The sequence below is a fragment of the Liolophura sinensis genome, chromosome 10 (genome assembly GCF_032854445.1).
Source record: "Liolophura sinensis isolate JHLJ2023 chromosome 10, CUHK_Ljap_v2, whole genome shotgun sequence".
NCBI lineage: Eukaryota > Metazoa > Mollusca > Polyplacophora > Chitonida > Chitonidae > Liolophura > Liolophura sinensis.
Window position 1 is genome coordinate 26,914,819 of NC_088304.1, and position 72,089 is coordinate 26,986,907.

General features: G+C 38.8%; 3 protein-coding genes and 2 long non-coding RNA genes across 5 annotated transcripts; 4 read left to right on the forward strand and 1 right to left on the reverse strand.

The window, feature by feature from the left end:
* Positions 1-29,525: 29,525 nt before the first annotated feature.
* Positions 29,526-38,325, forward strand: LOC135477194 (protein PIF-like). The gene is made up of 11 exons (XM_064757350.1): positions 29,526-29,628; positions 29,897-30,002; positions 32,009-32,560; positions 33,273-33,353; positions 33,658-33,852; positions 34,307-34,498; positions 35,127-35,282; positions 35,840-36,225; positions 36,685-36,775; positions 37,077-37,159; positions 37,542-38,325. The coding sequence occupies exons 2-11, from the start codon at positions 29,939-29,941 to the stop codon at positions 37,566-37,568; spliced, it is 1,827 nt and encodes a 608-aa protein (XP_064613420.1). The 5' UTR covers positions 29,526-29,628; positions 29,897-29,938; the 3' UTR covers positions 37,569-38,325.
* Positions 30,708-32,339, reverse strand: LOC135477202 (uncharacterized). The gene is made up of 3 exons (XR_010445148.1): positions 32,311-32,339; positions 31,423-31,480; positions 30,708-30,920 (listed from the first exon to the last, which is right to left on the reverse strand). It is a non-coding gene; the product is annotated as an uncharacterized LOC135477202 (long non-coding RNA).
* A 3,430-nt stretch (positions 38,326-41,755) lies between the features above and the next one.
* On the forward strand, positions 41,756-45,163 carry LOC135477047 (collagen alpha-1(XXI) chain-like). The gene is given in 5 exon segments (XM_064757198.1): positions 41,756-41,917; positions 42,192-42,297; positions 43,721-43,986; positions 43,989-44,271; positions 44,985-45,163. Coding segments are annotated over 4 exon segments (792 nt in total). The 5' UTR covers positions 41,756-41,917; positions 42,192-42,233.
* A 186-nt stretch (positions 45,164-45,349) lies between these two features.
* On the forward strand, positions 45,350-46,975 carry LOC135477200 (uncharacterized). The gene is made up of 3 exons (XR_010445147.1): positions 45,350-45,605; positions 46,060-46,251; positions 46,876-46,975. It is a non-coding gene; the product is annotated as an uncharacterized LOC135477200 (long non-coding RNA).
* Positions 46,976-47,116: 141 nt separating this feature from the next.
* Positions 47,117-50,114, forward strand: LOC135477048 (uncharacterized). The gene is made up of 5 exons (XM_064757200.1): positions 47,117-47,163; positions 47,663-47,972; positions 48,470-48,560; positions 48,862-48,944; positions 49,333-50,114. The coding sequence occupies exons 1-5, from the start codon at positions 47,117-47,119 to the stop codon at positions 49,357-49,359; spliced, it is 558 nt and encodes a 185-aa protein (XP_064613270.1). The 3' UTR covers positions 49,360-50,114.
* Positions 50,115-72,089: the final 21,975 nt, after the last annotated feature.

A 72,089-nucleotide genomic window follows, 5' to 3' on the forward strand; every position in this document is an offset into this window, starting at 1 on the left:
GTTGTAACAACGGATACAAGGCAACCTGAAGTAACTACACCGTCAGCTCGACCTCCTCCCGGTGTTGTGACTCCATCACCAGCAGCACCTACCTCTAGACCAGGCGATACACCAGCCCCTGGTGTTGTAACACCGGATACAAGACAACCTGAAGTAAGTACACCGTCAGCTCGTTCTCCCGGTGTTGTGACTCCATCACCAGCAGTACCTACCCCTAGACCAGGCGATACACCACCACCTGGTGTTGTATCACCGGATATGAGGCAACCTGAAGTAACTACCCAGTCAGCTAGTCCTCCTCCCGGTGTTGTGACTCCATCACCAGCAGTACCTACCCCTAGACCAGGCGATACACCACCACCTGGTATTCTAACACAAGATACAAGACAACCTGAAGTAACTACCCCGTTAGTTAGTCTTCCTCCCGGTGTTGTGACTCCATCACCAGCAGTACCTACCCCTAGACCAGGCGATACACCACCACCTGGTGTTGTAATACCGGATACAAGACAACCTGAATTAACTACACCGTCTGCTCGTCCTTCTCCCGGTGTTGTGACTCCATCACCAGCAGTACCTACCACTAGACCAGGCGATACACCACCACCTTTTGGTGTAACAACTAATACAAGACAACCTGAAGTAACTACCCAGTCAGTTCGTCCTGTTTTTGGTGTTGTGACTCCATCACCAGCAATACCTACCCTTAGACCAGGCGATACACCAGCACCTGGTGTTGTAACACAAGATACAAGACAACCTGAAGTAACTACACCGTCAGCTCGTCCTCCTCCCGGTGTTGTGACTCCATCACCAGCAGTACCTACCCCTAGACCAGGCGATACACCAGTACCTGGTGTTGTAACACAAGATACAAGACAACCTGAAATAACTACCCAGTCAGCTCGTCCTCCTCCCGGTGTTGTGACTCCATCACCAGCAGTACCATCCCCTAGACCAGGCGATACACCAGCCCCTGGTGTTGTAACACCGGATACAAGACAACCTGAAGTAAGTACACCGTCAGCTCGTCCACCCGATGTTGTGACTCCATCACCAGCAGTACCTACCCCTAGACCAGGCGATACACCACCACCTGGTGTTGTAACACCGGATAGAAGACAACCTGAAGTAACTACCCAGTCAGCTCGTCCTCCTCCCGGTGTTGTGACTCCATCACCAGCAGTACCTACCCCTAGACCAGGCGATACACCAGCACCTGGTGTTGTAACACCGGATAGAAGACAACCTGAAGTAACTACACCGTCAGCTCGTCCTCCTCCCGGTGTTGTGACTCCATCACCAGCAGTACCTACCCCTAGATCAGGCGATACACCACCACCTGGTGTTGTAACACAAGATACAAGACAACCTGAAGTAACTACCCAGTCAGCTCGTCCTCCTCCCGGTGTTGTGACTCCATCACCAGCAGTACCTACCCCTAGACCAGGCGATTCACCACCACCTTTTGGTGTAACAACTGATACAAGACAACCTGAAGTAACTACACCGTCAGCGCGATCTCCTCCCGGTGTTGTGACTCCATCACCAGCAGCACCTACCCCTAGACCAGGCGATACACCACCACCTGGTGCTGTAACACCTGATACAAGACAACCTGAAGTAACTACACCGTCAGCTAGTCTTCCTCCCGGTGTTGTGACTCCATCACCAGCAGTACCTACCCCTAGACCTGGCGATACACCACCACCTTTTGGTGTAACAACTGATACAAGACAACCTGAAGTAACTACACCGTCAGGTCGACCTCCTCCCGGTGTTGTGACTCCATCACCAGCAGTAGGTACCCCTAGACCAGGCGATACATTAGCACCTGGTGTTGTAACACCGGATACAAGACAACCTGAAGTAACTACACCGTCAGCTCGTCCTGTTCCTGGTGTTGTGACTCCATCACCAGCAATACCTACCCTTAGACCAGGCGATACACGAGCCCCTGGTGTTGTAACACAAGATACAAGACAACCTGAAGTAACTACCCAGTCAGCTCGTCCTCCTCCCGGTATTGTGACTCCATCACCAGCAGTATCTACCCTTAGACCAGGCGATACACCATCACCTGGTGTTGTAACACCGGATACAAGACAACCTGAAGTAACTACCCAGTTAGCTCGTCCTCCTCCCGGTGTTGTGACTCCATTACCAGCAGTACCTACCCCTAGACCAGGCGATACACCATCACCTGGTATTGTAACACAAGATACAAGACAACCTGAAGTAACTACCCAGTCAGTTAGTCTTCCTCCCGGTGTTGTGACTCCATCACCAGTAGTACCTACCCCTAAACCAGGCGATACACCACCACCTTTTGGTGTAACAACTGATACAAGACAACCTGAAGTAACTACACCGTCAGCGCGATCTCCTCCCGGTGTTGTGACTCCATCACCAGCAATACCTACCCCTAGACCAGGCGATACACCAGCACCTGGTGTTGTAACACCGGATACAAGACAACCTGAAGTAACTACACCGTCAGCTCGTCCTGTTCCTGGTGTTGTGACTCCATCACCAGCAATACCTACCCTTAGACCAGGCGATACACCAGCCCCTGGTGTTGTAACACAAGATACAAGACAACCTGAAGTAAGTACCCAGTCAGCTCGTCCTCCTCCCGGTATTGTGACTCCATCACCAGCAGTACCTACCCCTAGACCAGGCGATACACCAGCACCTGGTGTTGTAACACAAGATACAAGACAACCTGAAGTAACTACCCAGTCAGCTCGTCCTCCTCCCGGTGTTGTGACTCCATCACCAGCAGTACCTACCCTTAGACCAGGCGATACACCAGCCCCTGGTGTTGTAACACCGGATACAAGACAACCTGAAGTAAGTACACCGTCAGCTCGTCCTCCCGGTGTTGTGACTCCATCACCAGCAGTACCTACCCTTAGACCAGGCGATACACCTGCCCCTGGTGTTGTAACACCGGATATAAGACAACCTGAAGTAACTACCCAGTCAGCTCGTCCTCCTCCCGGTGTTGTGACTCCATCACCAGCAGTACCTACCCCTAGACCAGGCGATACACCACCACCTGGTGTTGTAACACCGGATACAAGACAACCTGAAGTAAGTACACCGTCAGCTCGTCCTCCCGGTGTTGTGACTCCATCACCAGCAGTACCTACCCTTAGACCAGGCGATACACCTGCCCCTGGTGTTGTAACACCGGATATAAGACAACCTGAAGTAACTACCCAGTCAGCTCGTCCTCCTCCCGGTGTTGTGACTCCATCACCAGCAGTACCTACCCCTAGACCAGGCGATACACCACCACCTGGTGTTGTAACACCGGATATGAGACAACCTGAAGTAACTACCCAGTCAGGTCGTCCTCCTCCCGGTGTTGTGATTCCATCACCAGCAGCACCTACCCCTAGACCAGGCGATACACCACCACCTGGTGTTGTAACACAAGATACAAGACAACCTGAAGTAACTACACCGTCATCTAGTCTTCCTCCCGGTGTTGTGATTCCATCACCAGCACTACCTACCACTAGACCAGGCGATACACCACCACCTTTTGGTGTAACAATTGATACAAGACAACCTGAAGTAACTACACCGTCAGCGCGATCTCCTCCCGGTATTGTGACTCCATCATCAGCAGTACCTACCCACAGACCAGGCGATACACCACCACCTGGTGTTGTAACACCGGATAGAAGACAACCTGAAGTAACTACACCGTCAGCTCGTCCTGTTCCTGGTGTTGTGACTCCATCACCAGCAATACCTACCCCTAGACCAGGCGATACACTAGTACCTGGTGTTGCAACACCGGGTACAAGACAACCTGGAGTAACTACCCCGTCAGGTCGTCCACCTTTTGCTGTTATGACTCCATCACCAGCAGTACCTACCCGGCCTACTCGTGCTCTCTCCGGTGTTGTTACTCCATTAACACTTGATAGTAAGCTTAGTTTTTAGATTTCAAAATTCTTTTTTATTTTTTGGTTTATAATACTTTGGAAGATTGTGAGAAAAAGTTTGTATGTTTTAAGCGTGTATAGTGAAAGCCAGATGATTTGTTTTAAAAGAGTATAATTATGTGATCAGTTTGCCTGATAAACGAAAAAGACGGGTGTAATTTGGATTGATCGAAGAATGTAAATCGTTGAACAAAAGACTTTGGTAGTTCAGCTTTAAACTTTATTAATTTTATTTGTTTATTTTGATTTGTGTTTTACTCCGTGAATATTTCACACACAACCATCCGAAGGTTGCTGGCAAACCGCTTTAAGCGATAGATTTGAGCAAATATTTATTTTATTTCCGCCAGATGTGTGTGACGATTGCGTATTTGAGCATGGTGTAGGTTACATTTCACACCAGGCCCAGTGTGATTCATTCTACCAGTGCTTCTCTACCGGAAATCGATTGGAACCTGTTTTGAAATCGTGTCCATTTGGCTTGTTTTGGGATCAACATAGTCTTAGCTGTGCGTTCCCTGGTACCGTCAGCTGTCCACAAGGTTTGTTCTGTTCATTAATTAATTTACTTATGTCTTTAAACAGGAGTATTCTGTAACTTTAAAAATGGTCTTTTAATCTCCACTGTTCTTGTGATGTATTAGGCTATATATCGTAAGTTATTTTCTTATACCAATTGCCAACCATAGTGTACCTTTCGACTGAGTTATTAGAAGATGAATCAGCAAAACAGCTTAGCACAGAAACCACCAGATACCGTTCAGATACCGAGTCATGCGAATAGAAGTTTACATAAAAATATGACAAAAAATACTTACAGCATGTGCAGTAAAGTCAAAGCAGCAACGACGGTGTGATAGATGAGAAATAGTCACATGAAACCGATGAAATACTTTATCCCGCATCAAACAAAATACTCGGCCTTTCATTGGACAACAACTGTCTCGTCAAATGCTGCAGACGACGTCAAATGGGTTTTCTGTATAGGTAATCTCCCTTTGATGGGATCCAACGATAATCACATCGCTGAAGCGATTCGCCTATAAATCGGGTTTCTGCACTGAGCTGATTGGTCTTTGCCTCGCCCAATATGAGGATTGCTGACACCGTATATTTGTGTATCCTATCACTGAGTACCGATGTAACTGATATTATCAACTTACCACAGTTAGGGTTTTATTCTAGCCGTTCACGTAAACGCTTAAATAGTAACACATTACATGCCCCTTGCACCATGGCTTAAGCAAGATTGCACTGATTATAAATGCAACGTTTGTTCACGTATGTACTGACTCCGAAGACAGGTGGGTTGGCGGAAGGTGAGGGAAGGGTACTGAACTCTTATCACTTATAAAGCGAAGCATGTTAATTCACATATATTTCTCCGAAAGTCAGCTACTTATATTATATTTTTAAAAGAAATGATTTTTTGAAACTTTATGGCTCTTTTTTGTAGATAACTAAATTATCCAGTCAGAAAATTTTAACTGAAAGCTCGTCCATGTGTCACACTGTCGCTGTTGTTTTGGTCAGGGCCAAACACAGCTTTCCGATTTGAGCTCCTTCTCAATAAACTATTGATAGGAAAATTATTTTCAAATATGAAAAAAATCTGAAATTAATGACTCATATACCATATTATAGTGTAAGAATTACTTACACACTTTTCTGCAGGTTAGTACACTTAAGTTAAATTTATCTGGCAGTACTCTCTATAATATGAGCTTTTCTAGGGAATGCCGTAATTTGGGCAAGTCAAAAGGGTATCAAAATGCTCTGGTGTATAATTCAGTACTTAAATGTATATCGCCTAACCCCTTAACTTATAACCAAGTTTTCATATTTATGCTTTTTAATAACAGATCCATGTCTCCGCTCGGCGTTAGCTCACTCTGGTACGTGCCGCGGATTCTGGGAGTGTAGCCGTGATGGACTACGGTCCGTGGGAGTTCGCTGCTGCCCGAACGGACAGGCCTTCTCTCTGGGGGCCGGGTGCGTACCCAGCTCGTGTTCAGACTCCTGCCCGATGGAAGTAAAACTTAATAATACAGGTAAATATACCGTGATTTATATTCAACCTAGATTTTCATCTTTTTCGTTTGTGGCTTTGTTGCTTATTCATAAGATATGAGGACTATGTCTAATGGCAATTGAGGCAGCATGGAAGGTGAGCATTGCCAAAAAGACATCTCACATCTGTAAAAAGCTTCTCACAAACGAAGCAAACACTTCCCAAATCAAACGGACATCTTCCATACCAAACAAACATCTCCCAAACCAAACAAACATCTCTCCTACTGAACAAAGATCTCATACACCCGGAAAAAAAAACATCTCCCAAACTACAGAATTAATCCAGTGACAAAGCAGGAGTTCGCCCTCGTATCATACGCCAGACACGAGGGCAATGGACACAGGAGTAGCCGTCATTTAGGCTTAGCGTGTAGTTGCGTGTATCTGAGAATGTCAGAAATTGGTTTGACCCTTGATCTGTTCTAGACATCGTCTTATGGTTTGCTTTGGCTGGATAAAGATCAAATCTGAGGCAAAAACTCCTAATAGCCAGGCTACGGATCATAGTGGGTCTGAAATTAATAGGTTTACATTTCAGGCGTACGCTTACCAGTCCTTGTCTCGTGGAGTACCGGTTACTCATCAACATTATAACATGTCCCATCCCGGTGTCGATCTGGGTGTAAATGTACGTCATACGTGAAGATGCATCGGTACCGGTATCCATATCTTCGATGTACCAGAGCTTTCAGGAGGTACATGTAAACAGACTTGATGTCACTAACAGCTAAAAAGCAACAGCAACAATCAAACAACAACAAAGTAACCTAACAATGGAATTAATGACTTTGTTTATTAGCAAATATGAGTACTACGGTGCTTACCGGGTGTCCATTACACTGTATGCCCACACATGGAACTAGGTATGTAAGTAACTTACGACCCAGGAACAAGTCGTATAGAAGTTAAGGGATCTGCCATGTCATCCCAGGCCTGAATGAAACTGAATGCCTTTTAGCAACAGTAGGATTTCAAATGGAATGCCATAACTGCATCCATAAATACCATTTATATTTTGTATCACTTTTTAAAGAATAACTAACAAGTGTAGAATATTCATTTTTTGTCTATATTAAGGTTTTTGTGTTTCTTTCAGCATCAGATTATGCCTGGACTGGAATATGTCGGACATAATTGGTATCAGTTGATCAATAGGTCCAAGGGCTTACCTAATTAGCATTTTTATATACGTAGCGACAAAGTTTCACGAAAATATATTGTAAATGTTTTGGAAAAAATTACAGTGCAGCCTGTAGGCTTACTTCGACTGACCAACGATTGATTACTTTTAACTAACCTTTAACTTACCGGTTCCGGTAGTTGATTATTCTACCATTTATGTTGTCAGCATGGTATCTCAAAAGGACAGTTTCTCAAAACTATGGGGTCTGTTCTATCTTTTGCGATAAAACTTGTTGTTCTCGTTCAATCGATTGTCTTTAGACAAGGCTGACACGGTTCTCGCTGCCTGTAATTCGCTTGCGATTTTATGCCTAAATTGAGGTTTGTCAGGTACATGTTGAGATCGATGATTTTCCTCCAGTACTCAAATTTTCTCCACTTACAGGCCAGGACCTCTTTTCATCAGACACATGTAGCTCTACAATGTAGTAACTGTTAACGTTTAATATGTTCAAAATGTGTTTATCTTTCAAATACACGCGGTTGATTAAACATTGGGCAAGTTTATTATCTTTTGTAAAGAGATGTTTATTACGCGTTGAAACGTTAAACCTCTGTTTTCACAGTGTACGTGCACGTTACTACATATGCCTACAGAGTGCTGGTTGCCAAGGAAATTACGTGCGTTACGTGCGCTTTGTGAAACGTGCACTTGGCTGACTGCCAACGTATAGGCTAACTGAAAGTGTTTTAATATAATTATAACTCCGGTAATATACACCGGTATTTATCGAATAAATTCTTTCTCTCTTACAGTGTGTAATCGGCGGGCTTATATACCTGACGAGAGGATGTATTTCGAGGACGTGACCCCCCAAAAGGCCATTATGAGAGAATGCGCCCCCGGGACAGCATTTGAAGCGGAGCAGTGTCACTGTTCTAGAACGATCCCCTATGTCGAGCCAGAGGAATGTAAGTCATACCACATTATCAAACAAGAGCGGACCATGGTCAAGTGATTATAGGTGCCTGCCTTTCAATGGCTGGGACACGGGGTTCAGGTTCAAAGCCGGCCTTGGATAGAGAATTTTCAGATTTCCCACCTTTTTTTTTTACTTCTGTCGCATTATTGATAGTAAGCACTCCATGATACTCTTGGGGCCGTTTTTAGAGTTTTGGTCGCGTGTCTTCCACGAGATTGATGTGTATATGTTTACGTCATACGAGAGAAAGTTCGTTAGTAACTTGCCAAATATCGGTGGTTTTACCCCGCCACACCGGTTTCCTCCACCCATAGTGCTAATCTCCATGGTATTAGTAAAACATTCCTGAGTATGACGTATGGCCTATGAAGTCAAAAAGTTTGTTATACTCACTGAAGTCTGAAGACACAGCATCTTCCATTAATCTGAGTAGGTTCGCGGATATGGGTTTTTCCCGGGCCCTGTCCGGTTTCCTGCCACCATAATGTTGGTGAAATTTTCTTAATTACGGTGAAAAATATCAATAAAATAAATAAATAAGTTCGCCATGTCCAACAACGTCTAATACTACCGAGATGGAAAAACAGTAAACAGCCTAACAGTAGATATTACTTCAGACCTAGGTAGTAATAAGACATTGTAGGCATTGCCAATTATTTCTGATATAAGCTGAGTTAGGCTATGTCGCGCCTTCTGCGACGTAAACCTGACCTAGATGATGTAAGAGGAATATTCTTTGTAGCGTATGTCATTAAAGTGAATACCTTCAAATCGAGTCAGAACTCCATTTATTTCCAAACCTAGCATTCTTTATACTTTTTCTTTAGATTTTGTGACTGAACATATTGAAAGTCTGACAGAATACATTGAAAAAATGGACAAGTCACATGCCATAACAAACGTTTATGTTTCATAAAAATAGACAAAAAATGTAGGGTTAAATGCAGTTTTCAATTATCTTTCCAGTGGGGATGACTTATTTCACCCTGTCGCCTAGATCACATTTGTGTTTTTTTTCAATATTATGGGAAACAGCTGACTGCTTCTTCTTGGATGATTCCGTCCTATTTTCGTACTTTATATATATATATATATATATATATATATATATATATATATATATATTTAATTCTTTGGTGGTTTGTGTTGTAAGTCGTTTTGGAAATTAGCAAAAGATTAGTATAATCTTTTAGTTTAACACCAATTATATAAATACAGGGCATATCATTATATGAAGCCGTATATTTTTTCTTCTGTTCAGTTGGGTAAGCCTGAATTATTTTATTGGTATTTTGGTACAACGCCATTTAATCAATAACTCTCCCAAGCACATTTACGTTAAAACATCATTTCGTTTGCAGCATGTAAGCCGATGTTGTACTTACCTTTCGACAACGACTTCCGGGACCATTCGGATCAGACACTTCCGGTGAAGGTAGAGGGTGTGAGATTGGTGGGCAATGTGTCCTCGGAGGTGCGCGGAGGAGGAGCCGCCTTCTTCGACGGAAACAGTCGAATAGTGGTGTGGCGATTCTCAAACATAGACATTGGCAAGAAGTTCACCATACGCTTCAACTATCGCGAGACTGGAGCCATGGTGGCTACTCCCAAACCTGAGGCCTTGGTAACCAACGCTAATTGTAAAGGAGAATGCTCTCTGGCCGTGTCATTCAACAGAACGTCTATGAAGACCACAGCCAGGATCTCAACGGACATACAAGGAGACGTCTACCTAGATTCCATGCACGTGAGTCTTGAATTACATCGCTTTGGTTGACAAGTTGCAGTTGGGTGTTAAAAGCAGTCCGCGATGGTTCTGACGTTAGATTTTGCAGAATTTTGAGCGGCCAAGGATAGCCTGAAACCAACACCAGAGCACGCTTGATTTAAAAACCTGATGAAATTACGTGCACTTGTCAAACATATCGAGGCTGGCAGCCAATACTGGGTCATTGTGAGCATTACCAAAGTAAATAATCGATTGACGGTATAGACGAATTTATTCGAGTTAGGTAAGAAATACGCAGTGATGTTAACTAAATTGGCCAAACACGTTCGGCACAGTTTCCAAATCTGGAATTCATCAGGAGAGAACTAAGCAGATCCGGTTTTTGGAACTACATTGGATTATTTTCAGACTAGTCATTGTGACACCAGTATTGTGATAAAATCCCGTAAGGTAATAATTATGACACAATGGCTAGCACTTTTCTGAAAGATATAATGTAAATTATATGATGGAGATAACGAGAATAAAGCTTTTTCTCATTACCGAATAACGGCAGTTAATTGTTAAAAAAAACAAACAAAAACAGGGTTTTTAAGATACCCCAAAGGGTCTTCCCTGACAATATCGGGGAAAAGAACAGCAACAAAAAAAAAAAAAAAAAAAATAAGAAGACAATTTTTTGACGACATTCAAAAAGTCACCACCACAGTTCATAATGAGTAACACTTGCTACCGATAGTGTAAAACTTATTACATAACGGGAAGTTGATGAAGGTTACACCTTGTATAATTATTATTACACTATGGGTAGCAAGTGCTACTCATTATGTACTGTGGCGGCAACTGTTGCGCACGTTACTGTTTAATTAATGAGAACTACTGAGTTTACGTCGGCAGCCTAACGTCTGTATGTATGAAAACAAATGGGGCTATCACTATGACAAAACAAGAAAATACTTTCTTGTGAATTCTGCTTCAGGCTTAATTTGCTGGTCGAGGACGTAGACGACGCCGTCGTGTAATAAACGTTGAAAACAAGAAAAGAAAATCTTCCCAAAAAATAACGGTCTAACGCCTTAATATGATATTTTTCCCCCCCAAAAGAGAAATGTAGTCACAAGAATGTCTACAACAGCTCATTTAAACTCCCTCCAAGTGTATGGGTCGTATGAAGTTAATTGCTAACACGCCTTAGTTTTTCGGGTTAATTATTTAATTAAGTATATATAGTGCATTCCTTACTGCATCTCCGGAAGAAGAGATTTATTTCCTCTTTAATTACGTTGAAAAGATTTATATGATTTTTGTATGACACAGCCATGCATTTTCTCATTATACCATCAATCACATCATAATTACTTTAAGCAAATGACATTCCAAACAAAACATTCTATAGAGACACATAATGACACTTTTTCAAATTAAATATTTAATTCTTGAACATTAATTCGGTCAGTGAAGATCAACGCACTACCAATTTGGAAAGGTTAAGGTCAACGGCAGCCGCTATGTAAGATTAGAATTTTTTCTCCTGTACTTTTCCGCAAAATGAACATCGAACAAAATATGAAAAAGCTTTCATGTCTAGAGATTATATCATGTTGCTTTGCTCGCGCTATAACACACCGTTCAGATCAGTCATCGATTCATTAAAGATATTTATACCTTAATATCGCGCAAACCTCGGTCTTGTAACTAAGTGTATCACAAGTATTTATTAAATGGATGTTTTACACTACACACAAGAATTTGTAACTGTTTTGAATAAACCCCTACTGTCGTCTCCTCTCGTGGTAGCAGAGACTACTAACCCTTGACCACTAAGGTCACGTGCTCGGATAAAGCACCCATTCTCCCCGTTCAGTCTCAGTCTCGTTGGCTGATTCCGGGTATTGGCTAGTTTCTGACAACTACAGACCTGACTGCAGTGATATAAATTAAATATTACTAAGTATAACCCAGACAAAACCTCCAATGAACTTTTGTATTTTCTCCGACCTGAAGCCGCAAACGGCCGGGGGTTTACTGTCAATTTCATCTACCAATAAAATTAATCACCGTTGTATTAATGAAAACGTTTTAGATTTAACATTTCACAGTATCAGTGAAATGATTCTCAAATCTGTTCAGAAGTTGTATTTCATCGGATACGTGTGAGCATTTGCTATTTTTTCCATCTTCTGTGCTGTATGTGTTTAATAAAAAAAAAACCAAACACAGAAACAGATCGCCACAATATGGCTAAAATATTGGCCGCGTGGGCTTAAACCATAATCATTCATTCTAGAAATCCAGTACAACATAGGTGGTGCGTGTAAAATATTGTTTTAATTCCCTGCACCTTCGATAATGCCGGCTAGGAAATTGGCAACTCTCTTCATTTAAATGTGTAATAGATACATGACATTCTGTTGATTTTAATACCTCCAGGGAACGGATTGGAAATGTGTTGAAGTGCGCTACAACGGGACTCACCTGTCAGTCCGGGTGGACGGGCTAGTGGAGACAATTCCTGCTCGAGGTAGGTCGACTTTGGTTTGTTATCTCCCCTGTGCAACCTTAGCTTGTTAATGAATAATAAGTATCCTTCAAAGATCTTTGTGATTTTTTTCAATGTTGCATCTGGTATTTGAACGAACGTGTGTCTGCAAATCTTGGTGTTGGTGGTTCCAGCCTGTTACTGGCTGGTTCGTCTAAAGCGTCACTCTCGCAACAGACGGTCATCCCGAATGTGTTCCAATCGATGTCCCTTTGGATCAGTTGCAGCTTTAGGTCAGGTGACTTCTCATGTGCATAGCGAAATGCGGTAGTTTTCCGTGGGCAATATCTAATTTCGTTCGCTCATAAGCCTTACCACTGTCTTAATAGTGAACTATTTTTGATTACTTACGTTAATCCCCAATTAAATTCAAAAATATTGAAATAATGCTGACATAATACTGGCACAATATGGTGTTATATTGCCAGAATACATTCTGTCATCACTCAGACAACAGGCTTTCTGTAAAAAAATCTAAGAGATTAATTTTTTAAGTGTTTGAACTACATCTGAAACAATCAGACTGTAGGACATCAATATCCAGTATATATTTACACACTGCAAGCCCATAGTTATTTTATTTTTATCACCTGTTTTTAATGACATTAAACCTTTACGCGTGTACATCACTTCTAAAGCATTTTTATTGTTATTCTTTCAGGGAATATACTGAAAGTCCAGTCAGGTCTGCAAATAGGACACGGCTGCACGTTGTTTTCGCCTTTCACTGGGTACATAGATGAGGTATGATGTTATCATTGTTGTTCTTTGAAAACTGTCGAGTAAACCCAGCAGTGAGAAATTCACATTTATCTAACTAGTTTTATTTTTATTTTTTTCATATTTGTTTTATATTTCATGACTTGGTCGTTAAATTAAGTAGTTAGTTGTTGTCTTAACATCTGTTTTCTGTTTTTCATTTCAGTTTCAGTATTTCGATTGTCTCCCCTGATGACGCTCGTAAAACAACGTGGACTGTAGGGCGACACAAGGGTGCGCTTCTCAAGTGAACTTACATTTCGGACGTCGTAGTTTTCGCGACATGTTTCGTTAAGCAGCACATCTGGCATCATTTGCTGTTGTTTCTAGCTTTTGACTGCGACCTTTCTAGGAAACAGGCAATCAGAAATGTTAGGTAATTCTAAGGGTTTATGGTGAATGTGAACTCAATTTTTGAGTTTCCAGCGTTAAGTGTATCGCCTTTTTGTAAGTGTGACATTCTGCTGTATGACTTTGAGTTTTGTCTTTTATTTTTCCCTCAAGACTGGTTCGAATATCAATCAGGGAATTTCTGTGATTTCTGTGCAGCAGCCTTTAGAGACAATTATCAAAGTGGTATATAATGTTTTACTGCAATTCTGAAATGTTGATCGTTACTCAATTTAACAAGCCTGTTTGCTCGCATCTCATCATCTTTATAGGTATCATTTGGGTCTTTAAAATCGTGTTATTTTGAAAGACTTAAAAATATTTAGTAATATTTTTGTACTAATCTGTGGTTATCTGCATCAGTGAGAAAACCGTGTACATAAACCTATTCTCTATACACACTGAAGTTCAGAAAATGTGTACGATGTCTTGATCATTGGGGAGATGAATCTACATTTGACATAGCAGCCTCTTAAGCTTGACTACGCACAAAACAACATCGACTGTCATTTGCACAGCTGAGTTATGAACAGCTGTCCTTACTCTAAAGGCTTTCAAACAGATATACAAGTAAGGCTGTGACCTCTTGATCTCTATACAGGAAGTCCACTGACAATTTCGACTGAAATTTCACCCGGTGAGTGAATATATACCGATCAGGTATATACGTCATATGTGGTAATTTATGATAGGCCTAGAGAGGGGAATTCCGTCAAAACAATGTTTTGGCAGAATTATACCAAAAAGATACCGTATTAGGCGGACAGCACAATTTGGTATATGATCATACGATTATTCCTTGTAGGTATGTGGAGATATGTTGCTGGATAATAAACACGACATTGAGAAAAAGGTACATTCATGTGCTCATGTTCTTTTTTTTTAAGTTTTGCAGTGTTCTTATCCATAAGGTTTCCTTTTGTTCATTATAGATTCATCAGATTCATCAAACTCATTAGACTCATCAGACTCACTGGCATTCAGTCCTCTTACCCTTGAAAAACCTCAGATCGTCTCTGTTTCATTATATCGAGCCGCCATTTCCAAACATCTGAAGTCTGCTCGGCTGCAGGCAGCGCCACAGTTTCATATCTAGCTCAGGGAAAAGCCTTCAACTTTAACCATATTTTGTTCGTTTCATTGATTTCGGTCACTCAGTGACTTTATCTGCCTTATAGAATCCTACCCTGTCGTCATTTTTTTGTGATGTTCTTTTATAGTGATTTCCATTTAAATGATCTATTTTTACTACCGGTATACAGGCTTTTTTGGGCCTTTTTGAACAGCACTATGCGGTACCAGCCTCAGTAACGTTATGCTCGATAACTTTATTTACATGTATACCTAACGGATTATTGATTAACCCCATTCTCCTCAGCCTCCGTGGCCGAGTGGTTAGCGTGCAAGCACGGTCTAATAATTCAGAAGCCTCTCACCAATGAGTTCAAGTCCAGCTCACGCTGGCTTCCTCTCCAGTCGTCCTTTGGAAAGTCTGCCAGCAATCTCTGGGATTTGGCCTGTTTCCTCCCACCATTTGGATGGCTGCCATCGTATAAGTGAAATATTCTTGAGTGCGGTGCAAAACGCCAAATAACAAAAAAAACAAAAAAAAAAAAACGCCCTACGCAAGAAGTTATCAATCAGTCGATAGCGATAAGTTTACGGGTGATGGAAACCGGAGTGCCCGAAGCCAACCACTGAACTTAGGAAAGATAGTGATATGCCACATGGTCCTCAAAGAATGTTAGACTCTGAAAAAGGGTAGATGATCGTCGTCGAAGGCTTGGTGTCACCAAGACCTAGGAAGGACCGGGCTGGAACCCACACCTCCTGTGCTAGCTATTGAAACACCACTAACCACTACGTCACGGTTCATCCTCCACTGCTTTATATGTCTGCTAGACTGATAACGAAGACATGGGCTTATGCATACAATATCACCCATGTCTCTCGGTTCCTGGTCAATGAAGACCCAGGCTCAAATCCAGCTCTAACTGGTTCGACTGTCGCTTTAAATCAGCAGTTTTACGACTTATCTGGCGAAGAACGGTGGTTTACTCTGAGAGTTCCGGTTTCATCAAGTCATAAGCATAATTGCTGTCAGACGTATTCAAGAGAAAATGTCTTGACTATGTCGTTTAACTCGAAGGGAATAAATAACGATGACCCTCTGGTTAACAAAAGATTATAATAAGAGACTAACAGCATCCAGAGTAAAAACAAAAGCAACGACGGTAAGTGGCAAATGGTCACACGAAAACAAAAATATTTAAATAATAGTAAATTACACACCCTCTAGCACCACCATTTCTTAAGCACAATGCTGTATTGTCATCGCTTTTAACATAAAGTAACATTGAAACAATGCAAAGGGACCAGGCCGTGGAGATGCTTAATAAATGCACATTGTTCTTGAAAAGTTGGGTAGATATGTACCATACAATTAACACAGATGATTTGTGCATTTTTTTGTTGATACAAGGCAATATACATACCATATCACTGACCTAATGTATAGGGCAGTAGTCTGTTTTATTTTGCCTTGAGTTTCAAACTGTTTTAATTGTGAAATTTTTGTTTTCTTAGTGCTTCATATAGTTGTGTAAGCTTCTTCTCTAAAGATCCGGCCTATAAGGTGTAAAATTTCTGTATTATCTGTATGATTTTATAACCTTACCGGAAGAGTATTTAACAAGCTAATTCAGAAAATCTATATTCCCAGCTCAATATGTAAACCTTGGAGCATGGAGAAGCTAGTTTGACACATGTTCTGTTGGTCCACAAAATTATTCTACATACTCCACAAAATTATTTGACATACCAACAAAGATCGTACATTATTTACGACATTATTTAAAACGGTTACTGAACGGAAACCAATAAGGGATCATAATTGCTCTCCCCCGTCAATAATATGCGAAATTATTCATGTATCCGACTAACTTTTGAAATCAAACTGAGACTAAAAACAAGAAATATGCACACAAAATTTAAAAAAAATCAGACCATATTTAGAGCAGCTATTGAACTGACCAGAGCTCAGGTAGCGGGGTGTCTATCGGGCTACACCAGGTTTACAGCGTTGGTCAAATCGCGCTTCGGGATAGGCGGACGATAGTGCCTTTGTAAACTGCATGTCCTAGAGCGGTACTGAACCGACACCTCGTGTGACCTACATTTTTCCATTGAAAGTCAAACACCTTGCATATCTGTAATGACGATCATGTCTCAAAAAACAAAACTTTATCAACAGACATACAGAATGTTCAGTTAAGATTCAATCTAGCAGGATAACATTGGTTATGTAGCACGGAGATTACAGAAAGGCGCTGGTTCACTTGATTTATGCGAGTCACTATCTATACAGCCGTACATGAAGATGCGATTGAAACAGTCAGAAACAGGTTTGACTTTGTATCGACATTGTTCCCGGTGTTCGCTCCAGCTTTTTCGTCCTCTTAGTCCAGCTTTCACTGAACAAGTTTCATTTTCAGTTTCATACTGCTACTGCATAGCTTTTACGGAATAACTATGTTAAAAAAGACCACTCGAATGACTTGATTTAGTTGATTAGTTTCATTTTCAGTTTCATACTGCTACTGCATAGCTTTTACGGAATAACTATATTAAAAAAGACCACTCGAATGACTTTAGTTGATTAGTTTCACGGTGTCTGAACAGTTTCTCGCAGCATTTTTATAATCAACAAATGTTACAACAAACGCATGCCTTCATATATATACACATTAAAAACATGTTCAATAGATATTCTAAAAGTGGAATTAGATTTGTCTTAATGATCAGGCCTATGTTCAGGCCCTATTCAAGGCACATAAATATTCTAATTGTTAGTCTTCTCGTAGTTGTAACGGGGAGACAGAAAGAAGCAGTTTAGAGCGTATTTGGGTTAAAAGCGGTGTGAATAAATGAATAAATTTGAATGCATTAAGTTCGTTATTTTCGGTTTGGTTGTATTCTAGAAATAGCTCAAAGTGACGTATGTAAGTTTTTAGTGCAAGTTTACTGACACAGATATCGAACTGTAAGACTGAGCATCATCCATGTTTGTTGTATATGTAGCCTATTTTATCGCCGTTCTGGGCTGTTTAGCGGCCCATTTATATAGTGCACACGTGATGCATCAGGCAGGTGATTTGGAGTGATTTTAAAAATAATACACACGCGTGTCAGTTGTTCAGGATGTGGTTCAAAGTATACCAAATGATTCCTGTTATAAGCCCAATACGTTAAATAGGTAGTTTTAATTAGCAGAATTGTTATATATATCGCAAGAAACGGAAATCCTCTTTGCGTGTGTGTCAGCAGCTGTTTATAATATTAGTAATAATTATATCACGTGTAAAGAAATATAGTTCCTTGCAATGTTGTCATTGATCCTATGTTTCGCGTTTTTCTCGTACTGTTCTTTAATAGCGTTTAATTTGCGACGTCTAAACTTAAGGTGACAGAATATTTTAGAATACATGTATTAAAAACAGCCAAATTTGTCAAATGTACGAACTAGTCTGAATATATTGATATTTCAACCCATGAAAAAATGATTTATCTGTTTGGTGTTTTACCCCGTACTTGGTTATACCTCGAATAATTCGGTTATATGATAGTGGGCAGTATTATGGTGGGCGGAAACCGGACAGAGCCCGGGGGAAATCCACTAACATCCGCAGGTTGCTGGAATACCTTCCTACGTATGACGTTAGTGGGAGCCAACATGAGCTGAACTAGAACTCAAAAATTACATTGATGAGAGGCTACAGGGTCACTGATGCAGGGTGCTGCTCTAGCACGCGAACCACCAGGTTACGAAGGCCCCATATATCTACACACGCAATAGTTCTGATTTTTTGTCCACATAGATCAAAATATCGAACGTTGGAATAAAAAATTACAACAGTTTGTGTTTATATTCCAAAATTTAAGATTATATTACAAACCCGATACAAAAATCGAAAAGATCGAAGCCTAAGGCACCGATGTTTATATTCGCAGTTGTATGAATATAACTACAGGTAGACGTATTTGCGTTGATAGCATATTTCAATATCGACAATCTGCTTATGTAAGCGCGCGGGGGTCACAAACTGTTAGGGCCAAATTGTAACATGTTGTATACATTGCGTATTTTAACTTGAGCTTAGTGTGGCCTAGGTCGTGAAATTTAGTTCAGTTATCTATGTGGTGACAGAGTTATTTCCCTCTGACTTGTTTTTAATGCTGTAAAAGATTATGTGAGTACAACGAACTTCAGTCGACAACTGTGTTCAGAGTCACTTTGATTTTGTTGATTGGTCTTATTTTTGGATGATGTAAACCTGATTTATCTACGCAAAATTAGTTAGCGGAACCCATATTGCTGGGTGGGTGACGCAATTTTCCTTTTGTCGTTGGATACGTGTCAGGTAATTTTGAAATCATTTTCTATGGAAATGCTGTTGTTGTACCCTATCACGCATATATAACACGTTACGGAATGGCACTTGCCAACATCCTGACCGGCACATAGAAGTTGTAATGTTCATCTGTCAACATCAGACAGTTATTCAGAAACCTTTATGAGACATATGTATTGCTTTAATTCCTTATATTATTAATCTATATGTTACCATGTCGTTCTCTAGCTGAGAACGTAAAAAAATTCTAATATGTACCTCAAGCTGATAAATTATCAATAAAGTTAGCGCCAAAATCCGCTGAGGGCGACTCCATTTTGCCTAAGAACTAGTCCTGAAGTCTTCTGTGTTAGGAGGAGAATTGCCGTCGGAAACCGCCGAGGTGCAGTTCGTGCATTTCCGGTAGAATTCTTCTTCCTAGAAGGTAACGAACAGTACAGTTCGTTTACTGCTTGACTTTCGGGAAACCGGAATGTTGGACATAGGTACCGAGTTTACACGAACAAGCCGGCAGTTTTAATGACTCTCATGTGCTGAGAAGCAACACACTCTAGTATAAATTACAGGGTGTTAAATATGGAGCACGCCATGAACTCAGCAATTTATGCCAGCTTTGTCGTTTTCAAGCTTTACGTGTATGGCGAGGAAAAATCGCAAAATTATGCAGCAGGCACCATCAGATGGAAAAAATTGTGCTCTTTTCAGCCTATAATATCATGTGTTTAAGTTTTCTTCTCCTTTAATATGCGGCATTTGTTGGTTCACGGTTCACTTTTCTCAAACCATTACTTTTTCGGTTTATGAATATTAAACCCTTTCAGATGTAGCAGTAGGTTAACTCCAACAACTAGCTCGACACCACGTTATTTATTCCAGACCAGTAACAGCCCTGATGCAACCAGATTGATCTGTTCCCTAGCCCTTGTTGGTGCTAGTTCTTCTGCATCGGCAGGTGGGTTGTTAACTGAATCTATGCATTCTTATGGTCATGTGATACTTATGATCACGTGATACTTATGATCATGTGATACTTATGGTCATGCGATACTTATGGTCATGTGATATCTATGGCATGCATTAGGTCATTATTTACCATGTATGTTATTAATAAGTACCTGGCATGTATTGCAGTTAAACGGGGAAGGTTATCTAGGAATTGTGTCGAAGATGTAATACAAATAATTATGAGATTAATTTTAACCTTTGCATTGTTATTCAGCCATAATATCACCTTAAATAATGTGAAGTGTTTGTGAAGTCAGCCATTCACATATCTTTTATTGTTGTTTAACAGGTCTGTACCATTGCTTTCTTGTGGGCCTGAATAAATACATGGTTGTCGGCCTTTCCATTGCCAGTAAAGGAAATATGCTGTGTTGAGTTCCTTGATTTCGAACCAGCGGTCACATTAGGTCTGCGGTTATTCACGTCACTAAATACGTTTATATGTCAGACGTGTATTGAGAGGTTTTAGAGCAAGGAAACATGACTGGTTAGCCCGGTGTCAGTATAATGAGACTGGTTAGGGTGTCATGTCATGCCAGCGTGATAATTTATAGAAGGCAAACACTTTGGAGGCATGGACTCGTCCTGCCACAAAAATACACAACACTTGATGACTCCTCGTCGTCACATGAATTGTTTAATACGATGTATAATCCCAATCGTACATACGTGCATGTCAGATACGCATGCGTTATAATGAAACATTCAAGTCTGACTACTGCTTCTGTTCGGTAACGTGAGACATTTGACATCCAAAAACACGTGAAGCGTTTGTCATATCTTTGAGACTATTACTTCTAGATGGAAGTGATTTTGTTACAAGAGGTATTTCCGTCAGATGACGACGTCAACTCTTTGCAATATTGAACAAAATTTGGACAGTGCCACCGCTCACTAGTTTTGCTCTACGAATATTCCGAAATATGTTCGCAATCTGCACTTGGAAAAAGTGAAACGTAAGAAAGAAGAAAAAAGCAGAAAAGGTAAACATAAAACAGACAACCCGAGAGAAACAAACCAACAGAAGGCAAAGTGAAAAAGGAACAAAAGCTATTACCGTCCATAATTATTGACGGCATACTTGTAATATTACCTTATCAGGCCACAACGATACTTCCTGCCAAGTGGCCGAGATTAACACGTTTAAAAGTTAGACTTGAACCGACTGGGATTCGACCCTGGGTTCCCAGCTTATGAAGTGGGCACTTTGAAGCCGCTTGGAAGTCTGATTTCATTCAATGGTGCCTCCGATTTAAGGTTTCGCAATTTCTAAAGTACATTAGCAGGTGTATTTCGTCTGGTTTTCACATATGTTTTGAAAGACATATTATTTTTGAACAAATGTATGTTATTATGTGTTTTGTCTACAATAATGTCAGTTGGTAGAGCGTCCGCTTCGGGACCGGTAGATCCAGGATCAATCCTTGGTCGAGTCACACCTAAGACTTTAAAAGAGGAAGTTGTAACTTCCTCACTTGGCGTTCAGCATGAAGGGGATAGTGCAACGGCTGGTTGACCCGTATCAGTATAATGGCTCGGGCGGGGCAGCTTACCGTCCTGCAACAAGGAGGCACATTACACGTGCATGCACCCTAATGATTCCTTCGTCGTCATATGACTGAAAAATTGTTGAGTACGACGTTAAACCCCAAGCACTCACTCAGTCATTACAATAATGTCTGAAGCAGACAAAATATACCGAGCAACAAAAATAACAACCGAATTACTATAACTAAAAGAATGATTTACGTTATAAAAACATGTAAATGCGGTAGTGTGTCTGGGATCTTACGGATTTTCATATTCCACAGATATGTAACATCTGAAGGTAAGCACCAATCAAATAAAAACAACTGTGTAAAAAAAAATCAATCGTGCGTGTAACCCTTGAATAATGACAGGTATATAGCTTGTCCATATGGCCAGAGAAACTATTATAGCTAGTAATATAACTATTATATTGTACATCCAATATGCCAATATATATCCTAATATTGTATATAAAATATGTGTGTAAGTTATGACAGTAAATAATTAGTACTTTGTTTAGTATGAATTGTTTGTATGAATTTAAAATTATTAGTGTATTAAAGAGGGATATGTATGCAGTATACATATATAAACAGCTTGCCCAACATGGCGTAAAACGGATTACACTGGCAGTCTAATGATCACTACATTGCTATTAGAAGTCTTCACTTCCACTTGGGTACTCGATCAATGACTGACTGGCTCGTATTTCAATTACAGGTAAGTAACATAACTATGGTAACGTAACCGTATTAATTCTCTACCAAATGTTCATTGTATTATTTTATACATTTTGTAAAATTAAATATCCAATAAAGACTTTTACTTGTGTGCTCGATCAATGATTGACTGGCTTCGTATTTCAATGACAGGTAAGTAATATAACTGTGGTAACGTAACCCTACTAGTTCTCTACCAAATGTTCATAATATTATTTCATACATTTTGTAAAAATTATATATCCAATAAAGACTTCCACTTGTGTGCTCGATCATTGACTGACTGGCTTCGTATTTACATTACAGTTCCGGATATCACTCAGTTTTGTAAACAGCAAAGGCGAGTAGTAAACTGCCTGATACCCGACTAAATCAAAACCCTGTCATATTTTCCCTCGTGTAATTCTGTTACATGAGGGAAAATCCTGTTGTATCCTTCCAAATTTCGCTAAAAGACCTGTGCTGGCTGATTTGTAATTATGTCACTGACTTTCTGAGGCTTATCTAATCGAGGACTAGTAGAGCACGAACTTGGCTAGCTGGTTTCTGTCTTTGTATCAGGTCGTTGTTAGGAAATAGGCTTACAACACCTTGTAATTTTAATTTGTAGGCTGCAGCTTTTAATGCATTGTATCAGATCGTTGTTAGGAAATAGGCTTACAACACCTTGTAATTTTAATTTGCAGGCTGCAGCTTTTAATGCATTGAAAGAACTCCCTGCTGATTTAGGCCAAATCTGGATGCTTGCCGACTACTGAGACAAGTGGTGTTTGTTCGAACCAGTTGAACAAGTTCATCCGGTTAGACAAAAACGTTCAGCGATTGAGGTTAAAAAAATCCCCAAAGCTTCCAGCTTGTCTAAAAACAACAGAGATGTCAATGACATTTCAACGATATATCGAGAAAATTGTTTCCGCATTCTCGGATAAGGTGATGTCGTCTACAAAAGATTCTCTTTGCTCGTCTTTCTGTTTGCTTTTTTGTTTTACTATTGACGGACATCACATCGGCGTTGGCGTATGTCTCACAAGTAAATCGTACAGCCCGAATGAAGATGTTTTTTCGAGTAGTTAACATACCAGTTTGATTACTCAAGATTTTTGTCCTGTATGTAGCTTTAGCTTCACAAAACTTACTAACAGGAATATCTTATCCATGTCATACTCCTAAGTATACAGATATCTAAAACGTTCTTGTGTATCAATGAATGGGTCATATCAGGTGCGTTTTCAAATCTAGTCCGTTCAAGTTTATTTCATGCTGGCTACCTCTCTGGCCGTATGTAGGAAGGTCCTCCAATAACCTGTGGTTGGTCGTAGGTTTCCCCCGGGACCTGCTTGGTTCCCTCCCACCATAATGCTAGCCGCCGTCATATAAGTGAAATATTCTAGGCTTCGGCATAAAACACTAATCAAATAAGGAAATCAAATCTGGCTTTAAATATGGAATTTGTACACTGCCGCACCCTTACTGGTTCGTAAGCACCTGGTTACAAAAGGCCGTGGACGAAGCTCGTATTGCCGTTTGCGCATTTTAGCTTTCGTTGAAGGTCATTTGTCTTTCATCAGTATAGTATACATATATCGGTACGTCACACATGGGGAAGTTAATCAGTAATTCGACATGGGTTGGTGGTTTACACCGGTTTCATTCCTCCCTTTATAACTGACCGCCATAAAAAATAAAAAGGAACCACCACATGATATACATCTATGTGCATCATTGGTCAGAAGTGCTCTGTTACCCAGTGAATTGGCCATAAATTCAAATACAGCCTCCGCTTTCTTCTCTCTGGCTTAAATCTATGAAGGAACTGAGTCTCTTACAGCACGTAAACTCGTCATGTGCGTCTTCCGTCCTCGGCAGGATTGCCTCAAATGCCGCCGTAGTTAGGGTTTAAGTAGAATATCTTTTAAGTCCGGCACAAACACAAAAAAATTAAATGCATGCTGATCACGCGCAAGAGCTTCACAGCAAGACAGAAACTGCAAGCGTAATGAGACGGATCATTAAGAATTGGGTGTGTTTCCTAGAAATGAAATGCACGCCCATTTTAGAATGTGGCAAGTTGCCTACTGTACCCCTATGTAGGCAGGCTTAAAACAGAGTGTTACGACCTTACTTGCCTTTCAATCAGCAGGAAACGCGAGGTGTTTCAAACCAGGCCTTGGGAAGGGATTTTGTAGATTTTCCGGCTTTCACTGGTCGTTGGACCTTGGTAAAAAAACAGCTTTCAACGATACTTGTGTGGCCGTTTGCGCAGTCTGAAGCTCCTTGAAGGCGTGCGTCACACGTGGGAAATCTGACTGCCATCGTCTATGTGGAAAATACTTGAATATAAATAAATAAATAAATACTAGATTGCTGTCGCTTATTAAAAAGATACATTACTAACTAACTAAATAAATATTTCTCACAAGCCATAAGATGTGTAACAGTGTTAACAGGTTATTCTATTAAAAGCCTTCACTATAAGTTCTTAAGTTTTACAATGAGTATAATTCTCTTGTAAGTAAATATGAACAGAGCTTCCAGAAACAAAGGCGCTGCATGTGCTTCACAACTGTGTCCGGGTCCGCTTAACAGGAGTTAGAGGGGCTGAAAAGTGTTGACCGTTTCTCTTTGTATGATTTCTCTATGTAGACTTCATATACTTTCTTAGTTCTTTGGTGGTTTGTATTATACGTCGTTTAAGGGATAGTTAGTCAGTAATTTGACATGGGTTGGTGGTTTAAACCACCTTTGCGATTATTAACTTGGAACGCCCTTACTGATTCACGGCCCGTATACGAATGTGATTCGACGCACATATTCACGTGCTGACTCCATTCATACTTTGTGTTAAATGCAGAGTTTCACGACGGCTTCCGCCAGCATAGAGTTGATTATTACGATGTAAGAACTCTTTACTAGGAACACGATAATTGAGTCTTTATTAGTTTGACTGACTAGAGCAGGTCAGTCATTTTGTAACTTATATGCCCGATGCATAGGTAACGTCAAGTAGCAACAGAAGGGAAAAGAAAGCAAACAAGGTGTGCTAAGAAGTTATGTTGTATTACTATCTGAACAAAATAATTCAAGTAACTGGTCCAGACATGAAAATTAGGACGAAGACCCCATGTTTGCAAATTTTTGTTGGCTTCGACAATATGTGAGTTAAGCCTCGTTACCTACTATCTCCCATCCCACCCCATTTCCCCGAACAGAAATAGTACCATAGTAAGCACACAATACACACCATCCGGATTTCTGACAGCAGTGAAATGCTCTAAATACTGAATAAGTTTCATGGAAATGCGTGAATTACGTGGCAGTATATCTAAATAGCTTTATTCCCGTGTTCAGACCCGGACACGTCTTGTGCAACAGATCCTGTGTGAACAAATACCGCAAATGACTTGTTTTCTGTGAGGTGCTTTTAAACATTTTTTGAATTTAACCCAAGCCCGTTTACAGTCACAAATTTTATAACTGGGTTGTGCACTACGAATGTCGCCATGGTTATATAGGTATGAATGCGCCGTTTGGTAATATCCCAGTGTCGAATACCCCATCTGAGCTAAACAGAGCATCCGAGAGGCCGTTTCGGCATCAGCGACAAGTCAGAATGACATTTCACCGTTACAAACAATAAACAAACAATAACTGTTCCATTTAATCACTGAAGAAGCAAAATAAAAAACGGTTGTAAGAGAAAGGAAAATGCAGAAATACTGTGTGAATGCACCAGGAAATCGACTAGAAGCATAAAAATAAAAAAAAATGAGTCAAAACTTTAATTGGTGAGAATTTTTATAATGAATTAGGACTGGTGATTTTCTGTTTAACATTATATTTATTCTGAAGACAACCCTTCTTCTGAATATTTATTTTGCATCATAAGTCAGCTTCAGCTTGTGGATGTAATTCATCAGACTGTGTTCAGCCCCGGAGCTGAACACAGTGTATCTTACGTTCGGTAAGCTACACTATCCGTAACATGCATTTTTCATAATCAACAGTTAAATACACAAAACAAGAAGAACAAAACTAAGTAACCAGATAAAATACCACAAAAGACAAGTGAAAGAAATACACAAATGAATTCGAAAATATTGCTGTTACAAAATGTGAGCTATGTGAACAAACACAGAGGTAAAAATGAACATAATTTCTTGTTTTACTTTTATTGTTTGATTTTAACAGGATAATATCACAGTCAAACATTGGCAGTCATTTCCTATTTTAGAATTTGTACAGGATTTTATTATGTTTGAGTAATAATAAATATTAACACATTATGGATATCGCAACATTGTGTAAAACAATTCAGATTACGATATCGTCAGAGACTATCGTGTATTCATGAAAGTTAACGCTGGGCTATATGGGGTGAAGTATTAATGATATTAACGTTTCAGAGGAAGCCACTCAAAAACACCAATGATCAAATGATATCCATAAAAAATGAATTAACAATTGCTTTTCTAAGTATCATTGTCAAAAAAAAAATTATTAATGAGTTAATAGTAGTTTTTCCCCCGTTTAAGTTGTTTGTATATATCGTATGTGGTTAAATGGCGGAGATCGGCATCCCGCAACAACTCGTTGATCCAGTTTTTTCTTCTTTCAACCAGAACAAAGCTATAACAGTCAATTCTTAGAGGGATAACTCTGAGCATCCAGATTTGCTTTGCATTTCACACGTAGTTCCGGGAGCTAAATGATGTAAGTTTTTCTTGCATAAAGTTACAACAGCGAGAGCATTCTGAAATCAGTACGATGTTAACTTTCCACTCCCATACTCACGACACTGGGTAGGAAATAGTACCAAAGATATTATAAATTATTTCGGTGCAGTTTAGTCGTACAATAACAACATTCTCGCATGTTTTCTTAACCTTGTTATTTTAAACAGCGTCTCGAGAGTGCAGCTGATTAGCATTCTTCATTACGACGTCACTGTGGCCTCGAGTGATATCGGGTAAACTGGGATCGTCTAAAAGCATGACCTGCACGTAGATAATGTACCCAATGCCTTTCCGAACGTTTCACTAGCACGTAAAAAAAATTGTCAATGGATAAAAAGAGGAGTAACGAGTACAAAATAAAACTGAAACTAAATTCGATTTCATTAATCATCCTAGACACAGAAGTCTGAAAGAAACAATGGTGTTTGTCCTGCAGTCATAATTATATGAGCGAGAAACAATATTGGCATTAAGCCACTAAAACGTACATACATTTATTTTTGTTCAGTGAATGTGCGAATCACTATGTGAAGCCATTTATGCATTCACTAAATATAAATTATGAATTATTTCCTTGTGGAAAACGATTTATAATAACGACAAAATAACGTGTTATTTGCAACTATTTATGCATTTACATGGACATTTAGAGTAAAACCCTGACTTACGTAAACTGACTAGAGGCTGTATTTTACTGGTTACGAGTGACCATTTGCCACCTATCACACTGTCGCCTCGGCTCTGGTTTCAACTTCTTTTACAGACACTAACTTAATTTACATTTTACTATTCTCAAGTTTTAGACAGTCTTCACCATTTCACATTGAGAAAAAAGTTTTCCGCTGGTGTTTACTCTTGATATAAGATTCGATGATAGCCTACTGCTAATACATTTGCTTTGGCAAATAAACAAGCTTCCAAGTTAATAATTTGTTTAAAAGAAGCAATTCACGCTGAAATGATTAAACGAAGTTGACAGGGTTTGTCTGTATAAGCTTTCTTTCTTTGTTAAATTTATGGTTACAATAAAGTTTTGCTTCTAGGCCAACGAAATCCGCATGAATATCTTTTTTGGCAAAATAGATGTATATCCGAGAGTTTATGTCTTATTAACGTGCGATAAAACGATGTTCTACAATTCTGACCATTTCGATGGTAAGGTTGACCTCTGTCATGGAAAAGAATAGATATCAGTTTGCGTTTTCAACCAAAATAATCAGAGAGTAAAAAATTGCATAGTCCACTGAGGTTGAAGGTACCACTCGCTTAAGAAGCAGCTGATATCATTTTCGTTAGACCCTTTATTCACTGTTCTTCTTTGTCAGTTTTCTTAAAGGACAAGTTTTAAATGGAGACATCTGTACCATAATTTCATCCCTACGGTAAATATACATACATTTACAATAAAAGCCAAATTGTATTACCTACTTGGATTCAAGGCGCATTACTGTAATTTATAAAGTGAAAAAAATACACGTCTTTTATGTTGACCACTTGGACAAAATGGTGACCTCTACGTCACTGATTAGTGACACACAAATTAATCGCTTTCTGCCCTAAAAAAGGACTGGTCTTTGAAGCAAACGTTATCAAGACGAAGATTAAACAGCGTCGTACCGGTTGACTTCCTCAACTGACAAGGTGTACACGTGTATGTAAATAAAGACAGAATGTCGTGTACGCTCGCTTCGTCAACATTTGCATTAAGTCCTGGGTATTTGTTATTATACCAACAAAGTATTATAGACTTTTCGGGACATGTGTAAATTAAACAACACAATGCAAAACCCGCTACGTGAAACATGGATATATCAAAGCTTCTCTTAGATAAGTACAAAAGTAACTGTGCTCATTCATGATCCGCAACGAAATACAGCCAATACATCAATGTAGGATTCGTGATATTCTAATTTCCTCGTATTTTCATTATTTATCCGGTTCACTAAGATACACTCAGGTTACGCCTTCTTTTCAGTTTCATTTAATGATGAAAAAAGACGAAGTCAAATTATTTGTGGCTTTTTACCAACCGACTAAAATTTTACCTTATTTAAAATGTACGTGACCACAAACTATATTACTATCGCAAGTGTTAAATTCTGGTTTTAACGTAAATTCACAACAAACAATACAGTTCTCCTCCCTAGATGAGCTATGATTACAGAGAACACGTTTTTATAATTTACCTTAACGTCATGAAGATAGTTATGGATTTTCAAGAATCTGTGACGCCATGTTTTTGTACTTGGTGCGTGACATGTTGAGCAGCATTCCGATTGGTTGCCAACTACTGCACGAGTTTCTGCTTGACAACGCCTTCTGATGAAAAAAAAAATTTCGTCCTAATATGGACACACCACAGTCAATGACTAGTCCTAATTCTAAAGAGGAGGATTTTGTTTATATTTAAAGGATTGACTATCATATTGACAGTCAAAGGGTCATCGCCTTGGGCGGAAATGAGCTAAAAACGGAAAACCGACCGACAGACGTTCCTGATATAGAAAGAGGGAGGAAGTTTCCTATAAAACTGCGACACTTACAGTCGTTGAAGCAGATCATCCACAGACAGTGGACAGAGACACATCGGCAAATATTGTGTGATCAACAGAGAGAGACACAGAGAGCAAAGGAAAGATACAGAGAGAAATTTACCTGAGTATCTACCTTAAGGTGAGAATATCAGTACTTAAGGTAAAGGTTCGCTACCTTTAATATTTTGTCTACCAATTTATTTCATAGTGTCTGTTTTAAATGCTTTGATGAAAACCTGTTTAGAGTGGCATAAGAATGTGTGATTATTTTTTGTACGAGTTAACTTGTATTTTGTTATGGTAGGTTTATTTCTAAAATTATACTACTGAACTTTATGCATATTTTGCACTTAATTTAATTTATATGTAAAGAATGAAACTGACCTGATTATTATTCCTTTCAACAGAAAAATCACCCAATTCAGGATACAAACAAACAATTTACCAAGATGAAGCTGTTCTTTGCGATCGTCGTATTGGTGGTGCACACTGCCATGGCCACAGATTCTAGAGGTAAGCCGTTATACTGCTGTAGTATACACATGGGCAGGGGAATTTCTAGATTCTTAGTGGCAACACGTGGTGGGCGGCATACGTGTGACCGTTTGTAAAGTCTTTCCCCTCTAGTATGCCATGCAGCTTTGAACGTCAACGGAAAACTCGCCGGTAATTTGCCAAAGGTGCCTAAGTTAAAAATTCCGTATAACAACACATAATTCAACCCACATGGATATATAGGTACGTTACATATTAAACGGTGGCTCGCAGATGAAGTTTTACTACAAATTTGCCTTCGTTTCTGTTTGTGCAACTCTAAGTATTTTGTAATGAATTGTCTTGTTTCTAGAATTTACAACACGTGAGGAGATAGAAATTGGCATGTATAGATCTATTTAACAATAGCTCGTAAACGTTCGCCCTGATCTTGTTACTCGGTAATTTCCGTCATATTCGTTTATTTCCGGCTTACGCTTAAGAAATAAAAAACAACACGTAAACTAACTATGCTGCTTGTATATGTATGAAAGTGACTAGCTGTCATAGGCCTACTATATGAAACAAAGATGGTATAAATATAGACTTACCTCTTCAATTTGGCTAGTGTTGTCATACGGTGTTTACAAAATCGTGTCACTAATTTCTGACATGTTCGCGACTTTAAATGATAGATATGCTCAACGCATTTAAAAACCTGGGGAAATTTATATATGAATCAGCGTTTCCCGGAGCGAACCGGATTCAAATTTTAATATGAACAATACACATGTTCAATGAATTCACTTTACGTTAATATTACTGGTCGAGGTGGGGAGATCGAATCCATCTTCTGCTAGTTTGGATAAGTTTTGTCACACGCATTGTGAGGTGTTACGTCGACCTCCGGAAAATCTCTGGTTTCTTCCACGTATAAATCAGACCACCGTCATGTTTCTGAAATATTATTGAGAACGATGTAAAACATCAATAAAACAATTTTACACTTCAATAGAATAAGGAATTCATAACCAACCCTGATATTCTACAGCCCTATGCCAGTGTGACAGCAGATAAAATGAGCATATACTTTTGCAAGTAACTTTTTAATTAACCAAGCGTTTTAAGCTTTACATGCAACAATGTACATTGCAAGTATTTTCTTGTTAACGGTCTATTTACTTCCAACAATTGCCGAGGAAATTTTCCTGATTTGTCACGCATCGAGTAACAGCCTTTTACGTTGATTTTATCTTGAATATTTTGCGTCTATTTACAACACAACAGCCTTGACATCTCGTGTGAAGTTACACTTTGCCCAATAACTCGCCAACTTTAATTCATGAAAAATACCGATCTCAAGAAGTGTTTATGCTTAAATTGAAATACACTTAATACATACATGTTACATGTGGCGCAATCGTACGCCCACGGACATCGCATACTTTGAATTACATACCTTTTCTCTCGGCGAGGGCGTTTTCTGCAGCGCATGAATACGTGTGAGTCGGTTTAGCCTTTAACATGTAAACAGTTTTTTACATTAAAGCACAGAAAATGTTTTAAGTTACCCAGGATCCATTAAGTCGTGTTGTTTATATTAAAGAAATGTATTTTTGCAATGCTCTGCAATGTGTTTCTTAATTCAAAGGTTTAAAATAAATTATTCCACAAATATAGATCAATAAACTAAGGTTGTATGATGTCAATAATAATAATATCAGTCAATCATTAGCAAAAGTCGATTAAAGTTTATTTTGATCATTGGCAATTTGACCCCTTGCGGTAAAATTAGAACCTTTGTATGTAAATAAGTCACAATACATATAAAAAGATATAAGTGCGGACAGTAGTGTGCCGTTCAGATTTTAAACACTTTAAGCTCTGGCGAAATCCAACGACAACATGTTCCGGCATGTAACATGCTGTTTTCATGCTTTACACTGTTTCATTCCTCTTATTTACTTTCTGGATAGTCCTACGCTGTTTAAAATGCTCCATCAGTTCCTTAATAGATTTCGCAACTGTTTACTTTTGTGTTTCAGACGACTGTCGTACACTGGCCGATCTGTATTTCATCGTGGACGCCTCCGACAGTATGTCGACACAGAACTTTCAGCAAGAGCTGGATTTTGTCAACAACGTTGTTGGCGGTTTGATGCTGAACAGCACAGAGGGTTTCTCTGTTGGCGTCGTCGTCTTCAGCCAGAACCTCCAGGAGATAAACCTGGGCAGTTTCAACACAAAGACCACTCTCCGAAATGCCGTTAACAAGCTGAACCATGACAGAGACGGCACCTTAACTCACCTAGCCATCCAGCGAATGACAAACTCGTTTAAGACTTACGGACGCTCCAACGTGCAGCAAATCGCAATTCTCCTTACAGACGGCCGCTCCAAGTTTCCCGATCAGACGTCGTCCGCTGCAGCCATTGCTCGGGCTAATGGTATCCTCATGATTGCAGTTGGTATCGGATCTCAGATCAACAACGAAGAGATGAACAGCATTGCTTCCAGATCTGATCTTGTCTTCCTCGTACCCGACTTTGAAGCTCTCATACACCTGGCTCAGCGAATCGCCACCACTGTCTGTCCAGGTAAGAGCTAAAACTACTCTCCCATGCAAACCATTCCTTGAACACCCTGTGATTAAGAGGAGCCTGTGAAAATGAAAAATGACGTGTTTTGAAGTTAAAGCAACAAAAGTTCACGACCTAATTACATAGTGCGCAAGCACCATATAACTCGTTCGAATTATTTTCTTAACGATTTTCCCCATAAATGAAGCATTTTATGACAGACAATGTAATGTTGAGTAGAAGATACAATACTCATATTATTTTAGACAAAACGATTTAAAGAAAACAAAAAAAAGACAAAAGTAAGGCATATAAAATTTAACGGATTTATTCGGGCACTAAACATTTTTTTTTAAAGAAAAAAGTATGTTTACTGTAAAGAGATATATTTTAGGTCAAGAAGAAACCAGTAGAACTTTCAATGAATAAGTCGAGCTGTCTTCCTCTTCGGTTGTACAAGGGAAGGTCTGCCTGCAACCAGGTTGATTGTCATGAGCCTCCCTTGAGTCCTGCACGGTTTCCTCCCACTTTAAATGCTGGGCAATGTGGTATAAGTAAAATATTCTTGAGCACGGCGTAAAACACGAATCAAATGAACAAGCATACGAATATATTATCGGATTGTGCATACAGCTGTGTCCGTTATTAAATCAGGAATTTATGTATCGCGTGTCAAAATGATACTTACATACTATACGGAAAATAAGTTTCTGGTGATTTCTGTTTTCAGTAACTACAACATCAACGACGACGACAACCACTACTACAACGACGACGACAACAACAACAACAACAACAGCCCCAGTCTACAGTCAGTAATATTTTCTTTCCACAATTAATGAGGCCCTCATCTGTAATAATTGTGTACTTTACAACGTATAATGAAACGTAAGGGGAACATGTGTCATACGTATATGTATGTGTGTGTCCTTATTATTTAATGAAAAAAACCAAAAACAAAACAAAAACAATAGAATATGGAGATATATGTATGTGCAAACTAAACAATTCAGTCGTCAGCCGGAATCTGGGGTTGAGCTGCAAACTGGAAACCCTGACCCATAACACCGTCCCTCATTGAATTACTATTGACCTTAATTCTCTCCCCCTCACAGATCCTTGCGACGATTGTACCTTTTACAATGGAGTCGGCTACAACTCGCACGAAACTGACTGCAACTTGTTCTACCAGTGCCATCTTGTCTACGGCGAACTGAAACCTGTTGTGAAACAATGTGGATTCGGTCTCTTCTGGAATCAGGCTAAATTGACCTGCATGGAGCCAAAAGATGTCCCGTCATGTCCCCAGGGTAGGATTTGTGCTTGTGTCATCAGTTGTTCTTTGAAATAAATAATTTGTCTCTGACACCCAAGTGATGCTTGTGAAGTCCACATTGAGTACGACGTTGCAGGCCTTAACGGAGATGGTAATATTCAGATGTCTTCTTGGAGTTACCTCCCATGTTTGCAGTGGTGTGTTGTTATTCTGTTTTAAAAAAGTGGATTTGCCGAAGCATTTAATCATCTACATGGGAACAGTTTCGCTACATTTAATGAGCAATTTAATAACCTCAGTATTAAGTAAAAGGAGTCAGAATGACTTTTTTCATCCCTGGCATATACTTTTGACTATATCAGACTTTCAAATACAGAGAATTAATTCAATTTCAAAAAAGTTTACAAGCATAAAATAATTAAAACAAGAGCAACTTCTAACTTTGTTAAACGTAAAATCTAACCACTTTTTCCGTATCTTTTAAACAGTTCTATGCCAGGGTAGGGCCACCAGCTACGTGTACACTGGTAACTGTGCCGCCTATTGGACCTGTTACAACGACAGACCCACCTACGCACACTGCTGCCCCTGGGGTCATGCCTTTGTCCAGGACGTGGGCTGTGTACCAGACTCCTCATGCCAAGATGTCTGCCCACCCGACGGAGTCGTCGGAGATAAAGGTAAAATAATATTTGAATATAAAAGACCATATAACTGAGAGCTTCGAGGAACGGCGCATCAGTGAGTGACATTGTGTCACCAAGTGACTCTCAGGACATGACTACACTGGCCATATAGAGTGCAGAACCAGGACAGCGTTCAGCAAATGCATTGATAGTAGCATCTTAGACGCGCCCATGGCTCAAGCAGAATACAATAATGCAGTGATTTAAATAGCAATTACAAGTAAAAAAACAAGAGTACAAGGCAGCAATGCATCGGGATACACTTTATATAAGGCGAAATCCTCCTTCTCGCTGTACGCTTTCTTCGAAATGATACAAATAACACGTTAAAACGAGCCAATAGTTTTATAAATCAGTGACTAAATGAAAACAAGTATGTTATAACATGCAAATCTGTCTCTAGAGCTCTATGTTGGCTTACATGAATTACATAAATAAATGACCAAATCACAGACAAATTCAAATTATTCAAACTATGTACGTCAGTTGCGCCATTATTGCAACTGTCCATAAGCATTATGCCCATACCTCCCCTACTCACATGCTTGTCGCATGTCAATAAAGATAATAATTTTGTTATATTTGTATCAGAAAATTTACAAATCCTTTTGTATACATGTAGGTATTTGCAACAAACTTCCTGGACCGAATCCCGGTCAGTATTACGAACAGTTGGATGGTACCGAGCAAATGCTGAGAGACTGTGCTCCTGGAACTGGTTTTGATGAGCTGACATGTGACTGCACTATCTTCATTCATTACAATCCCCCCATCCATGGTAAGTTTTACTACAGTTTGGGAGGGCAATGTGCCTTCATACAATCATCAGTTTGCTACAGAGCGTTCCCAAACATTAATATGCAAATTGCCAGATCAATTGTTCCCTAGATGCATCATTACTTTAAATAAAAGGTTGGGCATATTTCGTTGTAAGCCATCGCGGATGTTTAAAATGTAACATTAGAGTAGATCATAGTGCCTTCTGCCAAATGTTTACTTATTTGTTTCTCTCTGAATCTATCATCTACAACAACAAAATTCATATCTATCTTTTGTATGTAAGAAGGTATGTCATGCCTAGATATGCAGTCCATTAGACGTACGAATACCATCAGCTCAGTACTAACATGTACATGTAACAAGAATCTGAGTGCACTGAAATTTTATTCATCTCTCTAAATGTACTTTATTTGCTGGCAATTCTGCAATGTTAAAGTAGTTAATATACAATCTTTAAGCTGTCTAGGGATATTTTTCCTATGGTCGTTTGGGAAAGTATTAAAAATGCAAATCTGTCTGACACTAACGGTATATGTCTTCCTGATTACCTTCCAGCTTGCCGCCCAGCTTTATATTTACCTTTTGACTACGACTTGAACGACAAGTCTCCATCACACGCCTACGTGGGTAACAGCGGTGTCCAGATTCTCAGGAACATTCCAGGAGCCATCGGGGACGGTGTTGCTTATTTCGACGGTTACTCTTCAGCAATCATCCCAGTGTTCGCCAACAACGATTTTGGGGACAAGTTCGTAATAACCTTCCGATACCAGGAGACGGCTGTCACTGGGGGAACGTACAAGTCAGAGGCTCTGATCAGCAACAGCGGCTGTAAGTCCCCCTGTTCTGTAGCGGTCACCTTCAACAGAGCAGCTTCAGAAACTGAGGGCAAAATCAGAACCAGTCTCAACGGGACTCAGACTGCGACCGTGAAGAATAACGTGAGTACCGCCTTGCCCAGCGTGTTTTTTGCAGTGTAACAGGTAATCGTGTATATTATTCTGTGCTTCTGATGTGTACAACGGAAAGTCATTGTCACAAATACTGTCACAATTATTCTCACAAGAAGTAAATCTTGAAAGGGTAACCTTTATTATACCACTTGCTCATTGTTGCTTCAGCATTCTTAGGAGTTCTTCCCAGAAACCTCACACCTGGGTCAAAAGTTCCGTTACCAATTTTATATGCATAGAAAAGCATGAAAATGGCATTTGTCGAAGACGTATCCACAGTCTGAAAAGTGTCTTTAAATCCCAGGTAGTTATTTAGAGTATTATTTTTGTGATGGTTATTTTACATTCTGTCCACGAGAATAGAAAACGTTCTGTAATGCACATAAGTATGGAAAAAAATTACTGGCACGAATTACAACTAGAGTGATGTGATATTTTGTCTTACAGAAAGCCTCATGGAAACAGGTCCAGTACACTTACAACGGAGAGCACCTCATCGTTGTTGTCGATGGGGAAGTAACCCATGTTCAAGCCGCAGGTAAGACAAGAATTGACGTAGAATTCCGAGACCTAGTAATTCAGAAACCCAGTAGTAGAAACTCAGATAATAGTAAACATTTTGATGGAACTTAACCCTGCATAGTTTAATTCCCTCCTCAGCCAAGCGGATTTAACAGTAACAGTCTGTGTTAAAATGTAGCATTCTGATAGAGCTGGTCTTCATCTCAAAGCACAGATAACATATCGTTATTAAGTTTAGCTGTGACCATTGTCCACATTTCTCTCAGTCCAGATAGGCCTGGAAGCTTATTCATGGTTAATCTGTTCTATCTCGTTAGGTGACATCGAAATCGTCCAGGCTGCTATCCAGCTAGGCGTGGGATGCAAAGAATACGATCGCTTCACTGGATACATGGACGAGGTATGTTTCTATGGCAACGCGTTTAAAAACTACAAAAACAAGAGATGAACTGCTTATAAATTTATGCAGATTTGATAAAAATATGTTCTGCTTTAATTTATCTGTAGATCGTATGACAAATTTTCAGCGAATTATGTATAATTTATTTTACGTGCACAAACGAACAAGCTCCATATCAAATAATCCGTAACAGCAAATAAAATTACATTCTTTTTAATACAACATGCACACTCGATTGACGTAGCCTAGAATTACAGCCTCTTGGCGCCTGAAATATACAGAAAATAATATTCAGTGCATGTCATCAGCTAACATGCAACTCACACAATCATGCAATCAAGTCGAATGTCTAACCAACATCTTCTTTTCTCCTTTTTTTCAGCTTTACATTTACAAATGCCTTGTGTAAACTTATCTCTATGGCTGACCTCCAGGGCTCCTGTCAACTTCAACCATTCTAGTCCCTTAAAGAACATTTTTCTTGTATATAATGCATTAAATTAATTATAGTTTTGTAACACTTTTAAGACAAGCGAATGATTTGATTCGGTCACAAACTTCCATGGTATAGATCAACATTTGACAGTATCACTGACCATATGTATGTATGAAGAGTCGATCACGGTGAAAACAACTTCTTATAATAGTTGTTTCTTGGATGCCTGAACTCTGGGGTCGCTTGCACTGAGCGATCGTAGGCTAAGTTGATTTTAAATACCTTGGCGATACATGTAAAACCATGAGTTGCCGTGGGACCTACAATAAACTAAGCTTACGATCGCTTACGATTACAAGAGGCTCTTAAACCTAATTAATAGTACTCAAATTGATTTTATCTGAAGTTTTCTAGGTTTATGTAATGTAGCTGCTAAGTCATGGTGAAACTCAGCAGTATAACATATTTATTACGGAGAAAGACTGAGCTTGTTAGGGTATAGAAAAGTAACTGGCTTTTCTTAGAACACAATATGTATGTATTTCACGTCTCTTTAAACCAAAAAGCTTTAGGTGAATCGTATGTTATTGTAAAACACATGTGGTTTCACTGTAATTTAGTCCACATCATTATTACTTGTATTGTATTATTAATTAGTACCGATTGCATCATCTGTAATTTCTTCACCTTGACACGTGTTTGTTTATCAAATAAAACACCTGATACTATACGACATGTGTTATTTACCTTACTGTAGGATTATTATATAAAATATAATTAAAGACCTACAGGGCAGCCACTAAAACCAGCGCAGCTACGTCGATGTGATAGTTGGGACATGGTCACACATAACATGTGAAATCCAGATTCCTTAAACCTTAGATTTGTTTTTTTTTCTAAGTGATTCTGTAAACGTTTCCATGGTGGCAACTTATACACTCTCTAAGACTATGGCTTAAATCAGGCAGAACTACGCTTATCAATATTCGTTCAGCTAAGGCTTTAAGTAATGAGGTTCATTACGTTTTTCTGAAGAAGGATGCCGATTTACTCCGGTCATGGTTGCACTTAGGAAACATACATGATTCTCAAGACTTGCAATTTCACCTAGTGTAATCATGTGTATTACACCAGCCGTCTCGAGCTAAATGTGCAGGTGGCCAAAAGTGCTGCACAGCGTTCATCGGTGTGCAGCGATCTTGCATGAAGTTCTAATGGATATTACTTACGTTCCACTTATACCGCATACTTAATGAGCTAGCTTGGCGGACGGTCTGTTCGTCAGTTACTTAGTTGTTAGTTACGTAGTCGTCAGTTACTACATGGATTAGTGGTAACACAGCTCTCGTCAATCACATTAACACCAAACTTGTGGAGAAATCAATGCAAAACCAAACCCATCCGAGAGCCCAAATATCAGGCAGAGATTTATATATGGGTGCGCTTAACCCCGGTGCTAATTAGTTTCCCGACATTCTGTGTATGTTCATGGACATCTAGTATGAGAACTGCATGTAGCTGCGCGGTTTCCAAACAGCCTTCACGGATGGTTTTCAACTTCTCCTTCAGTGCTGAATGGTTTGCGACATGTGTCAATATTTGTACATGTATAACACAGAGCCCGTTCGGTGAAATCATGGGCTGTTTATTAAGCAATTGACGATTAACCAGTTACTGTGTAAGTGTAGATAAAATAAATGGTCTTAATTTTCTGGCTTAAATTAGGCAGAACTACGCTTATCAATATTCGTTCAGCTAAGGCTTTAAGTAAGGTTCATTACGTTTTTCTGAAGAAGGATGCCGATTTACTCCGGTCATGTTGCACTTAGGAAACATACATGATTCTCAAGACTTGCAATTTCACCTAGTGTAATCATGTGTATTACACCAGCCGTTACGTGCTAAATGTGCAGGTGGCCAAAAGTGCTGCACAGCGTTCATCGGTGTGCAGCGATCTTGCATGAAGTTCTAATGGATATTACTTACGTTCCACTTATACCGCATACATAATGAGCTAGCTTGGCGGACGGTCTGTTCGTCAGTTACTTAGTTGTTAGTTACGTAGTCGTCAGTTACGTAGTCGTCAGTTACTACATGGGTTAGTTGTACCACAGCCCTCGTCAATCACATTAACTCCAAACTTGGGGAGAAATCAGTGCAAAACCAAACCCATCCGGGAGCCCAAATATCAGACAGAGATTTATATATGGGTGCGCTTAACCCCGGTGCTAAGTAGTTTCCCGACATTCTGTGTTTGCTCATGGACATCTAGTATGAGAACTGCATGTAGCTGCGCGGTTTCCAAACAGCCTTCACGGATGGTTTTCAGCTTCTCCTTCAGTGCTGAATGGTTTGCGACATGTGTCAATATTTGTACATGTATAACACAGAGCCCGTTCGGTGAAATCATGGGCTGTTTATTAAGCAATTAACGATTAACCAGTTACTGTGTAAGTGTAGATAAAATAAATGGTCTTAATTTTCTATTTCTGAAGTAGGTTGATGTCACTGAAACATGTGTGGAGAGGAAACTGTTAATGATAGCTTCAAGTAATTTTTCACCATAAGAAAAGAGCATATGTTGGGGCCGCAGTTTTACCTATTTCTATTTTCTTTACAGTTTTCGTTTTAGAGGCCATTGAAATTACGTAACTAAATAATTTGATTATAGCTCAAAATCTTACAATACAGATAAGAAACAGAAATAGGCTCGAAATCACCGGCCCGAAATAAACCAAAATACAACAAATTTTATGTCTTATTAGCGTGCGATAAAACGATATTCTACAATTCTGACCATTTCGATTGTAAGCTTGTCCTCTGTCATTGAAAAGAATAGATATCAGTTTGCGTTTTCAGCCAAAATAACAAGAGAGTAAAGAATTGCTTAGTCCACTGAGGTTGAAGGTACCACTCGCTTAAGAAGCAGCTGATATCATTTTCGTTAGACCCTTTATTCACTGTTCTTCTTTGTCAGTTTTCTTGAAGGACAAGTTTTAAATGGAGACATCTGTACCATAATTTCATCCCTGCGGTAAAAATACATACATTAACAATAAAAGCCAAATTGTATTACCTACTTGGATTAAAGACGCATTGCTGTAATTTATAAAGTGAAAAAAATACACGTCTTTTATGTTGACCACTTGGACAAAATGGTGACCTTCACGTCACTGATCAGTGACACACAAGTTAATAGCTTTCTGCCCTAAAAAAGGACTGGTCTTTGAAGCAAACGTTATCAAGACGAAGATTAAACAGCGTCGTACCGGTTAACTTCCTCAACTGACAAGGTGTACACGTGTATGTAAATAAAGACAGAATGTCGTGTACGCTCGCTTCGTCAACATTTGCATTAAGTCCTGGGTATTTGTTATGATGCCAACAAAGTATTATAGACTTTTCGGGACATGTGTAAATTAAACAACACAATGCAAAATCCGCTACGTGAAACATGGATATATCAAAGCTTCTCTTAGATAAGCACAAAAATAACTGTGCTCTTTCATAATCCGCAACGAAATACAGTCAATACATCAATGTAGGATTCGTGATGTTCTAATTTCCACGTATTTTCATTATTTACCCGGCTCACTAAGATTCACTCGGGTTACGCCTTCTTTTCAGTTTCATTTAATTATAAAAAAAGACGAAGTCAAATTATTTCCGGCTTTATACCAACCGATTAAAATTTTACCTTATTTAAAATGTACGTGACCACAAACTATATTACTATCGCAAGTGTTAAATTCTGGTTTTAACGTAAATTCACAACAAACAATACAGGTCTCCTCCCTAGATGAGCTATGATTACAGAGAACACGTTTTTATAATTTACCTTAACGTCATGAAGATAGTTATGGATTTTCAAGAATCTGTGACGCCATGTTTTTGTACTCGGTGCGGGACATGTTGAGCAGCATTCCGATTGGTTGCCAACTACTGCACGAGTTTCTGCTTGACAACGCCTTCTGATGAAAAAAAAAATTTCGTCCTAATATGGACACACCACAGTCAATGACTAGTCCTAATTCTGAAGAGGAGGATTTTGTTTATATTTAAAGGATTGACTATCATATTGACAGTCAAAGGGTCATCGCCTTGGGCGGAAATGAGCTAAAAACGGAAAACCGCCCGACAGACGTTCCTGATATGGAAAGAGGGAGGAAGTTTCCTATAAAACTGCGACACTTACAATCGTTGAAGCAGATCATCCACAGACAGTGGACAGAGACACATCGGCAAATATTGTGTGATCAACAGAGAGAGAGACAGAGAGCAACGGAAAACAGAGAGAAATTTACCTGAGTATCTACCTTAAGGTGAGAATATCAGTACTTAAGGTAAAGGTTCGCTGCCTTTAATATTTTGTCTACCAATTTATTTCTTATTTATAGTGTCTGTTTTAAATACTTTGATGAAAACCTGTTTAGAATGGCATAAGAATGTGTGATTATTTTTTGTACGAGTTAACTTGTATTTTGTTATGGTAGGTTTATTTGTAAAATTATACTACTGAACTTTATGCATATTTTGCACTTAACTTAATTTATATGTAAAGAATGAAACTGACCTGTTTATTATTCCTTTCAACAGAAAAAGTACCTAATTCAGGATACAAACAAATAATTTACCAAGATGAAGCTGTTCTTTGCGATCGTCGTATTGATGTTGCACACTGCCATGGCCACAGATTCCAGAGGTAAGCCGTTATACTGCTGTAGTATACACATGGGCAGGGGAATTTCTAGATTTTTAGTGGCAACACGTGGTGGGCGGCAAACGTGTGACCGTTTGTAAAGTCTTTCCCCTCTAGTATGCCATTCAGCTTTGAACGTCATACGTCGGAAAGCTCGCCGGTAATTTGCCAAAGGTTAGTTGTTTACACCGGGCACTCCAGTTTCCTCTATCCATAAAAATGACTGCTAAGTGAAAAATTCCGTATAACAACACATAATCCAACCCACATGGATATATAGGTACGTTACATATTAAACGGTGGCTCGCAGTTGAAGTTTTACTACAAATTTGCCTTCATTTCTGTTTGTGCAACTGTAAGTATTTGTAATGAATTGTCTTGTTTGTAGAATTCAGTAGAATAAGGAATTCATAACCAACCCTGATATTCTACAGCCCTATGCCAGTGTGACAGCAGATAAAATGAGCATATACTTTTGCAAGTAACTTTTTAATTAACCAAGCGTTTTAAGCTTTACATGCAACAATGTACATTACAAGTATTTTCTTATTAACGGTCTATTTACTTCCAACAACTGCCGAGAAAATGTTCCTGATTTGTCACGCATCGAGTAACAGACTTTTACGTTGATTTTATCTCGAATATTTTGCGTCTATTTACAACATAACAGCCGTGACAGCTCGTGTGAAATTACACTTTGCCCAATAACTCGCAAACTATAAGTTATGAAAAATACCGATCTCAAGTAGTGTTCATGCTTAAATTGAAATACACTTAATACATACATGTTACATGTGGCGCAATCGTACGCCCACGGACATCGCATACTTTGAATTACATACCTTTTCTCTCGGCGAGGGCGTTTTCTGCAGCGCATAAATACGTGTGAGTCGGTTTAGCCTTTAACATGTAAACAGTTTTTTACAATAAAGCACAGAAAATGTTTTAAGTTACCCAGGATCCATTAAGTCGTGTTGTTTATATGAAAGAAATGTATTTTCTTATCTTTGCAATGCTCTGCAAAGTGTTTCTTAATTCAAAGGTTCAAAATAAATTATTTCACAAATATAGATCGATAAATTAAGGTTGTATGATGTCAATAATAATAATATCCGTCAATCATTAGCAAAAGTCGATTAAAGTTTATTTTGATCATTGGAAATTTGACCCCTTGCGGTAAAATTAGAACCTTTGTATGTAAGTAAGTCAAAATACATATAAAAAGATATAAGTGCGGACAGTAGTGTGCCGTTCAGATTCTAAACACTTCAAGCTCTTGCGAAATCCAACGACAACATGTTCCGGCATGTAACATGCTGTTTTCATGCTTTACACTGTTTCATTCCTCTTATTTACTTTCTGGATAGTCCTACGCTGTTCATCAGTTCCTAAACAGATTTTGCAACTATTTACTTTTGTGTTTCAGTCGAATGTCGTAAGCCGGCCGATCTGTATTTCATCGTGGACGCCTCCGACAGTATGTCGACACAGAACTTTCAGCAAGAGCTGGATTTTGTGAACAACGTTACTGGCGGTTTGATGCTGAACAGCACAAACGGTTTCTCTGTCGGCGTCGTCGTCTTTAGCCAAAACCTCCAGGAGATAAACCTGGGCAGTTTCAACACAAAGACCACTCTCCGAAATGCCGTTAACAAGCTGAACCATGACAGAGACGGCACCTTAACTCACCTGGCATCCAGCGAATGACAAACTCGTTTCAGACTTACGGACGCTCCAACGTGCAGCGAATCGCAATTCTCCTTACAGACGGCCGCTCCAAGTTTCCCGATCAGACGACGTCCGCTGCAGCCATTGCTCGGGCCAATGATATCCTCATGATTGCAGTTGGTATCGGATCCCAGATCAACAACGAAGAGATGTACAGCATTGCTTCCAGACCTGATCTTGTCTTCCTCGTACCCGACTTTGAAGCTCTCATAAACCTGACTAAGCAAATCACCATCAAAGTCTGTCCAGGTAAGAGCTAAAACTATTCTCCCACGCAAAGCATTCCTTGAACACCCTGTGATTAGGAGGAGCCTCTGAAAATGAAAAATGGCGTGTTTTGAAGTAAAGCAACAATAAGTCCACGACCTAATTACACAGTGCGCAAGCACCATATAATTCGTTCGAATTATTTTCTTAACGATTTTCCCCATATCTGAAACATTTTCTGACAGAAAATGTAATGTTGTGTAGAAGATACAATACTCATATTATTTTAGACAAAACGATTTAAAGAAAACAAAAAAAAGGACAAAAGTAAGGTATATAAAATTTAACGGATTTATTCGGGCACTAAACATTTTTTTTTAAAGAAAAAGTATGTTAACTGTAAAGAGATATATTTTAGGTCAAGAAGAAACCAGTAATACTTTCAATGAATAAGTCGAGCTGTCTTTCTCTTCGGTTGTACAAGGGAAGGTCTGCCTGCAACCTGGTTGATTGTCATGAGCCTCCCTTGAGTTCTGCACGGTTTCCTCCCACTTTAAATGCTGGGCAATGTGGTATAAGAGAAATATTCTTGAGCACGGGCGTAAAACACGAATCAAATAAACAAGCATACGAATATATTATCGGATTGTGCATACAGCTGTGTCCGTTATTAAATCAGGAATTTATGTATCGCGTGTCAAAATGATACGTACACACTATACGGAAAATAAGTTTCTGGTGATTTCTGTTTTCAGTACCTACAACATCAACGACGACGACAACCACTACTACAACGACGACGACAACAACAACAACAACAACAGCCCCAGCAACAACAACAACACCCCCAGCAACAACAACAACAGCCCAGTCTACAGTCAGTAATATTTTCTTTCCACAATTTATGAGGCCCTCATCTGTAATAATTGTGTAGTTTACAACGTATAATGAAACGTAAGGGGAACATGTGTCATACGTATATGTATGTGTGTGTCCTTATTATTTAATGAAAAAAAACAAAAACAAAACAAAAACAATAGAATATGGAGATATATGTATGTGCAAACTAAACAATTCAGTCGTCAGCCGGAATCTGGGGTTGAGCTGCAAACTGGAAACTCTGACCCATAACACCGTCCCTCATTCGATTACTATTGACCTTAATTCTCTACCCCTCACAGATCCTTGCGACGATTGTACCTTTTACAATGGAGTCGGCTACAACTCGCACGAAACTGACTGCAACTTGTTCTACCAGTGCCATCTTGTCCACGGCGTGCTGAAACCTGTTGTGAAACAATGTGGATTCGGTCTCTTCTGGAATCAGGCTAAATTGACCTGCATGGAGCCAAAAGATGTCCCTTCATGTCCCCAGGGTAGGATTTGTGCTTGTGTCATCAGTTGCTCTTTGAAATAAATAATTCGTCTCTGACACCCAAGTGATGCTTGTGAAGTCCACATTAAGTACGACGTTGCAGGCCTTAGCGTAGATGGTAATATTCAGTTGTCTTCTTGGAGTTACCTCCCATGTTTGCAGTGGTGTGTTGATATCCTGTTTTAAAAAAGTGGATTTGCCGCAGGATTTAATCATCTACATGGGAACAGTTTCGCTACATTTAATGAGCAAATTTATGACTTCAGTATTAAGTAAAAGGAGTCAGAATGACTTTTTTCATCCCTGACATATAGTTTTGAATATATCAGACTTTCAAATACAGAGAATTAATTCAATTTCAGAAATGTTTACAAGTATAAAATAATTAAAACAAGACCAACTTTTAACTTTATTTAACATAAAATCTAACCACCTTTTTCGTATCTTTTAAACAGTTCTATGCCAGGGTAGGGCCACGAGCTACGTGTACACTGGTAACTGTGCCGCCTATTGGACCTGTTACAACGACAGACCCACCTACGCACACCTGCTGCGCCCGGGGTCATGCCTTTGTCCAGGACGTGGGCTGTGTACCAGACTCCTCATGCCAAGATGTCTGCCCATCAAAGTCGTGGTTGGAGATAAAGGTAATATAAAATTTGAATATAAAAGACCATATCATAGAGGAACGGCGCATTAGAGAGTGACATGTGTCATCAAGTGACTCTCAGGACATGACTACACTGGCCATATAGAGAGCAAAACCAGGACAGCGTTCAGCAAATGCATTGATAGTAGCATCTCAGACGCGCCCATGGCTCAAGCAGAATTATTCTCAATACTGCAATTGATTTAAATAGCAATTACAAGTAAATAGACAAGAGTACAAGGCAGCAATGCATCGGGATACACTTTATATAAGGCGAAATCCTCCTTCTCGCTGTACGCTTTCTTCGAAATGATACAAATAACACGTTAAAACGAGCCAATAGTTTTATAAATCAGTGACTAAATGAAAACAAGTATGTTATAACATGCAAATCTGTCTCTAGAGCTCTATGTTGGCTTACATGAATTACATGAACAAATGAACAAATCACAGGACAAATTCAAATTATCCAAACTATGTACGTCAGTTGCGCCATTATTGCAACTGTCCATAAGCATTATGCTCATACCTCCCCTACGCACATGTTTTTCGCATGTCAATAAAGATAATAATTCGTTATATTTGTATCAGAAAATTTACAAATCCTTTTGTACACATGTAGGTATTTGCAACAAACTTCCTGGACCGAATCCCGGTCAGTATTACGAACAGTTGGATGGTACCGAGCAAATGCTGAGAGACTGTGCTCCTGGAACTGGTTTGATGAGCTGACATGTAACTGCACTATCTCATTCATTACAATCCTCCCATCCATGGTAAGTTATACTACAGTTTGGGAGGGCAATGTGCCTTCATACAATCATCAGTTTGCTACAGAGCGTTCCCAAACATTAATATGCAAAATGCCAGATCAATTGTTCCCTAGATGCATCATTACTTTAAATAAAAGGTTGGCATATTTCGTTGTAAGCCATCGCGGATGTTTAAAATGTAACATTAGAGTAGATCATAGTGCCTTCTGCCAAATGTTTACTTATTTGTTTCTCTCTGAATCTATCATCTACAACAACAAAATTCATATCTATCTTTTGTAAGTAGGAAGGTATGTCATGTCTAGATATTGCAAGTCCATCTAGACGTACGAATACCATCAGCTCAGTACTAACATGTACATGTAACAAGAATCTGAGTGCACTGAAATTTTATTCATCTCTCTAAATGTACTTCATTTGCTGGCAATTCTGCAATTTTAAAGTAGTTAATATACAATCTTCAAGCTGTCTAGGGATATTTTTCCTGTGGTCGTTTGGGAGTATTAAAATACGAAGCTGTCTGACACTAACGGTATATGCCTTCATGATCACCTTCAGCTTGCCCCCCAGCTTTATATTTACCTTTTGACTACGACTTGACGACAAGTCTCCATCACGCGCCTATGTGGGTAACAGCGGTGTCCAGATTCTCAGGAACATTCCAGGAGCCATCGGGGACGGTGTTGCTTATTTTAACGGTTACTACTCTTCAGCAATCATCCCATTGTTCGCCAACAACGATTTTGGGAACAAGTTCGTAATAACCTTCCGATACCAGGAGACGGCTGTCACTGGGAGAACGTACAAGTCAGAGGCTCTGATCAGCAACGTCGGCTGTACGTCCCCCTCTTCTGTAGCGGTCACCTTCAACAGAACAGCTTCAGAAACCGTGGGCAAAATCAGAACCAGTCTCAACGGGACTCAGACTGCGGCCGTGAAGAATAACGTGAGTACCGCCTTGCCCAGCGTGTTTTTTGCAGTGTAACAGGTAACCATGTATATTATTCTGTGCTTTTGATGTGTACAACGGAAAGTCATTGTCACAAATACTGTCACAATTATTCTCACAAGAAATAAATCTTGAAAGGGTAACCTTTATTATACCACTTGCTCACTGTTGCTTCAACATTCTTAGGGGTTCTTCCCAGAAACCTCACACCTGGGTCAAAAGTTCTGTTACCAATTTGATATACATAGACAGCATGAAAATCGCATTTTTCGAGGACATAGCTAAAGTTCGAAAAGTGTCTTTAAAATCCCAGGTAGTTATTTAGAGTATTATTTTTGTGATGGTTATTTTACATTCTGTCCACGAGAATTGAAAACGATTAATAGTTTTACATTGATTTGATATGATATTGTTCTTTAATGCACATAAGTATGGAAAACGTTACTGGCACGAATTACAAGGCAACTAGAGTGATGTGATATTTTGTCTTACAGAAAGTCTCATGGAAACAGGTCCAGTACACTTACAACGGAGAGCACCTCATCGTTGTTGTCGATGGGGAAGTAACCCATGTTCAAGCCGCAGGTAAGACAAGAATTGACATAGAATTCTGAGACCTAGTAATTCAGAAACCCAGTAGTAGAAACTCAGATAATAGTAAACATTTTGATGGAACTTAACCCTGCATAGTTTAATTCCCTCCTCAGCCAAGCGGATTTAACAGTAACAGTCTGTGTTAAAATGTAGCATTCTGATAGAGCTGGTCTTCATCTCAAAGCACAGATAACATATCGTTATTAAGTTTAGTTGTGACCATTTTCCACATTTCTCTCAGTCCAGATAGGCCTGGAAGCTTATTCATGGTTAATCTGTTCTATCTCGTTAGGTGACATCGAAATTGCCCAGGGTGCCATCCAGCTAGGCGTGGGATGCAAAGGATACGATCGCTTCACTGGATACATGGACGAGGTATGTTTCTATGGCAACGCGTTTAAAAAGTACAAAAATAACAGATGGACTGCTTATAAATTTATGCAGATTTGATAAAAATATGTTCTGCTTTAATTTACCTCCATATCGTATGACAAATGTTTGACTTCGTCGAATTAAGCGTAATTTATTTTACGCGCACAAACGAACAAGCTCCATATCAAATAATCCGTAACAGCAAATAAAATTACATTGTTTTCAAGAAAAACATGCACACTCGATTGATGTAGCCTAGAATTACAGCCTCTTGGCGCCTGAAATATACAGAAAATAATATTCAGTGCATGTCATGAGCTAACATGCCACTCACACAATCATGCAATCAAGTTGAATGCCTAACCAACATCTTCTTTTCTCCTGTTTTCAGCTTTACATTTACAAGTGCCTGGTGTAAACTTATCTCTATGGCTGACCTCCAGGGCTCCTGTCAACTTCAACCATTCTAGTCCCTTAAAGAACATTTTTCCTTGTGTATAATGCATTAAATTAATTATAGTTTTGTAACACTTTTAAGACAAGCGAATGATTTGATTCGGTTACAAACTTCCATGGTATAGATCAACATCTGACAGCATCACTGACTATATGTGTGTATGAAGAGTCGATCAGGGTGAAAACAACTTGTTACAATAGTTATTTCTTGGATGCCTGATCTCTGGGGTCGCTTGCACTGAGCGATCGTAGACTAAGTTGATTTTAAATACCTTGGCGATGCATGTTAAAACATGAGTTGCCCTTGTACTTACAATGAACTAACCTTACGATTGCTTTGTGCATGAGGCTCTTGAACCTAATTAATAGTACTCAAATTCATATTGTCTGAAGTTTTCTGGGTTTATGTAATGTAGCTGCGAAGTTATGGTAAAACTCAGCAGTATAACATATTTATTACGAAGAAAGACTGAGCCTGTTAGGGAATGGAAAAGTAACTGGCTTTTCTTAGAACACAATATGTATGTAATTTACGTCTCTTAAAACCAAAAAGCTTTAGGTAAATCGCAAGTTATTTTAAAACACATGTGGTTTCACTGTGATTTAGTCCACATCATGATTACTTGTATTGTATTATTAATTAGTACCGATTGCATCATCTGTAATTTCTTCACCTTGACACGTGTTTGTTTATCAAATAAAACACCTGATACTATACGACATGTGTTATTTACCTTTCTGTAGGATTATTATATAAAATATAATTAAAGACCTACAGCAAAGCGAGTAAAACCAGCGCAGCTACGACGATGTGATAGATGGGAAATGTGAAATCCGGATTCTTGTCAATTTATCTTAGATTTGTTTTTTGTTTCTAACTGATTCTGTAAACGTTTCCATGGTGGCAACTTATACACTCTCTAAGACTATGGCTTAAATTAGGCAGAACTACGCTATTAATACTCGTTCAGCTAAGGCTTTAAGTCATCAGGTTCATTACGTTTTTCTGGAGAAGGATGCCGATCTACCCCGTGTCATGTTGCACTTAGGAAACATACATGATTCTCAAACTTGCAATTTCACCTAGTGTAATCATGTGTATTACACCAGCCGTTTCGCGCTAAATGTGCCGGTGGCCAAAAATGCTGCACAGCGCTCATCGGTTCCCTTATGTGACCTTGTATGTAGTTCTAATGGATATCATTACGTTCCACTTATACCGCATACATAATGAGCTAGCTTGGCGGGTGGTCTGTTCGTCAGTTACTTAGTCGTCAGTTACGTAGTCGTCAGTTACGTAGTCGTCAGTTACTACATGGGTTAGTGGTACCATGGGCCTCGTTAACACCAAACTTGTGGAGAAATCAGTGCAAAACCAAACCCATCCGAGAGCCCAAATATCAGGCAGAGATTTATATATGGGTGCGCTTAACCCCGGTGCTAATTAGTTTCCCGACATTCTGTGTATGCTCATGGACATCTAATATGAGAACCTGCAATGCAGCTGCGCGGTTTCCAAACAGCCTTCACGGATGGTTTTTAGCTTCTCCTCAGTACTGAATGGTTTGTGTGAATGCTTGTACATGTATAAAACAGAGACCGTTTGGTGAAATCATGGACTGTTTATTAAGCAATTAACGAGCATACAACTGTCCAGTTACTGTGTAAGTGTAGATAAAATAAATAGTTTTTATTTTCTTTTTCTGAAGTAGGTTGATGTCACTGAAACATGTGTAGAGAGGAAGCTGTTAATGATGGCTTGAAGTAATTTTTCACCATATGAAAAGAGCATATCTTTGGGCTGGGAGTTTTACATATTTTCTATTTCCCTTACAGTTTTCGTTTTAGAGGCCATTGAAATTACGTAACTAAATAATTTGATTATAGCTCAAAATCTTACAATACAGATAAAAAACAGAAATAGGTTCGAAATCACCGGCCCGAAATAAACCAAAATACATGACAGTTTTATCAATATCCAAAAACTGTTAACACGTCCATAATCGACTAATAGCGACATTTTATTGTAATTTTTAAACTTTGTGTAGTTAATATTTCTCTGCATGCATATCAAATATCAGGGGATCCGTGAACTGGTTCTTGAAAAGCAAATGTTTAAAGGTTTTGCTTGAAATCCAGTGTAGGCTCAAAACTAATTAACTAAGAAGACAAACTTCAAATCACTGAAAGATAATATCTACCAGACTTTTGTCGTCAATGTCAAACAGCAGCAATTTTCAGTTTTTTAGAATAACCCCAAAATGTACTGCCCGAAAAGAATACTTTTAATACTTCGAGCAAAAAACAATAAGTCTTTAGCTTGGAAGCCTAATAGACCATTTATAAGGTATAAATAAACAATAGACCGTTTTCAGTTGGCAGAGGGGATTAGCACGACAACGCAGCGCAATGGTACAGGTGCCTCTCACCACTGCGGTCGCTGTGAGTTCAAGTCAAGCTCATGCTAGCTTCCTCTCCGGCAGTAAGTGGGAAGCTCTTCAAACAACCTGCGGGTGATCGTTGGTTTCCCCCAAGTTCTGCCGAGTTTCCTCTCACCATAATGCTGGGAAATAACACCGGGGGCAGACTTCTTTGAGTGCTTCCCTTTGCAGAATTCTGTCCTATTTTCGTACTTTATACACTTTCTTCGTTCTTTGATAGTTTGTGGTAAAGGTCGTTTTGGGAATTGGCCTTGCGATTATTGACCCGGAAGGTCCATCTTGATTTACGGCTGGTATGCGAATGTCTTTCTATGCACAGATTTAAATTTGCAGTAAAATGGCTAGGGTAGTGCCCGTTGAAAATAATTCCTATCTGTCAAACTGTGTAAATGTCATGCCTGTATTTCGTACAGTACTTGTTCCATATCTAACGAAACGTGTGCTTAACATCATCTTTTGCCAAAACTGTATACGCATTTTGCTGAAAACTCGATACTTGAGGCCTCAGCAACGCACCCGAGAAATTCAGGGAAACGTAAAAGCTTATATTTATACAGATCATTTCCTGTATAGTTAGATGATATCAAAAGTGTAAGGACTAGTAGTTTGTCGTAAATACAGCGGGGAGCTAATGGTGGCATTGTAATCTCTGACCTTACTCTGGAGTGGTATAACATCTACGAGACAAGGGCTAGGCTGGCAGAAGAATTTAGAATATTTCGTACATGTTTCATGGAATAAGGTATTATTACAAGCAGGGCCCAGTTTCACAAAGCAGCGTGCGATATTTTACACGTCAGTATAACCGTACCATTGTCCTGTATGTGCGATTATCTTACATGCTCATCTTTGTGGAAGTGGGCACTGTTGTTTAATACCTGTTGATTATGTCCAACACGAAGCCCTGTGTTTAAGTACACGGTCACGCTTAAAATTCGTCTGATTTTGCAGATATCTGACGAGTCTGCCTGTCCTTTTCACCACAGGGATTGGATGTACAACATTGTATTGACAACAACACTTGTGCTAGTATCTTTAATCCCCCGCCCCCCCCCCCCCCGACCACCAAAAAAAAGGTGTGAAAAGGTGACGTGTGTGGGGATTTCATATTCCTGTGAAGGTGCAGGGCTGAATGACGGATAAATGACTACCTGAGAGCGTCACATTGGGATTTTATGATATATCAGATAAAACATGGGAACTAAGAAAATTAATACAACAGGTGTTACATTGAGATGATGAGACGTCATGTTTCTTGTAATACTGAATAATCAACGTTAATCCGCAATGCAGATTGATAGAATTGGCACGGCAGTGAGAAATCGGAGATTACGCGTTTCCCATGCAGAGCACGTGGGCTTGCGCAAAGCCATTGATTACAACGAGTATCCGAATGACACGGCCACATAAAACAAATTTATCCTCGAGTATTCAATTGTAAATCACCGGCGAATATATGCGTCGAAATAGACATCCGTATACCAGCTGTCAACCAGAATGGACCTTGCGGCTTAATAATGACAAGAGGCAAGGCAAATTCGCAAAACGAAGTAAAACACTAACCACAAAAGAACTAAGAAAGTATATATTAAGTACAAAAATAGGACGGAATCATGCAAACAAAGGCAGTCAAGAGTTTTACTGAAGTTAACTCCATAGCTTTGTTACCACTAGTAAATTCATCTGTCGTGTTTAGTTTCTAAACATTAAGCTACGTTTGTTAGTCAAGTAAAAACACACTGACTAAAAGGAATGTATTCTCAAGTACAGCGAGTTACAAGGAATTAACTAAGGTGACGAGATGAATTACAAGCAGGACTCAACATGCAAATTAGCCCGGTTGCCACAAACCGGTATAAGTTTTCCTCCTTCCCTGTCATCTTGCACGTAGAAAATGTACCTGATTCACAAAACTTGCAGTGTCACCTAATTTTAATGATATGTTTCACAACAGTTGCTTCACGTCAACTGCTTCATGTTATGATGCAAATGAAATTTTGTCTTGTTTACACAATCACTGAATGTAAATAAAAAAAATTCCCGCAAGGCCCGAGTTTAAGTTTTACGCAACGATCAGTATAATCACTTTCTGGGTTGATTTGTGGGCCCAGTACAAGCGAACTATCAGGGGTTTGGTTGTTTGATTGCTTGGGGCCTATGACCACATTCAGCAGTATTTTTCGTGTTATATCACGTCAGATCAAATGCTGACGTATTTTAATGCTCCCTCACTAGAACGCCATGTCAAAAACACCAAAAATAACATCTCACAGTGTACTGACACACGACCGATTAGCACTTGAGCTCATAATGAGCGCCATGCACGATAGCTCCAAGCTCATCCGCTATAAATTCGCAGATATGGCTCTAATAGCTAAAGGAAGTATATTCATCGTGTTTGAATTAGGTATACGAACAGTTGCAATCAAGCGCAACTGAGATACATATTTAATTATCGACAACTTATATACTACCATGGTACACGGTTTGAATACTCATTTCACTCATTCGTCTAGAACATTCCTTGCGTCTTTACAACATCATTGAAAACTGTTGACTGCTTCTATTATGATTCCTTTTTACTTTCAAACTTTATATATTTTCTTAAATCCTTTGCTGGTTTGTGTTATACTTCATTTTGGAATTGACCTTGCGTTTATTGACATGGAACGTCATTATTGGTGACGGCTGGTAAACGAATGCCTGTTTCGACACATAGACTCTACTAGGTATTGAACCGCATATCTACGGGGTCACAAGGCTGTTGATATATCCACTACGTCACCGCAGCTGGTAAAATAACGTAGTTATACAGGGCATGGGCACAACATTTTTTTGCAGAACCAGCACACGACACGACAGCGTCCCGGGCAGACCTGACAAACACCAAAAAGAGTATTAAAAATGGAAAATTGAAGAGTCAGAGAATCACAAAGGGTCGCTATCAGTCTCATTCCTGTATTTCGTACTAAAACCGTCTATTTTAAGTCAAAATTCGGGTCCACCACTGAACCATTCGAACCGTGCGCCTAGACCCACCACGCCACGTTATGGTACGTCATGATTCTGACACGAAAATATCTTAAGTGTTGAATCGTGTTGAAACCGAATCTTGTTAATCTGTCAATCTGGTTGAAGTTTGATCTAAAATCAGGTGTGTTCCTGCTTTTGTACTTAGCGTATTACTTATGTATTAAATCAAATTCACTGATCATATCAACATGACGCTGAACGCACTATATATGACCCAAGTTTTATCTCAGGTAAATGTATGACCCATGTTTTATCTCAGGTAAATGTATGACCCGTGTGTTATCTCAGGTAAATGCATGATCCATGTTTTATCTCAGGTAAATGTATGGCCCATTATTTATCTCAGGTAAATGCATGACCTATGTTTTATCTCAGATAAATGTATGATCCATGTTTTATCTCAGGTAAATGTATGACCCGTGTTTTATCTCAGGTAAATGTATGGCCCATGATTTATCTCAGGTAAATGCATGACCTATGTTTTATCTCAGATAAATGTGTGATCCATGTTTTGTCTCAGGTGAATGTATGACCCACTTTGGAGTCATTTGTTATCATGATTATAACGAAACACCTCCTTAAAATCAGAAATACATAGAAAAACCATGCCACTGAATATAAAGAGTTAGAAGCCAACTTCCAAAACAACCAACCAGATTCTGCAAAAGAAAAGCAAGTAAATGAGGACTATTCGTCTTTTCATCACTTTGGTAGTATTACTGGTGAAACTGCTGTATCCAGATGTAGAAAACTTTATTTGTTTCAATTTGTTATTCTTATCATCCCAAACCACTCAACTCATGAAAAACACCCAGAGCAAGACCTCGTAAGTATTTTATATGTTATGGGTGTGTTTTAAATGTTCACTTTTTGTCAACTTTTTAGTCTCTCCCTTGATCAATTCTCTTTTACCTGTCCAGGCTTTTAACTGCAATTTTGGTCACAATTCCATACTCCTCACCGTGCTGGTTTCAAGAACAACAGTTATCGGGCCACTTCCGTACGCTTCTCACAGGGGGCGCTGTTCACATCAATGGCAACCTTGTTACTTTAATCATGTACATATTTCCTGGCTTAACCCGGTGTATGCTAATGGCACTTATACATCCCTGTTGTATGTACGGGATTATATGTGCTGTCTAGGGCTTTCTGAATAGCTGCTTGACGTTCTGAAAAGCTGCAAGACTGGACACCTGCATAGCGTTTTGAATAAATACCTAGCGTTCTGAATATTTGCATTACGTTCTGAATACCTATATGGCGTTTTGAATATGTACATTGCGTTCTGAATATGTACGAGGCGCTCTGAATATGTACATGGCGTTATGTACATGGTATTCTGAATATGTACATGGCGTTCTGAATAATGTACATGGCGTTCTAATTACCTTCATGGCGTTCTAAGCATCTACATGGCGTCCTGAATACCTTCAAGGCGTTCTGAACTATATAGCATCCCGAACACCTGATAGCACGAAACATATTAACGATATCGTTTAATAGAGCCGATGACGTACATCTGGTCTTCATTTTGTCATACGATTATACCGGAATACAGCATAAATTAAATTTCGCCCTGGTTGATGTTCTATTTTAAACCATATTGTAATGAGAAAAGCTACAATGTTAAATTACATGGCTCACTGATTGACCGTAGCATGAAATAACTGACGTGCTGACAAACTGACAGACGGATTTATCGACTAAGTCACTAACGTAACACTGACTTAAGAGACAGACTGACAGACTGACTTAATGACCAACTGGCTGACCGCACCTCTGACTAACAAACAAACTGATGTCCTGACATAATGACTGCCTGAATGGCCTTTTAAGTTACAGACTGACTGACTGGAATGATGACCAGTCTTAACGAGTGATTAATCGTAACGCTTGTTAACAGACAGACTGATATACTGATAGACACATTTACTCACGAACTGGTTAACATAAAAAAGGGACAGACTGACAGAATGACTAACTGACTGACATGAAAAATAAGCGCTAACAGACAGACTAATATACTGGTAGACACATTTACTCACTAAATGATTAACATAAAAATAGGGGAGAGACTGACGGAATGACTAACTGACTGACATGAAAAATAAGCGCTAACAGACAGACTAATATACTGGTAGACACATTTACTCACTAAATGATTAACATACAAATAGCGGACAGACTCACAGAATGACTAACTGACTGCCATCAAAATTAAGGGACAGACTCACAACATGACTAACTGACTGACATCAAAAATAACGGACAGACTCACAGCATGACTAACTGACTGCCATCAAAATTAAGGGACAGACTCACAGCATGACTAACTGACTGACATCAAACTTACGGGACAGACTCACAGAATGACTAACTGACTGACATCAAACTTACGGGACAGACTCACAGAATGACTAACTGGCTGCCATCAAAATTAAGGGACAGACTCACAGCATGACTAACTGACTGACATCAAAAATAACGGACAGACTCACAGAATGACTAACTGACTGACATCAAACTTACGGGACAGACTCACAGAATCATATAATAACCAACTGACTGATATAAAAATGACATAAAGATTTACTGACTTACTGGGTAATCTTAAAGCTGACTAACAGGTAGACGGAGAGGATAATATACTGACTAACTGACTGACCTTACTTAGCAGTGAACAACAGACAGATTGCCATAGTGACTAACTAACTGAGTGACCTTACTTAGCAGTGAACAACAGACAGATTGCCATAGTGACTAACTAATTGACTGACCTTACATAGCAGTGAACAACAGACACATTGCCATAGTGACTAACTAACTGACTGACCTTACATAGCAGTGAACAACAGACAGGTTGCCATAGTGACTAACTAACTGACCTACCTTACATAGCCGTGAACAACAGACAGATTGCCATAGTGACTAACTAACTGACTGAGCTTACATAGCGGTGAACACCAGACAGATTGCCATAGTGACTAACTAACTGACTGACCTTACGTAGCCGTGAACACGAGACAGATTGCCACAGTGACTAACTAACTGACCTACCTTACATAGCAGTGAACAACAGACACATTGCCATAGTGACTAACTAATTGACTGACCTTACATAGCAGTGAACAACAGACAGGTTGCCATAGTGACTAACTAACTGACTGACCTTACATAGCCGTGAACAACAGACAGATTGCCATAGTGACTAACTAACTGACTGACCTTACATAGCCGTGAACACGAGACAGATTGCCATAGTGACTAACTAACTGACCTACCTTACATAGCAGTGAACAACAGACAGATTGCCATAGTGACTAACTAACTGACTGACCTTACATAGCCGTGAACAACAGACAGATTGCCATAATGACTAACTAATTGACTGACCTTACATAGCAGTGAACAACAGACAGGTTGCCATAGTGACTAACTAACTGACTGACCTTACATAGCAGTGAACAACAGACAGATTGCCATAGTGACTAACTAACTGACTGACCTTACATAGCCGTGAACACGAGACAGATTGCCACAGTGACTAACTAACTGACTGACCTTACATAGCCGTGAACAACAGACAGATTGCCATAGTGACTAACTAACTGACTGAGCTTACATAGCAGTGAACAACAGACAGATTGCCATAGTGACTAACTAACTGAATGACCTTACATAGCCGTGAACAGCAGACAGATTGCCATAGTGACTAACTAACTGACCTTACATAGCCGTGAACAACAGACAGATTGCCATAGTGACTAACTAACTAACTGACCTTACATAGCCGTGAACAACAGACAGATTGCCATAGTGACTAACTAACTGACTGACCTTACATAGCAGTGAACAACAGACAGGTTGCCATAATGACTAACTAACTGTCATTATGCAGACTAAAGACATGCTGAATAAGTGGCTGGCCTTAACACTGAGGAACGTAAGAACCGATTGACCGTAACACTGACAAATATACAGACCGAGAAGCTGACATACGGACTTCATGACTAACTGACTGACTGTAACAATGACTAGCAGATAGGCTGTCAAACAGATTTATTGACTAACAAACTCAACTTAACATCCACTAAATCGTCGACAGACAAGTTAACACCGATGAATGATGAACTGACTGAACTATTCAATTTCTTTCTGACAAAGTGAACGACAGGTTGCATGGGTAATTTTGTTAGTTCCTGTGTTTTTAATTGATCAAAATAACTGATTACATGACTACTGCATGAGTTCATAACGTATTTAATTGAATGTTATTTTTTAATATACTGGATAATAAAATACTCCAAACCTAATGACCTTTTTACACCCATTACCCACAAAAATCATATCAATAGTTTTAGTGTCAATTGCCATCAAGCGACGAAGGAAAAACAAGACATCAATTATTGAAAAGTAAAGCAAGAATATATGATACTAAGACCTGAGGCTTTGATAAGATCTGACGATTGACAGAATTCAAGGTAAAACAAACATATATATATATATATATGAGAATCGAGTCTTCTCGGAAAAATAGTTCTAGGGACAAAAATAGATCATAGTGGATAGACTTGTTCCGATGAAACGCGGAGAAAATCTGCTCCACTTAACAACTGAAATGATAATGTCGAAAAACAAGAACTGGTAGTGTAAGGCCATAAAGACCATTTAGAAAACAGTCGGGAGTGGAGACTGGCAATATCATAATTGGCGGTATACTTTTGAGCCTGACAGAATGGTGTAATATCAAGGAGGCAAGGGCGGGGATTTTCAGAAGCCTGGGTTCTGACTAATACGTATTTTTCGCAGGTAAGATAAATACATTCTGCATAGTAATGCTAGTTTGTAAAAGTTTGTAAACGAGAGGCAGACGAAGCTGTTGGTTTAATTTGCTGATGCCGGAAACCTTGCGGTTTGACAGCTTTTATTGATCAAACTAAATCATGACGTGAAAGTGAATGCTTCTCACACTGGGGATGGGTTATTCCACCCTCTTTTCATTCACTACACAGTATGTGTAAATATCTTTTAAGTTTACATAAATTATACACGAAGCGTGGGTGATTTCCAATTTCCCGTGAACGTGCAGACTTTAATCATAGATAACTGACAACGCAGTGCACAATATTAAAGTTACGACTGATCAGATATATACGGTGATTAAGTCAGTTAGCGGAACAGCTGTTCATCTTCGATAGACTCAGAAGTTATAATTCTTTTATTACTGATTTGCGATTAACTTCACTATGTTTTTTTTTTACCTAATTCTATTGATACCAATGGGATAGGGATGGGGTGTTGTGGGGGCGTATTAGTTTATGCTATTTAGTCATTTACATAAATAGAATAAAACTCTAACTGAGGTAAAGAATCCGGATTTCGCATGTTACGTAACCACTATCATGCTGTTCTCATTGCTCTGATTTTAACTCTGCAGGGTGTAGTCTTTCATATTGTAATTATTGCATCAGCGTAAATCCACTGGGCAAACTGCAAAGAAGAAAAAACCGCACAGCAATACAAATGTACAAAGTGGAGTGTACTTCAGGTGTTTGCCTAAGACAGACAGGTGTGTAAAGTGATTCTCCAGTACGACTTGACTGGACACCATCCGCTGAAAGCTTACAAGACCGACCTTTGTGCCTAAAAGTACTATTATTAGGTTCACAGAGAAAGCGAATGTTTTAAAGTAGTCTAATAATATAATAATTATTCAGAAAAGAAATACATTAAATATTTAGCTTGTGTCGCTCCTAAATCCATTCACATAGAATTGATATGCCTTGCCCTGAAGGCATAGACATCGGATTTGTATTTTTGGAATAATCCAACGGATTGAAATATAATTCCTTCCAATGACACTGAATTTACAACACACAGATTGTGTATATAGTTGGTGGTGACCAGATAGAGTTTTTACCACTGTCCACGTGAAATGTGTAACTTAGGCGTTGACACTGTCTGTCTGTTAGCCCTTATTAACATCGTATAACAGGGACGTGTTAAACTTCAATCCTCATTTTTTACTCCTCTCAAAAAAAAATATCATTTTCCGTTTAATAGGCCTGTTTTCCGTAACTTCCTTACCTGATATTTTTAATCTAAATTGACTGTAACGTGCAGGGATGGTTCAAATCACATAAATTTGACCTCATTCTTAATCGCTGTCTGATTTAAACTGTTTTTAGAACAAGGAAATGACTTTGTGTTTATCTGTGAAAAAGTTGGTGCGAGATAAATGTCTTTCTGCTTCTCTCTACTTTTTGCTCACATTGCATTATAGCCCAAATAGGGGAAAACGTGTAAGTACTTCGGACTATACTGTGGTTCTACTCCTCGCAGGGGTCCAATGTTTTGGGTAATCTTTACATTCTGTTGTGGCTGTAACATTCGTGCCCTGACTTGATATGCTTTGTGTATGAAATACGAACAGACCTATGGCCCACAATATCCAATCCCCTGCCTGCCTTACACCTGTTAGTGTAAGGAGGCGTATTATTGCAGTGGGTTGAACATTCACAGTTTAGCACACATAGCATCCTATTTTACTCTCCCATGAGAAATGTGTACCTTACGGGCTTCCCCGGACTGGGTCACGCAGGGCATTATTGTGTCCTGTCCGAACACGCCTCACGGAGACACACGATTCCCCCGCGGCGAAGACGCGCTGCAGTCCGGGCTGTTTTACGCTATGAATCACACGGATTCGCTTCATTTGCCTCTCCAATGTAAAACGGAAAACAAAACTGATACTCATGCTGTAATATTTTAGACACAGTTGTCAGGCGATGGTATTTCTGGAAAAAAGTTAATTTAATTTCTTGTGCTGAAGTTAAGTAAGGGTAGACTGGTACAGGTCAGTATCGTCATATTTTCACATAAACAGGTTACTGATTTACAAACTGGTTAACTCCAATAGTTTTGTTAAGGATATTTCAAGTGTTTACTGTTAAAATACGGTCATGGAAAAACTTGTCTCGGATGTGAAGCGTGAACAGTGATTCTTAATTGATTTTTTTTTACCGCCACGAAATATGGGCTAAACATCAGTCCAGCTATCCAATATATTGTTCATGTTATCGTACTCTTCGAACTGAGATTACCCTAATAGGGAAATGCAACAACAAAAAAAAAAAAACGATGAATGTGATACTCTTATAGTGTTTCAGAAACTGATTCTGCACGCACACGCTTTAAGATGATATTTGATACGGTCTGTTTTCTCTCGAAGTATGTAGCATTTTGTTCAATAAATGAATTTCAATTCTTTCAGTATCAAGAGTTGTTCTATTTTAAGCTTTAAAAGTCCATTATCGTTGGAATTCTTCAGAACTGACTGGTACCTTACTTCTGCTGCAGGCGTCATTTGAATATAAAGTCTGATCGCACGGTTAGCCAGATAATTGGAGGAGTAAAACTAAGTAATTAGTGCTAACTGAACTCTTTGTTTTTAGCACTATTTACTACATGTAGCGAAAGCTATGAAAAAAATGAAATGTGCACATCATGTTTAAACAAAATGGTCACACGTTTTCACATTTCTGGCCATCCATGTGTTTCTGGTTCGATGGTATGTCTACATATCACGGACATCGAGTAGATCATCCCTTAATGCTGCAGTAGCACCTTGGATTGTTTACAAAGCATTTCTTGTTAACTGTTCCAGCGATGGGAACTGTCCCTGCCTAAAGCAATTTGGTTCCAAGCTGCGTAGTCCATTGTTCATTACTGCCTACACTGCCTACACGGCCTACACGGCCTAACTAATAACATTTTAATCACATATTGCCAAAGAGCACTTGTCAACGTTACGTCCAATTTTTGTGGTAAAACATTCACTAAACACATTTTTACGGATATAAGGGGCACATACTGTAACACAGACAGTGAAATCAGTGTGCTTATTGACAAATGTTCACACGTAAACCTGCTCCTTGTCAATTTACCTCAGTTAGGATTTTATTCTAACTGTTCACTTGCACAATAAAATTCTTAAATAATACCAAATTATATGCCCTCTAGCGTGGCTTAAGCTGAACTATAGGGAAAATACATCATTTTATTAATTGCAATTTATTACACGTTGCAGTTCTAGAGTTATTCAAAATGCTGTATTGTAATGACATTTAATATACAGCGATCAAACCTCGCGGATGCTTAGCCCAACAGCAGAATCCAGAGTAGCATAGAGAGTAAAAAACAGACTAGAGACGACAGTGTGATAGCTGCCAAATGGTCCGCACATAGCCGGTGAAGTACGGTCTCTTGTAAGCTGAGTTAGGGTTTACCTATAACAGTTTATGTAAATGCTTAAATGGTAGCAAATTCAGTACAGGCCCCTGAACACGGTGGCTTAAGCAGAATTAACACTGAATCAGGATCAACACCTTGGCAGAGTTAACACTTAAGCAGAATTAAGAGTTAAGCGAAATGAACACTCAATCAGTATCAGCACAAGCAGAATTAACACCTAACCAGAATAACCACTTAATCAGTATCAACACTTAAGCAGAATTAAGAGCTAAGCGGAATTAACACCTAAGCAGAATTAACACTTAATCACTATCAACACCTATGCAGAATTAACACTTATGCAGAATTAACACTTATGCAGAATTAACACTTAAGTAGTATTAACAGTTAAGTAGAGTTAACGATACTTGTAACGGTAAATCAAAAAATACATCAAGATCGTTTGTTGTGTCCTTTTATTATGTTTAAAATGTTTTCTTCATAACGCAATGTTCTGTAGATATCATTTATACGCAATTAAGTCATAGGGATGATATTGGATAAACAAGAACAATAACTTGTTTAACAACATAGTTTTACGTTTATCCGATAAATGCGAGTAGTACGTACTGACCCAGATACTCGGTTTTTAGGTAACCTTGTGGGTGGCGTGCGTGTTACTGCGGTCACGTGGTGACGTCACGCGTCAGACAAGTAGCGCTGATTGCCTGACTCTTAAAAAACTTTTGATGTTCTGAGATAAACTGCGAAGTTTGCCACGCCGTGGATTTGAAGGCATTGTCACATACATACACGCAAAATAGCCCCCTGACTTAGCCGTGGTCTGTAGCTATATCAGACAAATATCACTCCGATTCACTCATCCATAGTGCAATTACTTTTTAGTTGTCGATTATTAGATGTTGAAACAATTTTTTCCCCGAAGTTTTCAGAGATGTTTCTTATAATATGCACTAAATGCGGTACACCATTGCATTGTCAGCGTGTACACCCTAACATGAAACACGCGCGTGCAAATCTGACAGCTCGGTAAACACCAACCTAAAAACTCATAATCACGAAAATTGCAACAAATCACTTTGATCTCATAAGTGCGCAGGTAAAATACATACCTGCGTTTTTTACCTTCACAAGCCGAGGTAACCTTGTATCTGTTTTCACAATTGATCGTTTAACCCCATACATAGTACAGGTGTTTTTGCCAAAATGTCTTGAAGGCTAATCAATCAAAATCAATTAGAGACATTCGTTAAAGAGTAAAAAAGATGAAAAGCTACATCATTTTCTCACGTTAATTCATAACTTGCAGTCGGTTTTTATGATATGATACGGAATGTCTCTTTCATATTTGACTGATGTACGCTGATGAATCAAATAATACAGACAATACAAGAGTGAATGTCACATTTAATCTGTTACACTATATTTCATCCACTTTATTAATCGTTTATGAATCGCATGTCAGTCTATGATTAATAACACTATGGGGGCACGTAACTTAGACTGGATTCATCTTTAATAGTTGAAAAGTAAACGAAATGATATTTGTAAATTAAAGGAAAAATTGTCTTACCCTTCATTTAATAACATCGAATAAATGAAAAATTATAATCTCATATTTATACGTTAATAACAGCTGACTGCTCGCTTGGTAAAGTTTGCACAAAACAGTTCCGACAGCTTCAAAGATGATAAAACTCTTTTGAATGCTGAGCGAGTAACAACAATCAGCCAGCCGATAGAAAATGATTTCCGTCGGTTGACTAACCAACCATGTCGATCATTTCACCGACATTACTATAAACTTTTTAAAAATAATCATATCACAGCGCAAAGTAATGTACATCGCTAGATATCGCAGTCTAACCACAGCAGAGAGACATCTCCTGTTCCACAGAGTTTATTCAAGGACGCCTCATGCTATGTCACTTAAAATAATAGACATATTAAAATATTGATGTTGCTTGTAACGTAAGCCTCGGCCCTGTCTAAATTTTGAACACATTTACAAAAAGTAGCGATGTTACATGCCATTTGAGCATTAGATAGCCTAACCAGCGCACACTTTTGATTCTTAGTGTATAAGTGACGAAATCTAAGCTGAGTTTAGGTTCTAAACTCAAGCTCTAGATCCTTTGTGTATAAATGAATGTATAAATTTCAGTGTCTACATGGCAGATGTGCATGGCAGATGGGCGCAAGTTTTTGGAACCTATATTCTGCGATCGTTGTGTATACAAGAATACGACCCCACAGCAATCAAAACTTCGGTTGCTGCTGGTCGAAAAGTCTGGGTTCTTGGCAGTGTAATATGCAGTATAATATGCTCTATCTCCATGCACATAAAAAACCAGGGCTAAGCAAGATGTTCTCGGTACTCAATGCCCATTGTAGGTACGTAAAAGAGGCACAAATTGACATCCCACTGAAAATTAGCTTCACGTATATTGCACCGAGACCCTTTGTTAATTGAATGGCCAATATTATCAGAAATGATGTGAAAACCATGACCGAGCGGCCGACGTATACAATGTTATTTGGTCTCAGATAAGAATGAACACCATTTCATGTACGTCATCATCAGGCCACTTGACTCCGATGTCATCTTAAGCACACCAAGTTCATTCCTCATCTCGGAATGTCGCCCACTCACCGTGCTGAGTACAATTAGCGGTAACAAATGGAGTGTCAGAGACACTGCGACACCATTGTTCTGGCTGCTCAGGGATGGTGCCTGGTTGTCACAACCTGTCAGGGTGTAAGATATTTTCTCCACACTAAAGGAAATAGGGGATGGGCTATAGGACTTCTCAGACTTTGTTATCTACGCTTTCAGGTTTATTCAGGTTAGATTTCTTTCATCCACCTGATTCATTCATACATCCGTGTGTTATATGTTACGTGAGCATTTAACTAATCTTACCCACTGCCATCATCAGTACCGTCATTGATCATCGTTGCTTCTATCGTCTTCATCATGATTATCGTCACAGTTATCATCATAGTTATCAACATCGTCTTCATCACATGTGATTCATATGACATAAAATAATAATAAATAAACAAGTGTAACACAAAATTAAATATAATTTTTTTTGCACAGTTTGATGCGCAGTGGTATACAAAACGGACTAAGCCCTCCATTGTTGTTATTCCTGTTATTTGGAAGCTTTCATACAAATGTGGTAACCGTTGTACATGTCGCAGAAGTCTTATAAATCCGCCGGCGTCACTCGTACATTTAGCGCAGAAACCATGGCGATAACGTGCTTCTCTTTTTTTTTTCGCAACGTTGTTCACAAACATATACCCACCTCTACTGCCAGCTGGACAGATCCCAACAAAACTGATAATAAAGGGGATTTATTCTTATGTATTCAGGGAAAATAAAAGCAAAATACTATGCATACATTTAGCGGGATAACACAAGGAGTAAATTTCATCGAACTATTTCTTTTGTCTTCTGTGGCCAGATGTTCAAAAAATGTATCAAAGATCATGTATAGTTAAACATTGATAGAGAATAACAAGCAAGTATAACCGTATAAAAAATGAGAAAAAAACGAATTCAAGGTTATCAACTTTAAGAAACTTTTCCTTTTATTCGTATCCTAATGTATTCTGTATTATGAGAAATGGAAGTTTAGCTTTTGTCAAACTTTTGAACAACTATAAAACCTTTGCATTACTAAGCCTTTCCTGTTTTACTTACTAAAGAGTTAACAATTATTATTATACCGTTAACAAATGGCAGTAAATTTCTTCTATAGAGGACATCTTCGTAAAAGAGGCAAGTAAAGTTAAACTTAGACTCAACACCTTGTGGATCATAAAGACGTAAAAGTATTTGTGTGGATTATCCCTGGTATGTTTGTGTCGTGAGTGTCTACTTTCTCTTTTTTCAAGAGAAAATATTCAAAAAGAAATATATATATTAAAGCATTCTTTAGTCTTTTAACAAACATTCACTGAATGATGGGACGTGTTTATTCTAGCGGGAAACAATTGCAGGAAGACAGACTTAATTGCATGTGTCATGACAGGTATACCTGATCGAGACAGGTAAACTGACTCTTTGATCACCTGTATGAGTCAGGTGGGGTGCAGGTATGTTTAGTAGGAATGTCCTTACCCGAACTCTTTTATTAAGTTCGCACGACAGGAACGGTCATTCATGTATGTTAAAACACAAGGGGATATCGACACTCTATTGTTCCAATAGATAAGTCGTGGCCTGCCAATGCTGTGTAGAAAGTTTCAAGCGCCCTCGGCATTAAGTGGTAGTCGATCGTAAGATTTCGTGCTAACTAGCTGTTGTGAGTTTGCTATGGACAAATCACCTTAAACAAGGCTTTTTTTTTCATTTGAAAACACCTTCTCTGTATTAATTGTTGCTCCTACAAATTGGATACGATGTGCTGAAAACAATGTCTGCTCTGTTCAATTACCATTCACACGAAGTTTTCCTCTGCCTTTTGTTACAGAAGGGTCGTTAATATCAAAAGAGTCGGGGAATTTCTGCAGAGCGCCAAACTAAAAGTCATTGGAGAGACAGGAGGAAAACGGAGCAACAACAACGCTAGCGTAAATTGTCGGGTAAGTTTTAATGAATGAGTGAATGATTATGGCTTAACGCCACATCGGCAATTTTGCAACCATATCGTGGCGAGCGGGTAAGTTTTAAATGTCCTCGCTAAGACACATACAACCATTTCGGGTAAGTTTTAAATGGTTGTATGTATCTTAGCGAACATATTAAAGTGAAAAGAAATTTAGCTATTTACACGTTGAACTCATTGTAAAATCCACTCATTTGTTATTGAACAAGTTTGCTTCTTGGTTTAACCTACTCGATCTGGTTGGTTAAAAACCTTTGCATGTTGCTATGCACTGACAATTGCACGCGCAAGGAATAAAAGATTCACTTGACTGATTTTTTAAAAATACTTTTTCATTCGTCACTTTTTTGCTGACTGGTAGAGAATAAAAACTTTACCAATAAAAATATTAGTACTTTTCACAAACGTATGCTTAAGAATTTGACACGAAATCGCTGGCATTGCTGGTGGTAGTATACGATTGCTGCACAAAAAAGATTTGTTTGGATAATGAAACTTAATTAAAACAAAATCATTTGACTGAAGTTTTTAGTCCTTTATTTGACCGTAGAACCAAATTTTAGCTTCGGTACTTCAACTAATCAACTAATTTCAACTACATCAATCACAGCATTCGCACACCAGCTATCGAACAAAATGGGTGTTCTTGGTCAATAATGGCAATATCAGTTTCCTCAACGTTCAACATAAACCACCCAAAGTAAGAAAGTATATCAAGTTTTAAATTAAGACTGAGGATACAAAGAGAAGCAGTCAGCTGTTTTCGGAAAGACGTGAAGAACGTGAAGAAGGCGAACGAATTAAACCAGTATCTAAATCGTGCACCAGCTAGTTTGTACGATCTCTAATATCCGCAAAGCTAGTTTGTAGGATATCCTAATATCTGCAAAGCTAGTTTGCATGATCTCCTAATATCTACAAAGCTAGTTTGTATGATCTCTTAATATCTGCAAAGCTATTTTGTATGATCTCCTAATATCTGCAAAGCTAGTTTGTATGACATCCTAATATCTACAAAGCTAGTTTGCATGATCTCCTAATATCTACAAAGCTAGTTTGTATGACATCCTAATATCTACAAAGCTAGTTTGTATGATATCCTAATATCCGCAAAGCTAGTTTGTATGACATCCTAATATCTACAAAGCTAGTTTGTATGACATCCTAATATCTACAAAGCTAGTTTGTATGATATCCTAATATCTACAAAGCTAGTTTGTATGACATCCTAATATCTACAAAGGTAGTTTGTAGGATATCCTAATATCTACAAAGCTAGTTTGCATGATCTCCTAATATCTACAAAGCTAGTTTGTATGACATCCTAATATCTACAAAGCTAGTTTGTATGACATCCTAATATCTACAAAGCTAGTTTGTATGACATCCTAATATCCGCAAAGCTAGTTTGTATGACATCCTAATATCTACAAAAGCTAGTTTGCATGATCTCCTAATATCTACAAAGCTAGTTTGCATGATCTCCTAATATCTACAAAGCTAGTTTGTATGACATCCTAATATCTACAAAGCTAGTTTGCATGATCTCCTAATATCTACAAAGCTAGTTTGCATGATCTCCTAATATCTACAAAGCTAGTTTGTATGACATCCTAATATCTACAAAGCTAGTTTGCATGTTCTCCTAATATCTACAAAGCTAGTTTGTATGACATCCTAATATCTACAAAGCTAGTTTGTATGACATCCTAATATCTACAAAGCTAGTTTGTATGATATCCTAATATCTACAAAGCTAGTTTGTATGACATCCTAATATCTACAAAGCTAGTTTGCATGATCTCCTAATATCTACAAAGCTAGTTTGCATGATCTCCTAATATCTACAAAGCTAGTTTGTATGACATCCTAATATCTACAAAGCTAGTTTGCATGATCTCCTAATATCTACAAAGCTAGTTTGTATGATCTCCTCGTAAAAAAAGTTTCCTGCATGGCGTATAGTTTGATCAACCTTCATCCATCCTTGGAGTTAACTGACTTCAATCTTATTTTCCATACATTTATGAAATGGTGTATTTTCTTTCTTTACGATTTGTGGCTTGTATTTTCAGGAATGACCCGTTGGCTTGTATTATGGTTGGTTGTGGGTTTGGCTGCTGTTTACCAATGTCAGTCGGAACGCGCAAAACGAGATGAGGACAGCTCAGGTATGGTTTTCTAACTTAATGCTGTATGCCTCATAAAGTAACGATTGACCTGAACATGAAATGTCGGATTTCTCATTTTACGTGAGACCATTTGCCAACAATCACACTGCTGTCGCTGATCTAATGGTGCTCTCTTCATCCTCTAGTTTTTGGTATTTGTATTTTTCTGCCAAAACCCGTTTCACATTTATGGGTATTTGTCTTCAAAATGGACGATTACAGGTCAATTTCCGCAAGACTACTTTTCAAAACACCTTTCAACATAGTTCACCCACAAAATAATGTTTAACAAAAAGAGTAAGAAATTAAGTCGAAATCATGTAAAAAGAAACAGGAAGCATGTAGTTTTCAATGACGGCAAAATAAAAAAGAAAAGAAACAAAAAAAAAAAAAACAACCAAAAAAAAAAAAAACAACAGAAGCGCATGGAATGTTTCAGATATTTAAAGTTAATCAGTTTCAATGTAAATCATGTACCCCACTGATTTATAATTTCTCGTTAATCACTAAATATATTTCTCAGTTTGCGCATTTAATTATAAACATGAAGATAGTTTAACGTGATGCATACACTCACCTAGCCACAGTTTGAACATGTCATATTTACTTATTTATTTATTTATTATAACTATTTATTCAGAGAGTTATTTATTTTATTTTTTATTGTTGTTTAACGCCCGTCTCAAGAATATTTTTACGTAAAAAACCGGAGTGCACGGCGTAAACCAGCGACTTTTGGTGAGTTATTGATTAACATTCCGACGTTCAGACACGTTAGACTAAACACGGATAGTAAGTAGTGTCCCACAATCAATGCCTGCGTGGGAATCTACAAATTAACTGTCCAAGATCGGCTTTGAACCCACACTTCTGGTATAACCTAGTTATTGGAAGAAAAATTAGTTAGAAGTTATTTAGTCCCTTTTATAAGAGAGATTTAGCGCAAACGCGTTTGATTTTATCGATTGGTGTTTTACATCGTAATCAAGAATATTTTACCTATACGACGGCGTCCAGCATTATGGTGGGAAGAAACCGGGCAGATCCCCAAACCCGATGAATTATCATTAACACATCAGTTTTTGAAGCACCAGATGCTGAAATTTTCATACAAAACAACTGTGATGACCATTATTAGTTTTCTGCATATTGCAGTTTTTGTCGAAGTCAGGAATGTTTATACTTTCAATTTTTTTTAAGTCTTCCTTGACTTTGTCAAGTGTGTTAACTATATACTTGATTTTAGCATGGAAATAGTCGTTGCAGGGAAATTGCCAAATTACGTTCCGCTTTTTGGCAGTGAATAGCTAATTTGATGAGGGACATTCCATTTGCAGTAAAAAAAAACATTATTTTCTGTTGTGATATTGTACTGCCTAAATGTTTTGTATCCACTTTTTTAACTAAACACATTGCTTACTTCAGAAGAGAAGAAGAGTGTGTATAACTCTGAATTGGTGTTTTAAGGCGGGAATGGAGTTTTATAAATTTCCCATTGTGTTAAAGTTACAAAGCCACAAAAATTCATTCGTTCCGGTGAGCTACCCTGAAACCCTGAAATCGTCGTTATGAAGCCGTGTGAATACCCGCAATTTCTGCGAATGTGTTTTGCCGTAATGCATAAAACTGTGGCTGGTAGTGACGATTAAAAAAAGACGATTAATAACAATAGGCTTTAAATACTGGATTGTTTCAATCTATCCGAGTTATACAGTGCAATGCGTGCAATAGAACTCTGAGCCTGTGGGAAAATATAGATTTGTAGGACAGGTGTATAAAGATGACCACAATTAAGTAGGCAACACGCAATTGCAAAATTCAATCAGCAAACAGGAAAAAGGACATAAGAAAATGATTCAGCCAAAATTGTGTTACACTAGTGATATTTAAGTTGCGGCGAATGGAGTCTTTTTTTCTCCATATATAATTGTATGTAGGATATATCATATTATAATTCATGCCAAAGCCATATGTACATTTACTAAAGCCTTTACACAATTATTATCTTCTTACTGTCTTCCGTCCATGCCGGGGAATTAAAAATGATTTCCACATTCCATTTATTCGTAATAAACAGTGCTAATATGTGTATTTGTATTCTACTATTGCTACAAAAAAAAAAAAAGAAACTGACAGACGGTGTTGTCTGAAGAGTTTTGCTTTACGAAAGATGTA

What these genes read in the sequence shown, in the direction of transcription:
- LOC135477194 (XM_064757350.1), top strand. Translation starts at nt 29,939, where the DNA reads ATGAAGCTGTTCTTTGCGATCGTCGTATTGGTGGTGCACACTGCCATG. An exon ending in CATGGCCACAGATTCTAGAG is followed by an intron (nt 30,003 to 32,008) that starts GTAAGCCGTTAT and finishes TTTGTGTTTCAG; the next exon opens with ACGACTGTCGTACACTGGCC. An exon ending in TCACTGGATACATGGACGAG is followed by an intron (nt 37,160 to 37,541) that starts GTATGTTTCTAT and finishes CCTTTTTTTCAG; the next exon opens with CTTTACATTTACAAATGCCT.
- LOC135477048 (XM_064757200.1), top strand. Translation starts at nt 47,117, where the DNA reads ATGCCAGATCAATTGTTCCCTAGATGCATCATTACTTTAAATAAAAG. An exon ending in CTGCGGCCGTGAAGAATAAC is followed by an intron (nt 47,973 to 48,469) that starts GTGAGTACCGCC and finishes TTTGTCTTACAG; the next exon opens with AAAGTCTCATGGAAACAGGT. An exon ending in AACCCATGTTCAAGCCGCAG is followed by an intron (nt 48,561 to 48,861) that starts GTAAGACAAGAA and finishes CTATCTCGTTAG; the next exon opens with GTGACATCGAAATTGCCCAG.